Here is a 69,984-nt window from a genome sequence, read left to right on the forward strand (position 1 = left end):
CTTCCACCCGAACTGAGCGTTGCTTTTCAGGAGTGACTCCTGGTTTGTTGGCTGCTCCTCCAGGTATGTGGTGAGCAGCCTGGAGCTGCTGGTTGCTGAAGACTACATGATCATTTACCTGAACGGAGCCACGCCTCGCAGGAAGATGCCGGGAATCAGCTGGCTGAAGAGATGCTACCAGATGATTGACAGGAAGTAAGAGAAACACTATGAGGAGCACTGTGATGGATGACCGTGAAGATGATGATGATTGGAGGGAATGTATGATGATGTGTTCATGTTCCTGCAGACTGAGGAAGAATCTGAAGTGTCTGATCATCGCTCACCCGACGTGGTTCATCCGGACGGTTCTGGCCATCTCAAGACCTTTCATCAGGTAGAACACACCTGCCAAGACGTGAAACATGACAAACGACAGAAGAACTTCCTGCAGAACATAGATAACATCCTACATCCAACACAGATTTTATTTTCTTACAAACACAATGTGGACTTTGATTTTGCTTGAAGCCTGAAAAAATGAGTTATGACATCAGTTCACTTTTCTCCAAGTGTTTTTCTGTTGAGCTGCATGGATTTAAAATAGACTTTTGCAAGTTAACCAACCAGGTCAATTCTGTAGCAGTAAGAAGGGGAAAGAACTACAAGTTTCTGAAGATGAACTACATCCTGTCCTTTGCTTATTGAGAACTCAGACAGTCCTCATCATGGCAACTTGGTGAAGGAGAAGTGGACAGTGAAGGAGTTAGGAGGGACAATTGGGACGTACCCAGGGACTTTCTGTGTGGAGTTTGCATGTTCTCCCCATGTGTGGGGGTTTCCTCCGGGTTCTCCGGTTTCCCCCACAGTCCCAAAAAACAAGCAAGACCCTCAGCCCCCCCAGCTCTCCAGGACACACTTGTAAAAGAGATTATTAAACTCAATGTGGTTCTCCTGGCTAAATAAAAATTATAAATGACAATACAGATTCTATTCTATTCTATCCACACAAAGGCTCAGAATCCAGCTCGAGTCTCAGAATTAATACCAAAGAAACAAATCCATTTTAAAAATGCAAGAGATTCAACTACTGTAAAATAAAGCTTTACTGAAGATAAATATGATATCAAAGAAGATGAATAAAGGGCGGGAATCGATCACACGGCGTGACTCGAGTCACAGCTTCAGTTTCATCACGTTGTCTTCCACAGTGTGAAGTTCATGGATAAGATCCGATACGTTCAGACGCTGGAAGAGCTGAGCCAGATGATCCCCATGGAGCATGTCCAGATCCCCGAGGGCGTCCTGCAGTGAGCACTCCCACCCACATGGGGGCGCTGCTCTCTCTCTCTCTCTCTCACACACACACACACACACACAGTGATGATACAGTCATGTTCATATATATCACAATATTATAAATCAGACCTCCTTTGACCTCTGACATACAGTGGGGCAAAAAAGTATTTAGTCAGCCACCAACTGTGGAAGTTATTCCACTTAGAAAGATGAGAGGCCTGTCATTTTCATCATAGGGACACTTCAGCTATGAGAGACAGAATGGGGGGGGGGGGGGGGGGGGGGGGGAGAGAATCCAGGAAATCACATTGTAGGATTTTTAATGAATTAATTGGTAAATTCCTTGGTAAAATAAGTATTTATCACCTACAAACAAGCTGATTTCTGTCTCTCACAGACCTGGAACTTCTTCTTTCAGAGGCTCCTCTGTCCTCCAGTTGTTACCTGTATTAATGGCACTTGTTTGAACTCATTATCTGTGTAAAAGACACATGTCCACAACCTCAAACACTCACATTCCAAACGCCACTATGGCCAAGACCAAAGAGCCGTCCGAGGACACCAGAAACAGAATGGTGGTCCTGCACCAGGCTGGGATCCTGAATCTGCAATAGGTAAGCAGCTCGGTGTGAAGAAATCAACTGTCCCTGATAATCTCCCTCAATCTGGGGCTCCACTCAAGGTCTCACCCCGTGGGGTCACAATGATCACAAGAACGGGGAGCAGAAGTCCCAGAACCACACGGGGGACCTAGTGAACGACCTGCAGAGACCTGGGACCAAAGTACCAAAGGTACCATCAGTAACACACCACGTCACCAGGGACTCACATCCTGCAGGGCCAGACGAGTCCCCCTAACCCGAGCCGGGACATGTCCAGGCCCGTCTGAAGTTTGCTGGAGAACATTTGGATGATCCAGAAGAGGATTGGGAGAATGTCAGATGGTCAGATGAAACCAAAATAGAACCTTCTGTTAAAACCTCAACTGGTCGTGTTTGGAGGAGAAAGAATGCTGAGGTACATCCGAAGAACACCAGACCTACTGTGAAGCATGGGGGTGGAAACATCATGCTCTGGGGCTGCTTTTCTGCAAAGGGACGAGGACGACTGATCCGTGGAAAGGACCGAAGGAATGGGGACGTGTATCGTGAGATTCTGAGTGAAAACCTCCTTCCATCAGGAAGTACTGAAGATGAACCGTGGCTGGTTCTTCCAGCAGGACAATGATCCCAAACACCCCGCCGGGGCAACGAGGGAGGGGCTTCAGAAGAAGCATTTCAAGGTCCTGGAGTGGCCCCGCCAGTCTCCAGGTCTCAACCCCATAGAAGATTTGTGGGGGTGTTAAAAGTCTGTGTTGCCCAGCGTCAGCCCCAGAACCTCCCGGCTCTGGAGGAGGTCTGCCTGGAGGACTGGACCAAGATACCAGCAACACTGTGGACACCCTGTGAAGACCTGCAGGACACGTCTGGCCAACAAAGGGTATACAACAAAGTATTGAGACGAACCTTTGTTATTGACTAAATACTTATCTTCCACCATCATTTGCAAAATAAATTTTTTCTCATTTTGTCTCTCATAGTTGAAATGTCCCTATGATGAGACTTACAGGCCTCTCGTCCTTTTAAGTGGGACAAACTGCACAATGGGGGGCAGACTAAATACTTCTTTGCCCCACTGTATAAACCAATCAGGTCCTGAGGAGCTGAACCGTTAAACCAGTTTCGTTCCGTTTCCACTCGGTGTGATGTAACTTTCCCTCTTCGTCCTGCAGGTACGACGATGAGAAGATCAGAGCTCAGAGAGAAAGGTGAGGGAGGCAGTGAGGTGATGTAAAGACGATTGGATCCTGCTTGTTGCTGAAACGGAGATCGTTTGCTCTTCTTCCTTTCAGACTGGAGCAGCAGCAGAGCAACTCAGCAATCTCTAAAGAAAGGTGACCTGGTTTCACAGGACATACAGTCCATATGGACCCTGTGATGCTTGATTCACTCTGGACCATCTTCATCTTTCTCTCATTACAAACTGCTTCATGAACTTTACAGCCGCTCATTCAGTCGTCTGTCATTCTGACATGAAGTAAAGTAGTGAAGCCCTCCACGTGAACCAAGACAATATAACCTAAACCTTGCATCAGGAATTATATATATATATATATATATATATATATATATATATATATATATATACAAAGTCAGAATGAGAGAAACTAGTTTCTTGCCACGTATAGTTTACACAATACTTAATGGGATTGGTGCAAAACAGTAAACACAGTAAAATGGTGCAAATAGGAAAATGTAAGAATGAAAGAGTCCAAAGAACAGATTATATTTACAGTGCACTTTAATGGAGCGGATAGAATTTGCATGATTTTCCAAAAATGAGTGAAAAAGGGGAAAACGCTCAGAATGTAAATAACTTAACTTCAATATTTTGTTCTCAGGCCAAAGTCCATGATAACAGAGGTTGGACGTGACGTCTGACATTAAGGTGAGAGGTCGACTTCATTTAACGGACGTGGAATTAACTGCTGGCTGCACACACACACACACACACACACACACACACACACACACACACACACACACACACACACACACACACACACACACACACACACACACACACACACACACACACACACACACACACACACACACACACACTCGATGTTCTGCTGCTTCTTCTTTTATATCTTCAGGTAGAGATAAATATTATTGATTATCGATCAGTTCCACGCTGCGGCGTCGAGTTAGAACCAAGGCTAAACAGATAAACGTTTAAACACACGTTGAATCACGACAACCGAAGTGGTGGAGCTGCAGAGGAGACGACAAACACACAGTCAGTACGACGTGAGAAGAGTCCTGCTGGGCGACCAAAGGTTCAAAGGTCAACCTCGAGTTCTGGGTCACCAAGATCCCGGGTCCAGTACGTCAGTGAGTCCTGAGTCTGGTCAGGTTTTCAGATGAAAACAGAAAAACCAGCGACGGCTGTTTAGTCACTTCTGGTTCAAACGCCGTCAGAATGTTTCCTGCGGCGCTCGGTTCCCGTCTGGAAACTCTTTTGCGATGTCATGTTTCAGTTACTTCACACCAATTCATGACACGATAGCCGATCCAGGAACTTTGCCACCGTGTTACGTAAAGCTCAGCTGCTACGGTCCTCAAACATCCGATCGACTCTATTTCTGATGAGCCCAGTGAGGATTGATCTGCTCCTCGGGGCCTCGTGTGAAACCGGGGGGAACCACCTGGCGTGCCGAGTCTGGGCAGGTTGAGGATTATTTTGGGATCCCCGCCCCCTGAACTCGCCCCAGTCTGCTGACTGTTCCCTTCAGACCTCGGGTTTCAAACGAGCTGTCGGCGGGGGGGGGGCTGGCCGGCAGCCGGGGAATGGAAGCTGCCACGTCGCTTCACCAAATGCCAGCAGGAAAATGAAAACCCAACCTGATCTGTGTGTCTGCAGACATGTGCAGATTATGTGTGTTCGAACCTGAAGGGATTAAACGTATAAGAGAGAATTAAACTGTGTTTTTCATTGCACAGGTTCATTCAAACGGCGTTTCCCAAGACTCCGCCCCCCGAACGGAGCTGCAGGACAATCAATGTACATCCCCGAGGACATGCTTGCTTTTAAAAACTCAGAGTTCAGTGCTTTTCAAAGTGTGATGAGTGTGATGTTTATGCATGAATGAATCAGAGAAATAATAATAATGAGGACCAAACAGTGGATCCTGGATCTGTTCTGCCTCCAGGCAGGAGACTTCCTGAATCTCTGTGACGTCACACAGCTTCAGTGCATCAAACTAAGCTGAGCTGCTTCTGGAGGGAAATCATTGGCAAATACTGCAGATTAATGAGGAAACAAGTGTAAATGTTCACTGCAGCTGTTCAGACGGTTTGCTCAAAGGCACAAACCCAGTGCTTTGATTGATCATATGAAAAGTCTCCAAACAGCTGACGTTGCTCCTCAGTAGCTGATTATTTGATCCAAGTATCGGCACCGAGCCCTGATACCGATATCAGTGCAAGAATCAATCATTTGTACAGCTGCAGGTATTCTGAGTCTATTGGAGACGAATTGATCAGTCCGTTTAAGGCCCTGTACGATCCTCAACACAATGTTTCCATCGTTTTTGCGTTTTCATTTCGTACAACGTTTTGAAGATGATGTCCTTTTCCAGGACCAGGACGCTCATACACTTTGAAAACCTCCAAGTTTAACCAACCAAAGTTTCCAGCTTCAAGCAAAATGAAAACATATCTGCTTCTTGCATGCGATGCTCCGGAGCGCCACCTGGAGCTCGGACCCGGAACTCGGCAGCGTCAGACTGTGTATATTCCTGTACTATAGTTTTCAGAGAAAGGTGTTTGCACATGGACGGCATGAGTGTTACTCAGTGTCGTGGATAATTTACTGAAGAAATCCTGGGATGGTTTTGCTCTCCGACGCTCCAGTAGATGTTTCTGATGCAGACGTGTTCAGTTCAATAATCAGGTGGCATGCTCGTCTTTCTACTCCTCTTTCATGGTTTTTCCTTTTGTTTGCTTTTAAAAAGTACTTTTACAAGATGGAGAAGATTTATTGCAATGATGTAAATGAAATATATTTAAGGAGAGAATCTAAAGTGTTATTTATGAAAATGTGCCATTTACTGTTTGTAAGAAAATAATAAATGAGTGAATTGAATCTCTGCTTCGTCCTGCTTGTCCTCATATTTCTATTTGTGTCTTGATCTACAGCTTTGTTTGGCTGCTGCTCTTTAAATCATCTGACTGGCTGCTGCTCTTTAAATCATCTGACTGGCTGCTGCTCTTTAAATCATCTGACTGGCTGCTGCTCTTTAAATCATCTGACTGGCTGCTGCTCTTTAAATCATCTGACTGGCTGCTGCTCTTTAAATCATCTGACTGGCTGCTGCTCTTTAAATCATCTGACTGGCTGCTGCTCTTCACCGGGGACGGCTGGACGCTGATCCTTACTTATTTTTGTGCGCCGACCTTTTGCCAGTAGCTTTTACAGTCTCGTGGCTGTTTTGGGTAACTACAGTATCACATTTGTTCCTGCTTCTCCTAAAGTTACAGCGTTGAGTCAACAGGAACTAGAAGTCACCGCTGAGTTCTACAACATGTCCGACCTCCAGAATCTGTCCAGCTCTCGAATGCGTGAGATTCCTAAAATGTGTCTTACAAACGTTTGTGAGTTCAAGGATGTGTGAGCGGTGGACAATCTTCAAGAGTTCCAGAAGCTCCAGTGTTTCAGTGTTTTTAAGTCTGTGAGAGTTGATGAATGTCAGAATTGTAGAATGTTTCAACACTCTAGACTTTTCCAGAGGGATTAATAATCCACACACCTGACGACTCTTTAGTTCAGACATTAAAACTTTGTTCAAACGGCGACGTCTTCTAGTGAAAACGCAGAACTTCTGTTGTGTTTTGGCGTCTCTTTACACAGCAGTGCCCTGTAACCGGGGCCTCAGTGTAAAAACTAATATTTGTAATGACTCATAAACAATGCAAAGTTGTTGAATATGATGATTAACAAATTCATTTGGCCGAAATTTGCCCCAGAAAAAGACGGAAAGGACTTCCACTGGTGCCGGTTTCAGGTCAATAATGGTCTGATGAGGATTCTGTGGTGGGAAATGTTCAGACCATCAGACCGTCCAGGTAACATTAATACTGTCCAGGTAACATTAATACCGTCCAGGTAACATTAATACCGTCCAGGTAACATTAATACTGTCCAGGTAACATTAATACCGTCCAGGTAACATTAATACTGTCCAGGTAACATTAATACCATCCAGGTAACATTAATGCCGTCAGCTATGAGAGACACACCTGAGGGCCGATGAGTCCAGGATGGACGTGACTGGGAGAGAATGACTGAAGAAGTGGAGTTAAAAATAGCCGGTTATGTAAAGGTACGGCTGTGTCCAACATCCCTGTGCCCTGAAGTCAACCTCGCTTCACACCCGACACCTTCAAAACCACCACCTTTTCACCGTTTTCTGTTTACCAACATCGTGGGTCACTTTTCCCCCCGGCTGGACTGAAACACAAACCATGAGCTCAGACAGCGGCAGCCAAAGTTCAGCTCCTTCACGCCGACCGTGGTGATAAAAGCTGTAAAGAAAAGAGTGAATGAGCAGAAGACGGAGGAGCAGAGCGATCGGGGCTGATGAGGACGGAGGAATAGTACCTGGAGCTGCGGTGGAGACGCGGCGTCACGTGGCCGGCTGCCATGTACTCCACAAGGTTGCATCAGAAATATGCGTGATGCAGCAGCCGCCCGCCGGCTAAATATAGTCCTGCTGGTTTTCACTCACCACAAGTTGTCTAAGCATGGAAATGTTCCTGCTGGAGAGTCGAAACACTGACGGTTTCCTCCTGCTGTCATAGCGACGTCTCAGAACCGGTTGGGAGGGAAGCTGGAATAACTAATGTATCACCACTGTATATTGAATTAGCAGGTAATTCCTGGGTTCCAAACACTCGGGTGACAAACCAACGACTCTGAACCACGTCAGTCTTAAACATGCAGATTTATAAAAATATAAATCCCAAGCTAAGAAGAGAGAAATAATATCTGATCAGTCAAACCACAGTAGAGCCGATTCCTGATTCTGATTCTGATTCTGATTCTGATTCTGAGCCTTTAGATGTTTTACAACGGAACCACATCAAACTATTATTGTGGAAATCTTCTAGGAACGCTGGGCGGGAGGCTGGTTGGGCGTTTGCTCGCCGCTCCCCCTCCGGAGTCCCGTCGAATTGGCACTGTGGCCTGTGAACCGGCGGCTGATTGGCCGAGAGGGAAAGAGGCCGATTGGTCGGCAGGTTGTGACGCTCGCAGCCAAATCCTTTATATGTGGTGTGGAAGAACACGAATCAATGAAGTAGTAAAAGGGGGGAAGGGCTGTGGCCGAGAAGAGAAGAAGCCTGAGACAGACTGTGGCTTTGGCTGCGTTCCCTGCTTTTACTTACTGAATTCAACAGGTGACCAATCCAACAAAAGAAATAAACATGAAGATCATCATTGGCATCGGAGGGTAAGTCCAACTTCCTACATCCTCACTGGAAATGTGTGGAAGTTTCAGAACAGAGTTTTAACACCATGTTTGTTTTCTCCAGAGTGACCAACGGTGGGAAGACCACCCTGACAAATAGACTGCTAAAGACTTTACCCAACTGTTGTGTAGTGCACCAGGATGACTTCTTCAAGGTAAGACCAATCAAAGGCTCCACGATTACTGAGAGCGACAGTAAGTAGTCCCTGGTAGTCCTGTTGACATTCTGTGATAGCTAAACTTAAAGTTGTCCTTGAAGACAACGAGCGTCAGTCTGACCTGCAGATGTCCTGTCATGGCAGTAGCCTAGTAATACATCTGGCTGATTGTCTCCTGGACGGCCAATCAAAGGCCTCGGCGTCCCCACTAAAATCAGACTTTATCCAGCGTTTCCTCACACGATTGACGTCATTAAGCTAAAAGAAGATGGTTTAATTCCCAAGAACACCAACCTGTCGTGATGCATTCAGGGCCCAGTAAAGGAGGATGGCAGTACGAATTCTAGAGTCGTACAACAAAAAAACAAACAATTTTCCTGCGCTTCATTTCTGAAAAGAACTTTTTAAAACAAGCAAAAACCTGCAGACCTCGAGCTTCATTCATCTCTTCTAATCCCAGTCGGGCTTACGTAGGCTGGGTCCTGAACTGTGACGATCAATACCTCAGAGTTAAACCACCTCGAGAATCAGATGCGTTTCCTTTTGGTGGAGACGAGTCCTTGACTTCCCGTCCAGGTGTGATCAGCTGCGACTGGTTACTAGGATGCAGCAATGTTTTATTGGTGACTGTTATTTCAGAAACCCGATCAAATAGAAGTCGGGGAGGACGGCTTTAGACAGTGGGATGGTAAGAATGGATTTCGCGTAGGAAAACCATGCAGTAATGTACATTTTCTTTCCTGCACATTTCTGTAGTTTGGTAACCAATCAATCCTAAACTTTCTGATAATCAAACATTGTGTGAATGTTCCAGACATTCACTGACAGTGACTAATGTGTGACTCAGCACATTGGTGAGGCCGGTTGGAGGCTGTGTGATGAGGCCCGCTCTGGGTTTCTCTCTTTGTCGTGTGTCAGTGATCGAGGCTCTGGACATGGAGGCCATGATCAGCACGGTGAGGGGCTGGCAGGAGAACCCCGTCAAGTTCGCCCGCTCTCACGGCGTCAGCCTCTCGCCTGAAGCCACCTCGGAGGGCGAGAGCGTCCACATTCTCCTCGTGGAAGGCTTCCTCATCTACAACTACAAGTGTGTCCCTCTGCGTCCAGCACAGCTCGGAACCGCGACCTCTGACCTCCAACTAACCTGCGCTCTGCTTGTCCTCCGCAGGCCGCTCATCGACATCTACGACAAATGTTTCTACATCTCCATTCCTTACGAGGAGTGCAAGCGAAGGAGGAGGTAACGAGGTTGTGAGGGTGTCTCTGCCGTCACTGACGTGTGGTGGAAGCTGACGCCAGGTTGTTGTTTTGCAGTACGAGGACGTACACGGTCCCCGACCCGCCGGGCCTGTTCGACGGCCACGTCTGGCCCATGTACCTGAGGCACAGGAAGGAGATGGACGCCTTCTGCAGCAGGATAGGTGAGTAGAGCGTCAGCAGCTCCGAGCCCGCCGCCAGGCTCTCCTTCACTCAGGACCCCTCCCTCTCTGCAGAGTACCTGGACGGGATGACACCGAAGGAGGAGATCTACCACAAGGTCTTCCAAAGTGTTCAGAACTCCCTGCTCAACAGCTCATAGGTAGACTCAACCCAGCTCCGTCTTTCTGCTGTCACACGTGTTCAGTCGGAGTAACGTCTGTCCTTTGTCTCCCCGCAGGACCGGCCGGCGGCTGATTGTGTACAGACTGTAAATATCAATGTGTCTCTCCTGCTCTGGACTTCTAGCCTCATTTGTAAATAGTCAATCATGTAACTTATTGAGGAACAAAGGCAGAAGCTTCGTGTTTTATAAAATCCTGTGTAACTTTAGTTGTTTTCTAAAAGACGATCCACCTCGGGACTGCCCAGTGAGCAACACCAGCAACACCAACTGATCTCAATCTGATCAAGCTGATCTCAATCTGACCTCAAGATGATCAATCTGACCTCAAGCTGATCTCAATCTGATCTCAATCTGACCTCAAGATGATCAATCTGATCTCAATCTGATCAATCTGATCAGTCTGATCAATCTGATCAATCTGATCAATCTGACCTTGTTGTATGTAAACAGATGAAACGAGCCACTGGGATGAAGGATTTGTGCTTCACAACTTAAAAAAACACTGAACCCTCATGAATGTTTCCTGTTTTTCTTCTGACTGAATCACCAACATGTGAAAACTGCAGATTATAAACGAACGTCTTTATAATCCAGATTAGATTTTCTGGCTCACAGAATGGAAACTGACAAAGACAAATGGTTTTTTTCTTTAAAAAAAAGAAAAGAGAAAAAAGAACCAGTACAAACTATTAAAATGTAGAGTGAGGAATGTGAAGTAACTTGATGGTAGTATTTAACTCATGAAGTACTTTTATCATTAGTTCCTATTAACGACATTTAATGTCTGATTGTATCTTTAGAAACAATATTACCGATATGTTTAATATTCTGTATCTTCAACAGTACACAGAAGTCTTTTAAACGATGTCACTGGGTTTGAAATGTCCAAACTTCCTGAACGAGATAAAAATAAAGGAAGTTCGTCTTAATGAGGAACAAAGATAAGAAGTAGAAAGTGACGATTCTGCCTGATATTTGGTTTGAAGACTTTCTGGAGCATCTCAGCGTCGGGAAGGTTCCTGCTTCATTCCTCATCAGTTTGAACGGATTAAAGTCATTAAAGAACTTCTTATAAAAAAACTACAGATTTTAGTTTTCATGATGTTTTCTGGCTCAATCGAAGCAGCACCAACATGTGATGGTGCCGCCGCCATGCTTCACAGTGGGAGGCTCTCTGACCATAAAGACCTCTTTATTTTCCGTCTTTCACAAACTTCTCTCGGGGAGTTTTCCTTTGACATGTTGGATTTTCTTTATTTTCCTCCTGATGCTCAGATTATCAGATTATTGCCTCGCTGGAAACAACCAGTTTATTTAATTGATCAAACCTTCATTGATCGGTTCAGTTCCTGTCGTGGAAACAATCAAAGGTCACGTCTAGATTATTCAGGATTTCCAGGAAACTTTATGTTTTATTTGACTACATGGAAGCACTTTGTGGTTGAACTTTTCAAACCTTGGATTTTATTTGAAAATTAAAATGGCGTGATATCACACTCTTTATGAACTTTTCTAAATGTGACTGAGATTCAGTTTCTATATATATATATATATATATGTATATATATCCTCGATATTCAAGGATTCCAGTGAAGCTGCGGTCATTCAGCCGGAGGATTATTAGATATTACAGTTTCTACTGACAGACCCACGATGCCTGTGAGGCACAATCATCAATACTGTAAAGTATTTACTGTACTGTACAGTATTTCACAGCACCTCCAACTGCAGGAAGGTTAAGCAGTAATGCAGTAAAAGATATGCAGTGGAAATACTTTTTAACGTCACGACGACGTTGGTTGACGACGACTTTCAGCATCTTCTCCTTCAAAACATCCACTCTTCAGATTTAGTGATTTCTAACGCTTCCAAACTTTTAAAAGTCCTAACGATGCTAAGAGGCTGGATGAGAGTTTTCCTCTTCATCTGTTCGCTGACGGTTTGTCGGGCCGGACAGACGGTGAAGAGTTTGAGTTTCCAGGTTTGAATTCCTAATGTGAGCTTTTCCCTCCACAGGAGAGCTTCAGCAGGAGGAAGATCAATAACCTATCAATACTACAATAACAGCTCCTTCGTGTAAGAAGGTCCATGTGAGGAGTTGAACCTGATTCAGACTCTGGTTTAAAGAAACAAACTTTAGTTTAAGAGATTCAGTCAGATGAGAGATTTTCTTCTGAATCATAAAACCTGACGAAGACGAAGACGAAGAGGAATCCTGTCAGTGTCAAATTCTGTAAATGTAGATGGTCTCACACTGTACATCACTGGGGGGGACGTGAGTGTCTTGTGATCTGTGTGTGTGTGTGTGTGTGTGTGTGTGTGTGTGTGTGTGTGTGTGTGTGTGTGTGTGTGTGTGTGTGTGTGTGTGTGTGTGTGTGTGTGTGTGTGTGTGTGTCTCAGCTGTCGGACTGTTTGTGAAGTTTCTATTTCAAGTGTCCTTTGGGGGCGTCGGGGGACATTTTTAACTCAACCAATGACGGAGTACCACGCACTGCCACCGGAGGCACCGCGGCCTGCCCCCCCCCCCCGACCCCTTGTGCAGGTGGCATGACACCAGCGTCATAACCCCCCCGGTCTATGTAAGGGGGGCAGATAAGCGGGGGTCACAGCTCCTCAGGCCGGGGTGTGAGTGCCGGGGGACCCCGCAGGCATGCCAACACTTCTGCCCCTGAGCAGACGACAGGACTATTTATGGGACAAACACGAGAAGGACTGAGGCTCTCGACTCCAAAATAACTCTCCTCCTGCCCCGGGGCAGGAATGGGGGCATTTGTTAACATACAGTACATTTCATCTCCGATGACTCAGCTCAGGTCTCCAACGTCTCACTCTAAGTATTTCCTCTGCTCAGGTAGAAAGGTAGTATTTCTCTGCTCAGGTAGAAAGGTAGTATTTCTCTGCTCAGGTAGAAAGGTAGTATTTCTCTGCTCAGGTAGAAAGGTAGTATTTCTATGCTCAGGTAGAAAGGTAGTATTTCTATGCTCAGGTAGAAAGGTAGTATTTCTATGCTCAGGTAGAAAGGTAGTATTTCTATGCTCAGGTAGAAAGGTAGTATTTTCTCTGCTCAGGTAGAAAGGTAGTATTTCTATGCTCAGGTAGAAAGGTAGTATTTCTATGCTCAGGTAGAAAGGTAGTATTTTCTCTGCTCAGGTAGAAAGGTAGTATTTCTATGCTCAGGTAGAAAGGTAGTATTTCCTCTGCTCAGGTAGAAAGGTAGTATTTCTATGCTGGATGCGTAAGGGAACATGGTTCCGTGTGGTTCTCCCAGAGGAAAGAAGAGTTGGAGGTGATTTAGAAGGTAAAACTGCAGTATCCAGGGGAAAGGATGAGAGACTGAGAGGTTTTAAAACATTTCAGACTTTTAATTACTGAAGATTAAGACTGTTTATCACTTTCAAGTATTTCTTTGTGAATTGCTCTGGTCAGATGGTGCTCTATTAATACACTCACCCTGCCGTTAATCTGGGGGGGGGGGGGGGGGGGGGGGCTGCAGGGGGGCAACGTTTTATTTCAAACTAAACCAAAAACTTTTGAGTGAAAGAAACTAATGTCAGATAAAAGCATCAATCATTTTGTTAAAACTCTGAATTCATAGTAAAGCAGTGGAGACCAAGTAAAATAATCTAATCAGATTATAACGACACGTCTTAATCCTGCGACACTGAGAACAGCTGGTGACTTTATCGTGTTTTAACTCTCATCATTCTGTTTATTCTGCTTTTCAACAGTTTAAGTTGTCTGAATAGTTCATGTGTTTTAATTTAGATTTACATTTTATTTTATTTATTTCAGGTTTTTCAATTCAATTTTGTTCTTTTCTTGTTTCATTAGAAGTTCAAACTAAAACAAACCAAACAGACTTTATAGATAAAAACATTTCTCAGGACTGTTGCTCCTCCTTGTGATTAAAATCTGATTTTTTAATGTATTTTGAGATTATTTTTATACCTCTAAATTGAGAAATGCAGTTTCATGTTGGTCTGTTTTACTTCCCAGAAGATTTATAACAATTAAAATAAAATCTGAAACATATAAAAGTTGGTGTTTAAATTTTCACTTTGAATATTTGACTGAGTTCCTCTGAATGACTGAAATGTTTTTTAACGTGTCAGTATTATCACTGAACAGTTATTTGATTAACAGATAATCTGTACTCGAGTACTTTTACATTGTTCATATTGTATTAATACTTCTACATTTCGTTTAATGAAGCACATCTGTCAGAGTCTTATATTAAAACTTTCCATGAACAGAAGTGAATCAGAAGCAGAAAAGTTTTCTGACAAATTAAAATAACTTAGAAATTATTAATCAAGTCGAATGATTGAACTGAGAATGGAGGTAAAGCACCTCCGTTCTTCTGTCTGTTAATAATCCCAACGGAAGAAAAGCTTTAAATCAAACAGAGAGACCGAAGTAAAGTACTCGGATACTTTGAAGCTGAGGTGTAATCTGTCAGATTTTCTGCTAATCTCCACAACAGGTTTGGTCCAGAGTCCTCAGCTTATCAGTCCTTCCTCAGTTCCACTCGTCCGTCAGGTGAAGGTGAATAGAGACGTGAGGACAGACGCGTCGGGACGCTCCCAACCTGCTGATCTTCATCGGCACATCATTCCACTCCAATAAATCCACACCACTGCAAGTTGAATCATTCCCATGTAGCACACACTTCTGCTGAGCGTCTCACCTGCGGCGTGTTTCTACGTTTCTACTCCTCAGGGGCAGTGAGGCCTCAGGTAGGGAGGGCAACAGGGACTCTCCTTGAAGGGGAAGCTTTCTCGTGGTAAAACCTTTTTAAGACCATCATCTTCGTTTAATCTCACAAGAAGCAAAGCTGTGAGCAGCCCTGGGTACCTAGATTCACGGGATAAGATATATTCATAGAAGAATTAGAGATCTGCTGCTGCTGCTGCTGCTGATGATGATGATGATGATGATGAAGGTGTACCACGAAAACAACCAGAAATGGTGGATTTTATTTCCAAGCACTCCTATTTACAGTCAACATTAGTTTCCTTTGTGGCATCACTTTGTGATTGTTCACGTTCCGGTCAGACACACAAGAAAGACTCAATTCATCATCAATACTTACTGGCTACATTTTGGGGGGGGGGGAACATGTCCTGCTCAGGAAGTCTCGCGCCAAACCAGCGCCGACGAGCGCGGGGCTCTTATAAATCTGGAGCGGGGAGGGGGCGTGGCCGGGGGCGGGGCCAGGGGCAAGAATAGATCCGAGCTGCCATCCTGCCCTATTTAGGCTCTCTGTGTGTGTGTGTGTGTGTGTGTGTGTGTGTGAGTGTGTATGGGTGTACGTGTGTGTGTGTGTGTGTGTGTGTGTGTGTGTGTGTGTGTGTGTGTGTGTGTGTGTGTGTGTGTGTGTGTGTGTGTGTGTTGTGTGTGTGTGTGTGTGTGTGTGTGTGTGTGTGTTGTGCAGCAGTCACTTTCAGGGCAAACGTGAGATTGAATCAGCAGTTCGTCACCTTCTCCATGTGACCCGAGTTTAATCCATCAAATCATCTTTCACCGCCAACAAAACTGATTTAAATCTACTTTTAATCTGCAAACAAAACAAAATAAAGTACAGGAATTAATTCTGAATGAGCTGAACAGCTAAAACAGCTAAAACAGCTAAAACAGATAAAACAGCTAAAACAGGTAAAACAGGTAAAACAGGTAAAACAGGTAAACAGGGAAGAAAACACTATCTAACCCAGTTAAAGAGAGTTTAACAGAGTTTAACTGGGTTACCTAGATAAAAATACAAAATGGTTAAAACTGCTTTAAAATGTATAAAAAAGAAAATAAAAATAGTCAAGACAGGAAGAATGAGCTCTTAATTTTCGTTCTATTGTTTCAGAAACACCTTTCACCTCTTGGTGAAAAGTTAAAACTGTATTTTAAATGAGTTTTGTGGTTCCAGACACATTTATTTTGAAGGGAAGTTCAGAGTGAGGAGAGACTCAGTGGAGCTGCTGATCAGCCTGTTCAGGAGCTTCATCTGGTCACGACGCCCCCTGGTGGCCTCCCTGTACAGGTTCAGCAGGCAGGTCCAACTGGGAGGAGGACCGGGGTCGGTGCAGGACCCTGGAGGGACTAGATCTCTGGTCTGGAACAGACTCGGGGTTCAGGATCTCAGCAGAGCTGGAGGAAAGTGTGGGGGACAGAGATTCTGGACTCTGTTCTCTGGACCGCCATCCTGGAGATGGATGGAAAGTCTGGAGACGCTGCCCTGCTCAACGGTTCTAATCCTGCCTGGGCCTCTCTGTATGGAGAGAGAGTGTGTGTGTGTGTGTGTGTGTGTGTGTGTGTGTGTGTGTGTGTGTGTGTGTGTGTGTGTGTGTGTGTGTGTGTGTGTGTGTGATTGCTCTGGGAACTGCAGCTTATTTATTTGTTTGTTTGTTTGTTTGTTTAGCAAGTGTCAGGTCTCTGTGTGTCTCACCTCGTGTTTCCAATTAACCAATGTTCCACCTGGGTCCTCCCCTTCCTTGTGTATTTAAACTCCTCTCCCGCTGTAGTCCTGGTCGGATCGTCTCGTCGCCCTCGTGTCTCCTCGTGTCTCCACGTGTCTCCACGTGTCTCCTCGTGGTCCATGGACCTTTGTTGCAATAAACCTGGTTTCTACGGACCTGGCTGAGTCTGCGTTTGGGTCCACCCTGCACAACCCAGACAGGAAGCACTGTAAGTTTGAACAAACGAGTCCACAGAGATCTCCTGACTAATGATGTCAGTGGGAGCTGAGTGTGGTTCAGCCATTCGAGCTTAAACTGTGCAGATGAAGTTGCCCTGGGTGGTGGAGGACCCTGTGTGGTGGAGGAGTGTAGGACCCTGGGTGGAGGAGTGTAGGACCCTGGGTGGAGGAGTGTTGGACATCAGGGGTCCTCTCACCTCATGTCTCAGTCAAACTGTCTGTGGTTCTGATCGTTTCCACGTCGTGCAGCAGGCTGGTGCCTGATGGCGCCACACTGCCACCTGGTGGACAGATTCAACACCACCCTGTCCGGGCTGCTGCCCTGAGAGCTACACACACACACACACACACACACACACACACACACACACACACACACACACACACACACACACACACACACACTTGAATAGATCATTATTTATTTTATTAAAGTCTGGTTGTTTTAAACCCTTTTTCCCTCTCGAATGCGCATAAAATGAACATTTGAACTCTATTTTGACGTTGACATTTATTTTTATACTTATAAAAACTTTACAAGATTCATAATCGCATCAAATCATAAATTTCAAAATAAATCTGCAAATCACAAACATTTCTCTTAGTGTCCGAATGGGTTAAACTTCTCAACTGATCATTCCATACAATGCAATGTGTTATATGCCAAATTGAAAGGCTGGCTATTGTTTGTGTTAAAATACTTTTCTGTGTATATTTGATATACACAAATAAAGTGTCATTTTAACAGTTCTGATGATAAATACTTCAATAACACAGCGCTCAATACTTGGCACAAGTATTCTTCATATAAATAGTTATTCCTTTAATTGTCAGTTAATTTAATAGAAAACATTAATAAAAACACACGATAGCGAATATCCAGGGAAACCAGGAAGGTAGATTTAAAAACCCGAGCTGAGTTAATAGAAAGTGCTGTGGTTGCCATGGTGATCCCTGAAAATGTCTGAACGGTCACATGTGGATGACTTGACACCAGCGCGTAAAGTTTACTGAGCAAATGTCTGCAGTGTAAATGTGGTGCGGCTCCTCGGGCCGGCGGCGGAAGGGTTAAAGTTCGATCAGCCAGCAGAGAGAAGCTGTTTCCATCCTTCTGCTCTGCGCACCGACACCTGCGCGTCGGATTCATGTTTCTGGTTCTTCTCGTCTCTCCGTGAGGATTTCCTGACTTCTGCTTCCACTGCCATGGCTCAATGCTCACTTCTATTACTCTACTTTTTCCAAGGATTACTCCCTGTCGTCTTTGGGCAACAGCTGGCCGCGGGACCCTGGCGGCACCGGATCCAGTGGCAGAATAACGGGCAGGTTTACAGCCTGATGAGCACCGGGTCGGAGTACCAGGCCCCGGTTCGCTCCAGAGGTCAGTCCAGGGTTTTTGTGTCCAGCAGGAGGGATGGCGCGCAGACTGACTTCAGACAGCTGAGGACTGATCCCGGTCCCGGTCCCCGTGCGGCGCAGCCAGAGTATCCCGTGGTGCGCGCGCTCAGCTCTCCAGCTGTGCGCCTATCCAACCCTCGATACACGAACCCCCTCAACACGTCTTCACCTGGAACTTCATCAGAGTCGCTGAACACAAGAGGAGATGACACCGCACAGCACACCGGAGGAGTCCAACCCGGTCCAGGTGCGCAAAACCAGCGGTTACGCACACAAGCAGCTCATCCCGCCGCTGAACCGGAGGCTCCAGCTCCGCTCCCTGCGGCCGGGGAGGATTACTCCAACGAGGCCACCTTCAACGGGGAGGGCATGATCAGCGACGACCCTCGAAACCCCCTCAAAAATCACCGGAACTCCGTTTTCTACAACGTGTTTCCGTCGAGAGGGAGAACAGCGGCGCGAACGCGGCGTCCGCCCGGAACCGGGTCCGGGACCCGATACTTTCAGAACGGTGAGTAAAAGTACCATGACCGGTTACAGTGTAAAGTAATACAACTGGGTGGTCGTGAAGGGGGGGGGACGACGACCAAGTCCAAGTACCTGATGATTCCAGGCGTGAGGACGGCGGGCGGCCATCATTAGGGTGGGGTGGGGGTGGGGGGGGGGGGCTGCTTGGGTCGGGGAAAAGTTGAACATTTTTAACGTCAGGTTGTCAGTCATGACCACTAAAATAATACCCCCCCCCCCCCCCCCCCCCCCCCCCATCAGGGCTGCCAGACCTGGTTCCAGACCCGTACGCCATCCAAGCAGGTGCTTATGTCCAGCGCATGCAGATGTATGCGCTGCGCTGTGCGGCCGAGGAAAACTGTCTGGCCAGGTACACACACACACACACACACACACACACACACACACAGGAGGTTAAAGTTGTGTTATTTCTCCTTCAGTCATGAATTAAAGTTACTGTCAGAATGTGTCGACGGAGGTACAGAAGCTGTTTGGAGTTAAGATGGAGTTAAGATGGAGTTAAGATGGAGTAACGGTTGTCTGACATGATGTTCTGCCAAGACATAAATGTTCTGGGTCGGTTTTTGCCAGAAGCATGAAGCAGTGGAACAAAATGCTCCGTTACCTTGAAGAAAACTGAGCTGGGAGCCGAGCCAGCAGCACCTCCCAGGACATCATTACTGCTGCTGTTAACCCCCCCCCCCCCCCCCAAACTGTCTCTCACCTGAAGGTCTGCCTACATGCCCACCGTACGAGACATCGACTTCAGGGTTCTGCTGCGGTTCCCACAGAAAGTGAAGAATCAAGGCACCACCGACTTCCTGCCAGTGAAGCCCAGATACCAGTGGGACTGGCACAGCTGCCACCAGTCAGTTCCTCTTCACGACGTTCCGTCTACAGACGTTCTGACCTCGGAGCTTGTTTGGTTCCATCATCTTGTCCTCCATGTGTTTCCACTGCAGACACTACCACAGCATGGACGCCTTCAGTAACTACGACCTGCTGGACGTGGTGTCGGGGAGGAAAGTGGCCGAGGGACACAAGGCCAGCTTCTGTCTGGAGGACACGGGCTGCGAGCCCGGCTTCAGGCGGCGCTACGCCTGCACCTCACACACTCAGGTAACTTCCTGTTGGGGAACAGTCGGAGGAAAGAGTCAGCTTTGAGGGGAAACGATGGACTTGTCCAGAGTTTGAAAACACAAGAGATCAACTTTAAGAGAACCTCTTCTTCCTTTTCATCATTTGGTTCAACAAAGTTTAAAGTCTCAGATCTTTGCTCACTGTGGGAATCGGCTGGGCAGTGACCTTTGACCTGATGGTCCTGAGCATTGTGGTTCTTGTAGTTTTTTTCCTGGACACCATGATGGGTTGTAGTCCTGGTTGTGCCACCAAGAGGGGATGTAGAGTATCTCCCCTCTATGACACAACCGCTCCTGACAGTCTGTTTACCTTCGCCAAGGAACGTTTGGCTGTTTTGATTGATTTGTATGTTTGTATTTGACCAACCTTTCACTAGTACTACTCGCCCAATTGCATGAAATCTTCAGCGATCAAACGTTTCTGAATAAATTCCAAAACCCTGAGAACCAAAGTCCCATAGAAAGTGGATGAGAGGCTCCTGGAGGAGGGCAAAGGAGATCAGTGTCTGTTTCCATGGAGACGGGGCTTTCGTAAAAACTAGTCACCAGAATTGCATGAAATTTCTGGGGATGATTTGTTTATAGGATGGTTCCATTAAATACTGAGAGCAAAGGTGAAGGTCATAATGCGGTCAGTTTTAATCCAGTTCCTGTCAAACCAACTCCAAAATGTTCCGTTTTAATTCCCATTAAAACTTCCCATCGCGAAGGTCTGGGTTCTACCGAGAAGTTCTATTTTCATATAGTTTATATTCATAGTCTGTATTTATACAGTTGGTGTGACATGACTGACACGATTAGTATGATTGTTGCTGAAGGATTCTGTAGTGATGAACCAGCTTTAGTGACCTACTGGGTTAACTGGGTCACCCAGCAGCTTTAGTGACCTACTGGGTCACCCAGCAGCTTCAGTGACCTGCTGGGTTAACTGGGTCACCCAGCAGCTTCAGTGACCTGCTGGGTTAACTGGGTCACCCAGCAGCTTCAGTGACCTGCTGGGTTAGTGACCTACTGGGTCACCCAGCAGCTTTAGTGACCTACTAGGTTAACTGGGTCACCCAGCAGCTTTAGTGACCTACTAGGTTAACTGGGTCACCAACCATTACAGCCGCTACCAATCTACATTTTCATGCTTTTTAATGTTTCAACCAGTTGCAGTTTTCACAGCTCGGTGAGAAATCAGGACACTTTCATGAGAACCCGTCAGAACCGAACCTCCACATCCGGTCCAGGGTTGTTCAGCACGTCCTCTCAGACTCCATGACTGAACTTATCGAAGAGGTTCTGAACCTCAATCTGCTTCCTGTGCAGCGAGAGGGTCTGGGTTAAAGCTCAGGTTGTTTTCAGGGACTGAGTCCAGGATGTCACGACGTCTACGCTGCCAACATCGACTGCCAGTGGATCGACATCACCGACGTTCCTCCTGGAAACTACATCCTGAAGGTACCGCCCACCGTTTCTCCTCCTTCGTCCCTGAAACCTCCAACTCTTTGTTCTGGCTCCTCCCTCCAGGTTACAGTCAATCCCGACTTCCACGTCCTGGAGTCCGACTTCACCAACAACATAGTGCGATGTGAGATCATGTACACGGGAATTTATGTTCAGACCCGCAACTGTGGAGTAACAAGGTACTGAGAGTCTTTCTGGAACATGAACACGACGGCTGCTTCACATTTTAAACTTCAGAAATCTGATCATTTAGTGAAAATGTGACTGAGGTCATGGAGGTTTTCTGCTTTAAATCAAATAACAGAATTCTTCTTAATTAAAACATGGAATAAGTTGGTTTTTAGCAGGAAACATATTGGGCCTCAAAAGGTTTGAAAACTGGAAGGAAAAAAGTGACAGTATGAAAGTAAAATATTATGACGTTATACATTTGAAGTTTTATGAACCGCTTCAAGTGAAAACACATCATTTGTGTTTCCACTGCAGTGTTCTGAAAACGGTGTAGTTTCCATGTTAGACCACTAGTTGGTGCTGTTAGTTTTAGTTTGAAAGCGCGCACACACACACACACACACAGCAGAGAACATGGACATTCTATTGGACAGACCACCAAGTTGGATTGTTATTATGGTGACTGTCAAAATAAAAGTCTACCAAGTCCAGGAGAGCATGGACCGGGAGTCATGACACTCTGGAGGAAACTTTGTTCTGATTGGCTCTACTGAGCATGTGCAGAACTACTAGTTACTACCAACGTGGTAACCATGACCAGCTGCAGCGATATAGAAAAGTTGCATTTGCCTCGTTTCCGTGGCGACAGTATTTTCGTAAAGTTGCATTCTCCCTAGAAACCTAGTCGTGGAAACCGACCCTGAAACGCTACGAAGGTTCTGAGTTTTCGTTTCTTTTCAAACCGTCGTGGAAACGTGGCCTCCTGTGAAACTAGAATACATGTGAGAAATACTCTGAACAGCTTCAGCTTGTAGTATGACTTTATTTCAACGAGGCCGTAGTGACATGCCGCTGATAAACAGTTTGTATTTAAATGTTAAAAGATTCTCCACCGGACAGAAATGTAAAGCCTGCCGGGGTCAGCCCACAGTCTGGTTCGTACTGAGGTAGAAACCAAATGCTGATATTGAGTCACAGTCATTTTCTACATTTTAAAGATGAAATTCTTCCCGTCTGATCCGTCCAATAGGAGTCCAGGTTGAAGTTCAGTGTGTCTAAACAGCAGGTTGTTGGTTCAGACGCCCAGAAGAGAGAAATAAACCCTCTTGATTCCTGTTCTTTCTTTCTGTTTTCAGGGGCTGAAGTTCATTTTCTTCTCTGTCCCGTGGGACGACACAGATGTTAAAGTTCCTATCGCAGGTTTATTTCATATCGTGAGCTACGATCCTGTCATGAACCAGTTCACACCTTCCAAGTGAAGGAAAGTCCAGAAATCGATCAAAGGACTCGATGTCTTTGTGCCACGATCTGATCCTATTGTTTCTTTACGTCCTGTTCTTATAGTTCTTATACTTTATATACTTGAAATGTTCCTTTCATTGAGCTTTTATTAGCTGTTACACATTTTCTTTGATTTCTATCAACAAATCTCCAAAAAACATTGAACCTCCAAAGTACTTGGGTCAGATAATCTGGAAGATGATTTCTATAAACGTTTGTGTGTAACTGCAGGTAACTTTAATGTTTCAAACACTTTGTTCTAAATCTCATTATCTTCTGTTCTGGAGGCTTCTTGTAATAAAGACCGATGATGTGGATCAGGTTTCTGTTGAGTTGGGGGGGTTTGTCTCGGTGTGTGTGTGGCTGGGGGGCTTGTTTACTGACGGACCTCTGTGAAGACCCAACCTGCAGGATCGTATACGTCCCTGCAGCGTCTCCTGAGCCATGAACGGGGGACCTTCTCTCACTCTGGTCCTCACCGCTGCAGCCAAACGATAAGAAAGGAGGGACCAGAGTCCATCTGGGGGTCTGGCTGGTTCCACCGAGGGATGGGGTGAATATCGGCCTTTCACCGAGAAGACGAGACGAAGCCTGAGGACCGCCTGAGGAAACACCAGACTTCAACCTTTACAGAAGCGTCCTTCAGGTGGTCGTTTCCAGTGCGGCGCTGGAAAACGGCCCCAGACGACGTATGCACTGTTAAATGCCCAGATGTTCAGTATTTACTTGGTCTCGGCTCCACAACGCAGCCCACCGCCCAGATTAAGCCCAATCCAGACGGTTTACGTTTACAGCTGCCAAAATGTTTCCCTGCCAGGATAGATTGTCTGTTATTCAAAGTGTCTGGAAAATCCCCCCCCCCCCCCCCCTTCCCCATTTGGTCCAGTCCGTTCCTGCTCGTCCTGGAATCCCGGAGACAATATTTACAGACGGCGACTGACTGAGGATTTCTCTGCTGGAGGGTCAAAGTGAACAAAGACTCTCTGATGCTGAAGAACGACGGCCGTGGTTTTTACTCTTCCTCCAGTGACCAGAGGGTTCGCTGTCACAATGGAATGTAAAATACTCCAGAAACATGAAACTGATGGAAAAGTCACAGATTTTAGAAAAGAAATGGCTGATTGTTCTGTAATGGGTTGAATTCTGTTGATTCAGCGGATTCTGCTCTGGTCCATCAAAATCGGTTGATTCAACTCATCTCCGCCTCTGTCCACATGTCCAAGTGTCCTTGAGCAAGCCACTGAACCCCACACTGCCCCCAGTGGAGGGACTGAGCTCTGCATGACAGCCAGCTGAATCGGTGTGTGAATGTGATTAACATTGTAAAGCACTTTGGGGAGTGCTCCAGCCGTGGAAAAGTGCTATAAAGGCTAAATCTATTGACCATTTTAATCACCTTATCTTATTCTATTTGATTTGACTCTATTTGATGTCTTTTTTTTGAACGTCTATAATTAATAAAACAAACAAAACAATGTTAATAATAAAAAATGTGGAAAACATAATAGTAATAACCTCACTTTATTCTATTCTGTTCCATTAATCTGGTTCTCCTGTTTTAATTCTGATCTATTAAGCTGATGACTTCACTCTTCTATTCCGTCTCTTTTCTGTTGTACTGATCGTTCTCAGTTTGACGCTCCTCGTAGCTCCGCCCCCACCCCCGGCCCCTGGCCCCCGCCCACCGCCCCCCGCCCCCTGGCCCCCGGCCCCCGGCCCCCGGCCCCCCGGCCCCCCGGCCCCCGGCCACCGGCCCCCGGTGTTTAGACCAGCAGTCATTTCAAACAGCTCGTTGTTCCGAGGAACGGCTGGGTGTTTGCTCAGCTGTGGCGCTTCACCAACATCTGGACACATCTCTGGTTACTCATCTGTGTGTGTGTGTGTGTGTGTGTGTGTGTATGTGCGTGTGCGTGTGTGTTTGAGACACACACACACACACATCTCTGGTTACAGAGTGTGTGTGTCTCACACAAGCACAGAAAGACAAAGAACGACCTGTGACCTTTGACCCCTGTGGGTCTGCTCCAGCATGCGGAGAGGTCAGGTGAGGGACGGACAGTGAGCAGATCCCCGAGGCGCCGGTGGGTCAGTGAACGCACCGCGCCGAGGAGGAACGTTTTGCGGATGCCTCTGTACGCAGGCGGCCATGTTTGGAGGGTCACTCAGGGCAGGGTCTGGTATTTGGAGGTCATGTTTCAAGAACGAAGGGCCACGTGAGCGCCGGCGGGGACGAGACGGGCCAACACGCTCCAGGCAGGTTGGTTTAGGCACCGAACAGAGAAATTCCTCCGAGCTGAGGTCAGCCCGGTGTTACGGCAGGTTCTGCCTCTCTCCGGCTCTGAGGTCAGCCCGGTGTTACGGCAGGTTCTGCCTCTCTCCGGCTCTGAGGTCAGCCCGGTGTTACGGCAGGTTCTGCCTCTCTCCGGCTCTGAGGTCAGCCCGGTGTTACGGCAGGTTCTGCCTCTCTCCGGCTCTGAGGTCAGCCCGGTGTTACGGCAGGTTCTGCCTCTCTGCAGAGAATTCCCTCCCCCTGAAGGAAGGACTGGTTGAAAGAGCAGGAATCTGATGGCGACTGATTATTGACTCAGCTGGACTTCAATCAACACAGAAGACAGAAGAACTCAACCCGGACTCAACCCAGGGAACCTGCAGTGCTGACCCACTACACCACTGTGCGGCTCCGACACACTGCGCCAAAACAGTCCCATCAACTAAAACACAAGAAAGTAGAAAGAAATGAGTCGGCAGACAGAAACCAGAGGAAATGATTGGGGGACTTGTGGTTTTCATGGAACTTCCTCACTTTTTCCTCGAGACTTTAATCAAATTGATTCTCAACATGTGAGAGTGTTGAAAGAGCTCAGGGCCGAGGGAACAGGCTCTGAGAGCACGGTGATGATTTGAACAAACAGAGACGCAGCCGCCGGCCTCACTGAGACACAGCGCCACCTCCAGGTCGCCTCTGGAAGTTTCTCGTCACGAGAACCTAAATCATTGAGAGGCTGCTGAGACGCTGCATCGTTTGGTTATTCCACAGCATCGCTCAGCTCCACGCTCTGACCCCTGACCTCTGACCCCTGACCCCCTGAGAGGTCAGAGGTCAGAAGTCAGCGTCGCACTTCAAGCTGGGTCTCCAGGAGGTCAAAGGTCAACACGGTTCTCCTGTGATTCCTTCAAGTCATCGAGATTTCAAACTGCTGAAATTCAATCAACACAGATTGAAAAGGTAAAAGTTGACGGGCTGATCTTCCACATCTGGACACTTTAATGAATTAACCTAATGAAGACCGACACAACCGCTTCGACACAAGACCTGTCTCACTTAGTCCTTTTAGGAGTTTAGAAATAAACGTCATTTTGAACACTGTCCGTGTGACTTTAGTGGATAAAATGTGATTCTAGAAACCTGTACGGGGTTCCGGTGTAGCCATTCACTAAACTATTGAAGTTACACTTCATGAATTATGTCAAGAAATAAAAACTTTTACACTTTTCATTTGAATGACATTCCGTTGTGTTTTAAACTCTAGAAAGTCACAACCATGAATCTTGAATCTTTTAACAAAACTGAACTTTTCAAATTTCAAATAAGTTTTTATAAATTCTAAATTCAATTTAATTAACAACTAAATGTAACTCAAAACCAAAGAATTGGTTCAAAGAATTCGGAAATACTTGAAAGATGGACTGATGCGTTGTCTGGAAATATACCTGATATATATTTGTTTACCCTAAACTCAGAGTAACTGTCATTTCCAGTAAACCAGCAACAAAACTTTAATTTTCTAAAACTGACTAATGAAGCTTCTGCTTGTATTTTTTACTAGAATGTTAATAAAAGTCTTAATGAGTGTCTCTATTCACTAGCTGTTTATATGAACTATAATGTTTCACCACTAGGGGGCTCTCTATTCACTAGCTGTTTATATGAACTATAATGTTTCACCACTAGGGGGCTCTCTATTCACTAGCTGTTTAAATAAACTATAATGTTTCACCACTAGGGGGCTCTCTATTCACTAGCTGTTTAAATGAACTATAACGTTTCACCACTAGGGGGCTCTCTATTCACTAGCTGTTTAAATGAACTATAACGTTTCACCACTAGGGGGCTCTCTATTCACTAGCTGTTTAAATTAACTATAATGTTTCACCACTACGGGGCTCTCTATTCACTAGCTGTTTAAATGAACTATAACGTTTCACCACTAGGGGGCTCTCTATTCACTAGCTGTTTAAATGAACTATAACGTTTCACCACTAGGGGGCTCTCTATTCACTAACTGTTTATATGAACTATAATGTTTCACCACTAGGGGGCTCTCTATTCACTAGCTGTTTATATGAACTATAATGTTTCACAACTAGGGGGCTCTCTATTCACTAGCTGTTTATATGAACTATAATGTTTCACCACTAGGGGGCTCTCTATTCACTAGCTGTTTAAATAAACTATAATGTTTCACCACTAGGGGGCTCTCTATTCACTAGCTGTTTAAATGAACTATAACGTTTCACCACTAGGGGGCTCTCTATTCACTAGCTGTTTAAATGAACTATAATGTTTCACCACTAGGGGGCTCTCTATTCACTAGCTGTTTAAATGAACTATAATGTTTCACCACTAGGGGGCTCTCTATTCACTAGCTGTTTAAATAAACTATAATGTTTCACCACTAGGGGGCTCTCTCACTCTAAAGAAGCCCAGATTGTTGTCATGTGGTCTATACCAGCAGTGGATTTTAATGAAGTGAACGTTTGGCTGAGATTGAATAATAATGAAGAACCAACCTCAGAACTTTGCCACCAGCTGCTGCTGCAGATCTGTTCTAAAGTCCATGGTTGTATAACATCTGCAGTATGTTCCTGGTGGTCTGGCGGGGTGGAACCTCCTCGGGCCAGATGTTTGACGCCCAGATGGTGGTGGACTCCTCCTGACAGCAGCTCCTTCAAATCACAATTCAAAGTTGTTGCAGGAGCCAGTTTCTGTTTCAGATGGTTTATTGTTTGTCTCTGTGTGTGTCCTCCTGCTGACTGGCCTTTTGTTTACATTTTATATTTGTCCACTAGGTGGAGCTCGGCCAAGGTGGAGGTTCTAAAGGTACTCGATGCCAGGTGTGCAGGACAGGTAGCAGGAGGAGGACAGACTAAATGTGGATTAGAGGAAGTCGGTGTTGGACTGATGACTGTGGAAACCTCATTTTAATAAATGGACGGACTGCACATTGTTGTCTCTGAACGTCTGTCCTCACCCCCTGTCCTCACCCCCTGTCCTCACCCCCTGTCCTCACCAGAGCAGCACCTTAAAGAGGCAAAGTTATTATATAACTATATATATATATGTATATATTAGGGATGTCCCGATCCGATCGGTAGATATTGGATCGGGACCGATATGAGTTATTTGTTAGTGATCGGAATCAGCAAATCCAGCCGATCTAAAAAAACAAACAAAAAAAACCTGCGGTCCGCTACGTCACCTTATAACCACTACGTCACCTAATAACCACTAGGTAACCACTACGTCACCTAATAACCACTACGTCACCTAATAACCACAACAATCAGGGACTAGAAGCTCGGGTGGAGCTGCAGAAGCTAGAAGCAGGCGGAGCGGGGCCATAGACCTATAAAACTAGAGTTATATATAGTGGTTTATGTGTTTCTGTGCAGAAGTCTACTTCTAAAGTTCTATGTGGTCTGTCTTCTTCTGTGTTTTTATTGTGTTTGGTGAGTCACAGCGCCCCTAAAGGCCTGGCAGGTGTACTACATGTCCTGAAGCCTGGTGTTGAGCCGTGTTCATAGTGAGGTGAGGAGGTGAGGACGGTTTGTTGGGAGAAGGACAGGGAGGACAAAGATGGTTTCTTCGTCGTGTGGATGTTCCTCAGTTTATAACAACTAAAGAGAAAGAGAAGAATTCTGATTCAATAAATGAGTTTTACAATAATTTATAGGTAAACAAAGTTTCTACCAATAGTACTTTTAGCTTCAGACGTCTTTTTTCCTCCAAAAATACACTGTTGAGTATATTTACAATAGTAATGTGAGTATCGGACCGGGAAAGTATCGGTATCGGCCGATACTCAATTCTGAAAAATCGGATCAGTATCGAGGGCAAAAAAGTCTGATCGGGACGTCCCTAATATATATGCTCCGTCCCTCCCGTCCCTCTCGTCCCTCTCGTCCCTCTCGCCCCTCCCATCCCTCTCGTCCCTCTCGTCCCTCCCGCCCCTCTCGTCCCTCCCGTCCGTCTCGTCCCTATCGTCCCTCCCGTCCCTCTGGTCTGGTCCTGCAGACGGACTCTGAAGACACTCAAAGTAACAGTCTGAAGTCTTTCAATGTGAAATGGATTTTATTGCTGCTCGGTTCTGGTTGTCTGTCTCTCCAGAGGTTGGACTGGACGTCTCAGTGTGACGCTCGGTGGGACCTGGAGCTTCAGCTGGAGACGCTGCAGAGGAGAGACGGAAGCAGTTCAGTCCTAAACCAGCTGCTGGAACCTGGTCCTGGTCCACCTGAGTCCAGACATCATGACACTGCAGAACCACCCCCTGCTGGACCGGACGGCATTTACATTCATTCATTGACACATATTTACCCTGGGAGCCCTCCATCCCTCCATCCCTCCATCCCTCCATCCCTCCATCCCCCCATCCCTCCATCCCTCCATCCATCCCTCCATCCCTCCCTCCCTCCATCCCTCCATCCCCCCATCCCTCCATCCATCCCTCCCTCCCTCCCTCCATCCATCCCTCCATCCATCCCTCCATCCCCCCATCCCTCCATCTCTCCATCCCCCCCTCCATCCCACCCTCCCTCCCTCCCTCCCTCCCTCCCCCCATCCCTCCATCCCTCCCTCCCTCCCCCCATCCCTCCATCCCTCCCTCCATCCCCCCATCCCTCCATCCCTCCATCCCTCCCTCCATCCCACCATCCCTCCATCTCTCCATCCCCCCTCCATCCCTCCCTCCCTCCCTCCCTCCCTCCCTCCCTCCCTCCCTCCATCCCTCCTTCCCTCCATTCCTCCATCCATCCCCCCTTCCTTCCCTCCATCCATCCCTCCCTCCCTCCCTCCCTCCCTCCATCCCTCCCTCCTTCCCTCCTTCCCTCTCTCCATCCCTCCCTCCCTCCATCCATCCCTCCTTCCCTCCCTCCATCCATCCCTCCCTCCATCCCTCCTTCCTTCCCTCCATCCATCCCACCCTCCATCCCTCCCTCCTTCCATCCCTCCATCCCCCCTCCCTCCCTCCCTCCTTCCCTCCCTCCCTCCCTCCCTCCCTCCCTCCCTCCCTCCCTCCTTCCCTCCCTCCATCCCCCCTCCCTCCCTCCCTCCTTCCCTCCCTCCCTCCCTCCCTCCCTCCCTCCCTCCCTCCCAGGTTGTGGGACCATGCAGCCAATCACAGGTGAGGCCCGCCCTCCACTTCACCTCTGCAGTCATTTCATTATGTTGCATTTAACAATAATTTCAGTTCCAAAAAGATTTTGAGTTTCTTCATCATCTTTATGATTCCATATTTTAATCAATGCAATTGTATGACGATCTCAGCTCTCTGCTGCCCCCTATTGGCTGTGAAGGTTTGTGACAACCAAAAGAAATCTCATTGAAGGGAAGGTTCTCCTTGTTGCAGTGGAACAGAGGAGAACACGCTCTACAGGTTCACATGGTTTCCTTTTCTCTGCAGACGGAGGTCAGATGAATGCGGCTCTAGAATCTCAGCAGGTTTCGACTCTGGAACGCTGCTCGAGTTCATTTTAAAGGAAGAAACCGCAGATTGTTGGATTTGCTTCTCCTGCAGCTTCCCCCGGCAGGATCCTGCGTTTTCCTGTTCTAAGGACGTCACAGACACTCCAGGAGTTTGTCTCACTCCTTTCTGGCCTGTGGCCACTGGGTTCTATGATTCAAACCAGATTGTGCTTACCCAGCTCTGGGACGGCAGAAAAATAGATTGCAGTGACGCATAGTCTCCACACGAGGGGGGTGAAGGGACATTAGTTTGCAGCATCAGTGAAGGCGGCTGGACTCGCTGCGGACCAGAGCGGCTGCTTCCTCTCAGGTCTGCTGCTGCTTCAGGCAGGAATGAGACTCGGAGCAGAGAAGAACCTCCATATTGGTAAATGATGTCATTTCTGAGTCAGAGCTGTGATCATCCTGTAAGTCTGACCGCAGCTTTGTTTGTGTCACATGACTGCAGTGGAGCGGCGGTGGAGGCTCTTCCTGTGCCAGAAACCACTGAACTCCTGCCAAGTCACGGCAAAGTTATGACTAAGTTACGCTGCAAAAAAAACCTCTGCAGATTTGATCTGCCTGTGTCTCCAGATCCGACAGAACAACCTGATTAAACAGCAGCTGGTTGAAGAAACAGGCCTGATGGGAGACCTGTGTTCTTAAATGTGGAAAAATCCATCAGGTTTGGTTGTTAAAGATGAGAAACGCCACAAACCGACTGAAGAAGCAGAATTCTACAGGAGAGAAGGACTTTTCTCTGCTGATTGGAAACATGTGTCAGGCTGAAGCTCAGGTTCCTGCTTCAGCCCAAACACACTTCTTACAGTGTGGAGACGACTGGAAGTCACGTGACAGCAACAAAAACACACACACAAACACACACACACACACACACACACACACACACACACACACACACACACACACACACACACACACACACAGCGGGAACAGGAAGTGGACCTACCCTGGGTTGTTCTCCGCCTGGTTCCTCTGACCTCCACTCGCTGCAGCAGAGTCTCGTGTTTCAGGCCCCCGTGGCGCCGGGGAAGACTGCCCCCTCCCCCCTTCACACAGCGCTGCTGCTCTGCCGGCCCCTCCCAGCGCCGCCGGCGGTCCGGCGTTCAGACTTTTGTGGCGGGAAGGAGCCCCTCCCACACCGACTGTTCTGGGGGTACGGCGGAGGCTTGAGAGTTCTGGGGTTGGAGGTGCTATTCCCTATGATGACCTTGGGGTCTAGTGTGTGTGGGCGGGGCTCTGGTTGGGTCAGGCCTACGTGGGCGGAGTCTCTGAGGGCGTACAGGTGAGGCGGGTGGCCGTTGGCGCCCGGCCTCTCGTAGCTGACGTCTCTGATGAGACTCGGCGGCGTGAATCCTCTGGTCTTGACGACCGACGCCACGTGGACGGGCGAAGGGGAGTTGGTTCGGAGGATGATGCGGTCTTCGTCCACATGCCGCGGCACCTGAAACGGCGCCGGTCTGTGATTGGGCAGTGGCGCCAAACGCGAGTCTCCTGCAGGAGCCGAGCGGTGGATGTTGTTGGACGAGTCCCGAGTGACGCAGGACGCCTCCTCGCCGAGGTCGATACTGGCGGTCAGACGATCGATCTGCTCCACCACCTGAATGAGAATGAAGACAGTCTCTCTTCACCGCGGGACACAAACACTCTTTTCTTCTTACCTGAGACACGTCATTGAATTCTAACATTTCAGCCAAACATGGCTCCTTCCTGTGGATTTGACTTTTCATGTTTGTTGTTAAAGAACCAGACGGAGGAGGAACGAGGACATGAACACTAAGTTCGTTTTACCTGGAGTCGTTTCACACCTTACGTCTTGGTTGCTGTGTGATCACACACGACTCAAAGCAGTTTTACTTCTGATGGCTGCAGTACATCGAGGCGTCAGTAGAATAACTTTGCTTCTCTTTTCTGTAAAACTACGACCACTAAAATCAAGAAGGTTTTACCTTCAACTCTTCAGTCTCTTGTGTTTGGTGGTTTTTCTCTGTAAAAGTGACTGTGTTGTTTGGTGCTGTATGAATAAAGTTGAATTGAATAGAAGTGTCTATATGGTGGGTCTACGTGGGACTTTTTGAAAAGTTTCGTTCAGTATGAATCCAATATGAACTGTGGCTGCCTGGAGCTAACCATGCTAACCATGCTAACAATGTAAAACTGCAGTACATGGAGAACACAGTACTGAAAGAGTAATGTCCATATTCTCCTGGACTTGGTACTTTTATTTTGACAGTCACTGTAATAACAATCCAACTTGGTAGTTTTGTTTCAACAACAGCACCAACTAGTGGCCCAACATGAAAACAACATGGTTGTCAATGTTTCTGCTGTTGCCGTGGAAACGGACATGTTTGGTTTCTCTCAAACTTTTAAAAGTGACAATCATTTCAAGCTTTTTGGAGTCCGACTGGGAATAAACACAAACAACATCCAGGTCCTATGAAACGTGTCTCTGGAACCATTTTGACTTATGATCATTCCAACGCTTGTGTTTGTATTACTGATGTGACATTTTCATTTCATGGGCTTTGTTATGATGTTTAAAACATCCGACATCAGTTGTTCTAATTTAACCTGCAGAGGTTTATGAAGGCGCCTGGCGAGCTCAGCTGGTAGAGCGTCAGACTCTCTGTCTCAATGTAGAGGGTTCATGTCCCCCGCCGGGCGCCACCTTCCTGTGGGCTCTCCTCCTGCAGGAAGGTTCTTAATGGTGCTATGTGATCTGGGTGACGGTGCTCAGACTGACACCCCCACCACCCGGGAACGGATAAGAGGGAGAAGATGAATGGATGGATGGATGGATGAATGGATGGATGGATGGATGGATGGATGGATGGATGGATGGATGGATGGATGGATGGTTTATGAAGTTTGGCTTCCATCAATAGCATTATTGATTAGCATCCATCACGAGCACGTGAACATCTATTTGAATAAATCCAGTGTATTATGTATTATGTTAATCTGAGTTTTAAGGTTTGAATACATGATTTGTTTCTGCTTCACCAGCGTCGCAGAAGTTTGTCATCTCAGACTTGTTTCTTCTTCTTCTTCTCTTAATTCAGAATCAGTTTTACAGCTGAAATCAAAACGTTCCTCCGAAGCTGCAGGATTCTTAATGATTCGTCTGGATCGCTGCCAACTCGGGCAGCGTTCTGCAGACGGTCGGAGGAAATCATCTCCACCGAGCTGCACGCAAACACAAACAGTGGTCGCGAGTCGCTCCGGCGATTCACACGTTCATCCTGCAGCCGAGCGCCATGTGGGTCAAACCAGGATGAGAATCAGCCTCCTACCTCTTTCATGTCGGTGTGAACCTGCTTCAGCCCCCCCAGCACGTCCTCCAGGTCCGTCACCACTTGTCTGATCTGGTCCCGGACCTGGTCCCGCCCGGTCCTTGGCTCCAGTGCCTCCAGACCCTGGACCTGCAGCTCCTGGCCGCCACCGCCGGGGGGGGGGCCTCCGGGGGGGAGTCCGTAGGCCGCCGGCCGCCTGCTCTGTTTCAGGTGGTTCTGTGGGACCTCGGTGGGGAAGAAGCCGTTACAAGAAGCAGCACATCCATTAGAAGCCTCCTCTGACCCGCCCCCCGGGTTTCCCTGGTCCTGGTGGTCCTGGTGGTTCCGGAGGTCACCTGCCTCCGGCCCCCCCGCCCAGAACGCCGGCCCCGGTCCACAGTGGCCGTTTAGTAGGAGGCCCAGCAGGGGGCCGTGTGGGTCTGAATGGTGGTTCTCCATGGTGAATCTTCGCTGCTCCTCCACACACACGTACCTGACTGTCCTCCTGAAGCCCTGACCTTTGACCTGCAGGTGAGGAAGAGGGTGTGGCATCCCAGCGTTAAAGGGGCGTGTCCCGGTGACGCAGCCACACTGCCCCCGGACAGACGGACAGTGTGTGGGCCCCGCCTCCAGCGGGTAGTTCCACTGGGCAGGGTTCAACTCCCAGGGGTAGACCGGGCTCAGGCGGTCCGGGCGGCGGTATGGCGGCACTGCGAACACCGGCCTCCTCTGTGGGCTGCGACGGCCATTCCTGCCCCCCCCGTCCACCGGCGAGGCTCCTGGAGCCTGGAAGTCTCCCCTGCAGCCCGGCGGTGGGCCGGATGCCGGTTGGATTCCCGGCCCAGCGCGGCGGCCGTACGGCGGCTCCTGGCGGCCACACTGCTGGCAGGGGCAGTGGACGGCGGCCGCGGCGTCGTTGTGAAGAAAGCGGTGGAGTCCCGTGGTTTGTGCGCCGTCGGCGTTCATGTCCGACCAATCCAGAGACCTGAGAGGAGATCAACTCAGAAAACAAGCAGTTTCCTCTCCTGGCAGCCCAGACATTCACTCCCTCTGTGTTCCTCATCTGAAGCTTCCCACAGAAAACTTTTCTCCAGCTCTTTCTATACCCACCCTCTCTCTCTCTCTCTCTCTCTCTCTCTCTCTCTCCCTCCTCCCCTTCCTTCCTGGCTGTTGTTTCTCCTCTTCCTCTCGACTCCAGCTCGCGATCCTTCAGTCCATACTTTACTCAGACCCTCTTTCTCTGTCTTTTCCTAACTTTTTCTTTCTTCTTCTTCTTCTTCTTCCTCACCCTGTAGCCCTCTCTCCTTCACGGGGCCTCCCTCCACCTCCTTACACCTCCCTTCCTCCGTCTCTCCTTCTCCCGCCTCGTTGTTCTGTCTCATTTGCTGCTGCAGGCTTCCAGCGTCTCTCTCTCTCTCTCTCTCTCTCTCTCTCTCTCTCTCTCTCTCTCTCTCTCTCTCTCTCTCTGGCTATGTATTTCCCGTCTCCTCCCCTCCCTCCACCTCTCTCTCTCTGTCCTCTACCTCTCTCTATACTCTCACACAGTCAGCTCTACCTGAACTGGAGATTTCACCTCCTGAACTCCGTCGCTCTGCGAGGTTCCGCCGGTAAAAAGGCTCCATTAGTGTTTCAGTCCAGCGCTGAGCTCATGAGTTCAACTGACGCTTCGCTCTCTGCAATTAAACACTGGCTGGGATTCCTTGGCCAGAGAGTGACGGAAGGAGGAGGGGGAGGAGGAGGAAGAGGAGGACGGGGTGGTTCTATGCTCTGAGAGCTCGGAGTCAGGAGACTCAGGCCCCGTTTACACGACATCGTCTCAAGTGACAACATCTCATCCGTTAAAACAAAGTGTTGTTCCCACTGCAGCAGCAGACACACTGACACCATGTAGTGAGTCTGCCGGGCCACTGGAGGGCGCTGTTGCTGGATTTAGTGATGAAACCACACAGACGTGTGCAGAGAACCTGACATCCGCATGGACTGATGACTCATCAGATGATCTCAGGGAGAGACTCAACTATTAAACTACTGATCTGGACCATAAAACTAGAATAAGACCGCCAGTCAAACCACTACGGGTCAAACCACTACGGGTCAAACCACCATGTTGGTTTACTGGTGTAAGACCAGAAGGAACTAATTTCAACGGGAAGGGAGGGGGAGAGCTGCGCATGTGCAGTAACAGGCTCCGCCTCCATCAGTCTCTGCAGGAGGGAATCACAACGTGACAGAATCTTCCTGCCTCAGGAGCAGAGAGATAAAAACTTTACTCAAACAGTTTATCAGAACACCGGTGTCGTGTCAACGGACTCCGGAGAGAGAAGAACGTTTTGGGGATACACACCTGCAGAACCTGACTAAGAGGAGGAGGAACCTGCAGAACCAGAACCTGGGGAGGAACCTGCAGAACCAGAGTCAGAGGAGGAGGAACCTGCAGAACCAGAACCTGGGGAGGAACCTGCAGAACCAGAGTCAGAGGAGGAGGAACCTGCAGAACCAGAACCTGGGGAGGAACCTGCAGAACCAGAGTCAGAGGAGGTTGGGGGACAGAAGGAAACAACAAGAGAGGACAGACGGAGACCAACAGACGACTGTTCAAAATCACATGCTGAGTCAGCTTTGTTAGTCCACAGAAAAACTGTCTGGTGTTTAGAAGAACCCGCCTGTGGAGAAGAGGAGCTGCTGAGAAGAACGTCCAGCAGGAGGAAGAGCAGCTCACCACCGCTGCTGAATCGAACAGCTGCACTGACTTTAGCTCTGTTCCTGAACAGCACATCTGTATGCACATGTGTATTCAGGACCGGACTGACCGTGTGGAGTCATGGAGGGAATGCAAATGGAGACCTTCCCGCATTAAAAGATTCCCTGCTCAAGGACACTTGGACCCTTGGACAAGGTGAGACGAGACATCAAATGTCCAACGAGCCAAACGTCCGACCAGCCGAGACGCAGACAGACAAACGTCTGGATGAAGGTAAAACTCGTCACTAAGCCACGGTGAGAGTTTTAACCCCGAGAGAGACTCGCTCAGTGTTTGGCTCCAGACTCAGGCTGCGTTCACAATGTAGTTCTCCTGTTGGGCCACTAGTTGGTGCTGTTGTTAGTTTTAGAGTTTTGTGTGTGTGTGTGTGTGTGTGTGTGTGTGTGTGTGTGTGTGTGTGTCTGTGTGTGTGTGTGTGTGTGTGTGTGCGTGTGTGTGTGTGTGTGTGTGTGTGTGTGTGTCTGTGTGTGTGTGTGTGTGTGTGTGTGTGTGTGTGTGTGTGTGTGTGTGTGTGTGTGTGTGTGTGTGTGTGTGTGCCTCACAGCTTGTACAGCCTCCAGCTCCACTTCACGCCCGCAGGGCGACGACGGAGCGAAGAACTGAGCCGTAGTTCTTAGTTCTTAGTTCTCAGTTCTCAGTTCTTAGTTCTCAGTTCTTAGTTCTCAGTTCTTAGTTCTCAGTTCTCAGTTCCCAATTCTTAGTTCTCAAAGCTCCTGTTCTCGCCCCGACACGACGACCTAATTAGCACATATGGATATTTCTAAATGAGCTATAACTAGAGCTCGGGGTGCCGTCAGGAACGTGTCAGATGGCGTGCAGACCCCCCACCCCCACCACCACCACCCCCACCACCACCCACCACCCCCCACCCCCATCCCCACCCCCACCCCCCTCTGTTCACCTCAAACTGACTCAAACTCGTCCAGGCAAACTTTGGAAACTCGCATTTTCTCCTGGTGTGTGCTGGAATGTGTTTCAGCCCCTGGATGAAGAGGGGATGGATGAAGAGGGGATGGATGAAGAGGGGATGGATGAAGAGGGGATGGATGAAGAGGGGATGGATGAACGAGTGAATCACTCACTGGACAAAAACATAACTCCACAAGGTGCAACATGTTCTACTGTGATTCACTGAATCGGAGGTGACGCCCATCGACATGTGGTGATATGAAAGTACGACATCATCACTATGTCACCACCTCACCACGTCACCACCTCACAACGTCACCACCTCACCACCTCACCACCTCACCACCTCACAACGTCACCATGTCACCATGTCACCACCTCACCATGTCACCACCTCACAACGTCACCATGTCACCACCTCACCACCTCACAACGTCACCATGTCACCACCTCACCATGTCACCACCTCACAACGTCACCATGTCACCACCTCACCATGTCACCACCTCACAACGTCACCATGTCACCACCTCACCACCTCACAACGTCACCACGTCACCACCTCACCACCTCACCACCTCACCACCTCACAACGTCACCATGTCACCACCTCACCACCTCACCACCTCACAACGTCACCACGTCACCACCTCACCATGTCACCACCTCACCACCTCACCACCTCACCACCTCACCACCTCACCACCTCACAACGTCACCACGTCACCACCTCACCACGTCACCACGTCACCACCTCACCACGTCACCACCTCACCACGTCACCACCTCACAACGTCACCACCTCACAACGTCACCACCTCACCACCTCACCACCTCACCACCTCACAACGTCACCATGTCACCACCTCACCACCTCACCACCTCACAACGTCACCACGTCACCACCTCACCATGTCACTACCTCACCACCTCACCACCTCACCACCTCACCACCTCACAACGTCACCACGTCACCACCTCACCACGTCACCACGTCACCACCTCACCACGTCACCACCTCACCACCTCACCACGTCACCACCTCACAACGTCACCACCTCACAACGTCACCACGTCACCACCTCACCATGTCACCACCTCACCACCTCACCACCTCACCACCTCACAACGTCACCACCTCACCACGTCACCACGTCACCACGTCACCACGTCACCACCTCACCACCTCACCACGTCACCACCTCACAACGTCACCACCTCACAACGTCACCACGTCACCACCTCACAACGTTACCACCTCACCACCTCACCACGTCACCACGTCACCACCTCACCACCTCACAACGTCACCACCTCACCACCTCACCACCTCACCACCTCACAACGTCACCACGTCACCACCTCACCACGTCACCACCTCACCACCTCACCACGTCACCACGTCACCACCTCACAACGTTACCACCTCACCACCTCACCACGTCACCACCTCACCACCTCACCACCTCACCACCTCACCACGTCACCACCTCACCACCTCACAACCCTCCCCACTGACCCATGAAGCCAACATTCCTGTGTTATGAAGCCTGTTCAGGCTGAATGTGACGTTATTGAGCTGCAGATATAATAAAGTAGGTGAATAGAAGTGATGTGTCGTGGCCAGAAGCTGCTCACACACTGAGACTCACAGTCCAGAAGCTGCTCACACACTGAGACTCACAGTCCAGAAGCTGCTCACACACTGAGAGTCACAGTCCAGGAGCTGCTCACACACTGAGACTCACAGTCCAGAAGCTGCTCACACACTGAGACTCACAGTCCAGAAGCTGCTCACACACTGAGACTCACAGTCCAGAAGCTGCTCACACACTGAGAGTCACAGTCCAGAAGCTGCTCACACACTGAGACTCACAGTCCGGAAGCTGCTCACCCTGCAGCCAAATGTTCCGTTCCACTGCCAGCGAGGCCATGTGATGCTTTTCTCCTCCAACTTCAGCAAACTTAGAATGTCATCAACAACATTTTACTGCAATATGAAACATTGGGATCTTTAATACATTATATAACATGAGCAGCGGCTTCGGGACGTCGTCATGAACGTAATAAACAGCTTCTCATTATAAACTGAAACAACTTTAGTTCAGATTCAATATTTAATAGATGGAAGGCAGAAAATAACCCTGGCCTGGGCCGGTGTTATTATTCAGGAACAAACAGGGAGGTGGAGGAGAGTCTGTTCTAATGTCTTCTACCAGCTGAGCTCCTGTTGGGACGGGATTATTGGACTTTCTACTAAACTGCTGCACAACAAGCCGACGCTTCACGCAGCCTCCAAACACAGTCAATTCTTCACGGCAGGAAACCTCTGAGCCGCGAACGACAACGCCGAGAACGCCGAGAACGACGATGGCGATAACGATAACGACGATAACGACGATAACGATAACGACGATGACGATAACGATAACGTCAAAAACGACGATAACGACAATAACAATAATGCCGATAACGGCGATAACGAGTCCTTCATATCGACAGTTACAGCAACATGGTGCAGAGCCTCACGTACTGCCGGTCCCCAGCCAGGGTTCATTGTTCGATCTCAGTCCGGACCGTAGAGACACTGAACTGGAATGTCTCCCTCCTCTCATGGAGTGTGTGAACGAGTGAATCCTGGACGGGGACCTGCAGTCTCCTTTGTCGGTCGTCACAACGAGGATTATCAATTGACCGTATTCTTCCTTCTGACCACTGTAACGGTTCAGCGACGCCCTGAATCACATCCGCTCTGTTGCTCAACCAGTTGTCTTGCATGTGTGTGTCTGGTTTTGCTTTAGCTTAATAAAAAGTATGGTGAACTGCAGTTCTGACTCCGTGACTCTGGGTGAACCCGGCGGTGGCGAACTCTCCTGCCACACTGGGTCCCCGTCAGCAGCGCCCCGGGGAGCGGCGCTGCTCTGTCCTCTGTGGGTCTGACGGGGAGCCTCCGCCCTCTGGCTGCTCCCCCGGGCGCTGCTCCCCGGGATGCTGCTCCCCGGGATGCTGCTCCACCGGGATGCTGCTCCACCGGGATGCTCCTACCCGGGATGCTGCTCCCCGGGGTGCTGCTCCCCGGGATGCTGCTCCCCGGGCGCTGCTCCCCGGGCGCTGCTCCCCGGGATGCTGCCACCCGGGATGCTGCTCCCCGGGCGCTGCTCCCCGGGTGCTGCGACCCGGGCGCTGCTCCCCGGGCGCTGCTCCCCGGGCGCTGCTCCTCCCCCGGGCGCTGCTCCCCTGGGATGCGGTCCCACCGCACACCGGCAGCGGTGACGGCGGGCCGCAGTATCCTAATGAAGGAGTTCTGCTGGTCGGCGGTTATACAACAGGGAAACTGTGCAGCCTGCCGAGATAATTCCTCTTTATGTCCCCAGCTGGGAGAGTCGGGCGCTAAGAAAAGGCCTGGAATCAGAAACACAACGGCTCAAAGCACTAATGGACAGATAATGATGGAGGGATGGAGCCTCCAGATAAAGACTCACAAAAAGCCGTGGACATGGAGAACAAAGAGAAAATAGGAGGCGGTCATTCATTTGGCTCGTTTGCTGGAGAAAGAAGAAGTAGAGAGAAGTAGAAAAAAATGTTTACCTTGTTGAGAGAGAGAGAGAGAGAGAGAGAGAGAGAGACAGAGAGAGAGAGAGAGAGAGAGACAGAGAGACAGAGAGAGAGACAGAGAGAGAGAGAGAGAGAGAGAGAGAGAGAGAGAGACAGACAGAGAGAGACAGAGAGAGAGACAGAGAGAGAGAGAGAGAGAGAGAGAGAGAGAGAGAGAGAGACAGAGAGAGAGAGAGAGAGATTTTCATCTGAATCAATTTGAATCTCATCAGTTTTTGACGTTTTCACGACTGCATGAAATGCAGCTTTATGAAAGCTGCTCCCATGCAGGTGATGCTAACATCACCTGTTCTCCGCCTGTTCTCCACCTGAACATCACCTGTTCTCCACCTGTTCTCCACCTGTTCTCCGCCTGAACATCACCTGTTCTCCACCTGTTCTCCGCCTGAACATCACCTGTTCTCCACCTGTTTTCCTCCTGAACATCACCTATTCTCCACCTGAACATCACCTGTTCTCCACCTGTTCTCCACCTGTTCTCCTCCTGAACATCACCTGTTCTCCGCCTGAACATCACCTGTTCTCCACCTGTTCTCCACCTGTTCTCCACCTGTTTTCCTCCTGAACATCACCTATTCTCCACCTGAACATCACCTGTTCTCCACCTGTTCTCCTCCTGAACATCACCTGTTCTCCGCCTGAACATCACCTGTTCTCCACCTGTTCTCCACCTGTTCTCCACCTGTTCTCCACCTGTTCTCCACCTGTTTTCCTCCTGAACATCACCTGTTCTCCACCTGCTCTCCACCTGTTCTCCACCTGTTTTCCTCCTGAACATCACCTGTTCTCCACCTGTTCTCCACCTGTTCTCCACCTGTTTTCCTCCTGAACATCACCTGTTCTCCACCTGCTCTCCACCTGTTCTCCACCTGTTCTCCACCTGTTTTCCTCCTGAACATCACCTTTTCTCCACCTGTTCTCCACCTGTTCTCCACCTGTTTTCCTCCTGAACATCACCTGTTCTCCACCTGCTCTCCACCTGTTCTCCACCTGAACTTCGGCTCTTCTCCACCTGAACTTCGGCTCTTCTCCACCTGAACTTCAGCTGTTCTCGCTCACAGATTAACAAGCTGCACAGAGATTCAAAACCTTGGAGGTTAAATGATTAAACTCAGTCATTCATCAATAATCCCATAGATTAGAAGAAAAGGTTTTTCTTTTTTCACTCTCGGTCAGAAACTGTAGATGTTGGTGTGAAATGAAGAAATTATGAGTAGATGAGGTGAGAAGAGAAGAAACTATGAGTAGATGAGGTGAGAAGAGAAGAAACTATGAGTAGATGAGGTGAGAAGAGAAGAAACTATGAGTAGATGAGGTGAGAAGAGAAGAAACTATGAGTAGATGAGGTGAGAAGAGAAGAAACTATGAGTAGATGAGGTGAGAAGAGAAGCTGCAGCTGATTAATGAAAAAGCATGTTGGTCCTGTTGAACAATATTTTACTAACAAAGAACAAATTGGGGGAAATTAATGGATTTTATCTTAATTCTGCTGCAACGAGGCCAACATCTGGAATGTGTGTGTGTGTGTGTGTGTGTGTGTGTGTGTGTGTGTGTGTGTGTGTGTGTGTGTGTGTGTGTGTGTGTGTGTGTGTGTGTGTGTGTGTGTGTGTGTGTGTAACATCCAAAATGTCCTCAGGTCAAGGTTCTGCCTGACAGATGTCGGTTCCACACGTCCACGTTCTCCAGTCGAGGCTCAAACTGCCTCCAGAAGATTGGATGTTTGATTCCTGGAACTCAAATCAAACACTGGGATTGTTTTCTACTCAGTTACATTGAGGAGGAGCAGGTGGAGGAGGGTCCTCCACCTGGGAGCTTCACCCTATTATAGAAATATATTATTAGATATTTTATCATCGTCAGGAATCACAACACTGATTCTATATTTTATTCTCTTTCTCAGATAAACTGGAGTTGATGGCAAATCAATCAATTTAGTTTAGTTTAGTTTAGTTTAGTCTAGTTTAGTCTAGTTTAATTTAATTTAATTTAATTTAATTTAATTTAATTTAATTTAATTTAATTTAATTTAATTTAATTTAATTTAATTTAATCTAGTTTAGCTTGATGGAGATTTTCTCTGTTAAGAATATTTGAGGAATTAAAATGTTGAAGCTCAGACGTGGTTAAAGACGTCCATGTAGCTGCTGCAGGACTTCAAATAAAGTAAAACTAGTTTGTCTTCCTCTGAATTATTGAGTTCTGCCGTACGAAGGGTTTAGACAAGTTCAGTTAAAGGTACTGATGGTCTCTCAATACTCACACCGACGTTCATCCATTCATCACCGGCGAGGCCTGAAGCCTCTCTGAACACTTTCTCATCCTGATCAGCAGGGGGCGCTCTCCAGCAGTAGCAGTTCTCTGCAGTCATCAGTTTCCAGGAAAAGAGTTCTGCTTTATTAGTTCAGAATAAGTTTGAAATAATTAAATAATTCCACGACTCGGCAGTTTCACTTCAGCTGAGTGAAGCTTCTTCCCTGAAACACCGACCGTCTCTGTCCTTTATTCTAATTCTCATTCCTGGCAGCCCCCCCCCCCCCCCCCCCCTGCACCCCCCGCACCCCCCGCACCCCCCCCAGTCCGTCCAGAAAGCTGCAGAGCGTCTCATCTCATCACATTATTCACTCTGTCTGTTGACTTTTTGGCTTCGCAAACGAATCAATCCACTTCTCTGTGCATAAACAGAGAAGTGGACAACCCCAACCACCCCCCCCCCCCCCCCCCCCCCCCCCCCCCCACACCACAACCTCCTCCCCCCCACCAGCAAAACCTCCTCCGACCACCCCCCCCCCCCCACCACCCACCAACCCACCTGCACAACCTCCTCCCCCCACCCCCCCACCACCACAACCCCCCCACCACCACAACCATTATATTATATTATATTATATTATATTATATTATATTACATGTACCACAGATATCCAGCAGAGGGCGTGTTTGCCCGTGATTTAAAGGAAGACACGTTGCCTCTTCAGTGATCAAACACGCGCTTCCTATCAGCTTCTACTTTAAGACAATTAGAGACACGAACAGGAGGTTTATTATCCATTCAGCTTTAGGGGCAGTTGTAGGTTCATTTAAAAACCACGGAGGTATTTTCACCCTTGTCAGTTTTATCAGTCGAGTCATTCAGGCCTTGTGGATCTGGAGCTTCTCACAGGAACGTTCCAAACTGGAGCTTCTCAGAGGAACGTTCCAAACCGGAGCTTCTCAGAGGAACGTTCCAATCTGGAGCTTCTCAGAGGAACGTTCCAAACTGGAGCTTCTCACAGGAACGTTCCAAACTACAGCTTCTCAGAGGAACGTTCCAAACCGGAGTTTCTCAGAGGAACGTTCCAATCTGGAGCTTCTCAGAGGAATGTTCCAAACTGGAGCTTCTCAGAGGAACGTTCCAATCTGGAGCTTCTCAGAGGAACGTTCCAAACCAGAACTTCTCAGAGGAACGTTCCTCTCTTTCCCACTGTGTCTTTAATCTCTGACCGTGGGTGTTTCAGTGTTTGTTTGTTTGGAAGCGTTTGGTTTTGATGAACGAGGACAATCTGCTGCAGCGGTTCCTGCGTCCTCCCGTCTCACCATGGTCTCTGAAGGACAGACCGGATCCCAAACAGGATGAGAACGAGCAGAACCGTTCTGAGGTGAGAACGTTCAGCACATGGCGGGGCATCCTCATCCTCATCCTCATCTTCATCCTCACCTTCATCTCCATCATCATCATAATCCTCATCCTAATCATAATCATCATCACCATCCTCATCCTCATCCCCACCCTCATCCTCATCCTCATCCCCATCCCCACCCCCACCCTCATCCACATCCTCATCCCCACCCTCATCCTCATCCCCACCCTCATCCTCATCCTCACCCTCATCCCCACCCTCATTCTCATCCCCACCCTCACCCTCATCATCATCCCCATCCCCACCCTCATCCACATCCTCATCCCCACCCTCATCCTCATCCACATCCTCATCCCCACCCTCAACCTCATCCCCACCCTCATTCTCATCCTCACCCTCACCCTCATTCTCATCCCCACCCTCACCCTCATTCTCATCCACACACTCACCCTCATTCTCATCCTCACCCTCATCCTCATCCTCATCCTCACCCTCATTCTCATCCTCATCCTCATCCGGCAGCTCAATTCAAGTCAAGTATGAAGCTGCTTTGGATTATTTCTTGTTTCCAGTGTTCTTCAGTGTTCACTGCTCTAGTTCTAGTTCCTCCTTCTATCTGGGACAAGTAGAACCTAATAAGTACAAGAACTCCATTTTGCTTTTGTCCTCTGATGTTAGTTTGGATCAGGAGGGTCTAATTACTAAGAACTACATCTCAGCGTTCTGCAACAGGAAGACCCAGAGATCCACTAGGTTTGGTGTTTCTGGGTCTGTCAGGGTTCTGCTGGCTGACAGTTGACAGAACCGGAACCGGAACCAGAACCAGAACCAGAACCAGAACCAGAACCTGCTGGAGAATCCAACCTGTCCAAACAGAGTCGCTTCTTGTTTTTTTTTTGGGGGGGGGGGGGGTTTCCTCCCTCCCTCCAACCCTCCATCCCTCCATCTCCTCCCCCTTCTCCGCCCCCGGGTGGTGGTGGTGTCAGTCTGAGCACCGTCACCCAGATCACATTGACCCATTAAGAACCGTCCTGCAGGTGTTTTGGGGGGGTTGCATCTCAGTAAAGTATTTTTGTGGATCCAAAGCTCCGTCAGTACCTTCAGACTGGAGTATTGTTCTGACATTAATCTGTAGATTGTGTTGGTGAGGCAGTGAAAAGCTCTTGAGCAACACTTGATGAGATCGCTCGCTGATCACCGGGTGCTTGAAACACGGCGGAGAACCTCTTCACCGGCCGCCATGGCGTCAGGCAGCACCAGAACAAAGCAGCTTAATGAAAAGATCCGACATTACAATTCATTCAGCGTCGCTTCATGTGGCACAGAGACTGTCCTCGTGTCTGTCCTAGTCTGTCAGGGGGACGTCAGGGACCATCTCAGTCACCTGGTTTGTAGAATACAAGAAGAACAAGGTCAAATACTGAAGAGGACAAACTGCTGGTTTTATTTCACCACCTGAAGCTGAATATATAAATAAATATTATAAAACTCAAGTCTGACCGTCTTCTCTGCTGCTCCCTCTCATCTCTCAGCCTCCAACAGTCAAACATTGATTGATAATGTCCAGACTATTGATCCTGTATCGACTGTGTCTCTTCCCGTCTTATTGTGAAGACAAAATAAATTCCACAGGAAAGAAGTTCATCTCAGAAACTTCCTTCATTCTGAGCTCAGATCAAGATATTATAGTGGAAACCTTTAAACTCTTCTTCTCCTCCTCCTGTCCTCCTGTTCACCTCCTCCTCCTCCTCTTCTCCTCCTCCTCCTCCTGTTCTTCTGTCCTCCTGTCCTCCTGTTCACCTCCTCCTCCTCCTGTTCTTCTGTCCTCCTGTCCTCCTGTCCTCCTGTTCACCTCCTCCTCCTCCTGTCCTCCTCATCCTCCTGTTCACCTCCTCCTGTTCTCCTCCTCCTGTCCTCCTGTTCACCTCCTCCTGTTCACCTCCTCCTCCTGTTCTTCTCCTCCTCCTCCTCCTCCTCCTCCTGGTCACCTCCTCCTCCTGTTCTTCTCCTCCTCCCCTCCTCCTGTTCACCTCCTCCTCCTGTTCTCCTCCTCCTGTCCTCCTGTCCTCCTGTTCACCTCCTTCTCCTGTTCTTCTCCTCCTACTCCTCCTGTTCTTCTCCTCCTCCTCCTCCTCCTGTTCTCCTCCTCCTCCTCCTCCTCCTCCTGTTCTTCTCCTCCTCCTCCTCCTCCTGTTCTCCTCCTCCTCCTCCTCCTCCTCCTGGTCACCTCCTCCTCCTGTTCACCTCCTCCTCCTCCCCCTCCTCCTCCTCCTGTTCACCTCCTCCTCCTGTTCTCCTCCTCCTCCTCCTGTTCTCCTCCTCCTCCTGTTCCTCCTCCTCCTCCTCCTCCTCCTCCTCCTGGTCTGGTCGGTCCAGAAACCTTCAGTATTCTAAGTTTCTAGCTCCTCCTTGATTTTCCTCATTTGAATATTGGATCATAGGAGCGACATTCAGAATCTGCTGTGTCTGTGTGAGCTGGACTGGCTCCGCCCACACATGCCCATCTTGGGAAGAGGGGGAAGTCCTTCCTCTCGTGGTGCCATGTGCCAGAGCAGAGCTGCCTAATTGTGGGAGGAGTCAAAGGGAGGGCCTACCTTGATTGGGATTGGCTGAACCCCCGATGACACTATATAGGGTTTGATTCCTGATTGGCTGCTTGGAGCAACACACTTTTTAAAACCTGAAACCAGCCAGGGACAGAGAGGACAGACTGTCTTCACTTCTGGGACGTCAGTCCAGGTATGGGGACGAGTAGTACTGCTGGAGAACCTTCAGGAATATGAGCCTTTTATTGTGGTTGAACTCACTGCACCTCGTCTCGTTATTCAGGCTTCAGTCTGAGGAGGAAGTCATGTGACCACGAAACAACACCAATCAGCTGAAGTGTGACCAGTCGTCTGCTCACATCCAGATGAAGCTACAGTCCCGTTCATATCTCAAGACACTTGAACTGAGAGCGAATCATCTGCAGGCGCTGCGAATGAGAACGACTCAGCGTCTTTCTGGCAGGAAGCAGCGTGACGCCGTGATGGACGAGCTGAGGTCCCGCCGCCGCTCTGAGGCCGATCGACGTTTTCCTAAAATGATGATTGATTCATGGGAATTCTGATTGTCGTGAAATGAAAACATGCAGGCAGACTGAGTGTGTCAGAGGGAACTGAACCCTGCTGGTCTCATTGGAATCGGGAGATAATTAAATGGACCCGAACCGTTTCTAATAAAATGTCTTCTCTCCAGAGACGGTGGAGACATTTGATTGGTAATTGCTCGTCACCAGGCAGCGTGAGCGCCATAAACTCAGCTGTTCTTCAGACGCCCGCAAGTATTCAGCAGAACGTCAACAGCTTGTCGTTTCCAACGGGCGAAGTTCCTGCTGACCTTCTTGTTTCCTGATAAGATGAGAACATTCAGGGTCCTTCTGCCTCCATTTCACCTGAGACACCAAACGTTGGTCACATTCTGGGGGTTTCTGTTCGTCAGGACGAGTCATGGAGGCAATGAAAACACAAGGGCTCCGTCGCCATGGACACGAGCAGATGGACATTATTAACATTATTAACATTATTAACATTATCAACATTATCAACATTATCAACATTATTAACATTATTAACATTATCAACATTATTAACATTATTAACATTATTAACATTATTAACATTATTAACATTATTAACATTATCAACATTATTAACATTATCAACATTATTAACATTATTAACATTATCAACATTATCAACATTATCAACATTATTAACATTATTAACATTATTAACATTATCAACATTATTAACATTATTAACATTATCAACATTATCAACATTATCAACATTATTAACATTATCAACATTATTAACATTATCAACATTATTAACATTATTAACATTATCAACATTATTAACATTATTAACATTATTAACATTATCAACATTATTAACATTATCAACATTATTAACATTATTAACATTATCAACATTATCAACATTATCAACATTATTAACATTATTAACATTATTAACATTATCAACATTATTAACATTATTAACATTATTAACATTATCAACATTATCAACATTATCAACATTATTAACATTATCAACATTATTAACATTATCAACATTATTAACATTATCAACATTATTAACATTATTAACATTATTAATCGTTTACGACTACATTTTCAATGTTTCTGCCTTTTCCTTCTAAACGTTAAAACCAAAATCCAACGACGGATTTTCACTGGAAACGTCGAGGCACCGGGGCTCGGACTGTAATCCTGAACTCTCTCTGGACTCGGTGGGTCAGTGGTTCGGTGGGTCGGTGGGTCGGTGGGCCGGTGGGTCTGGACTCGGTGGGTCGGTGGGTCGGTGGATCGGTGGGTCTGGACTCGGTGGGTCGGTGGGTCGGTGGGTCGGTGGGCCGGTGGGTCTGGACTCGGTGGGTCGGTGGGTCGGTGGATCGGTGGGTCTGGACTCGGTGGGTCGGTGGGTCGGTGGGTCGGTGGGCCGGTGGGTCTGGACTCGGTGGGTCGGTGGGTCGGTGGTTCGGTGGTTCGGTGGTTCGATGGTTCAGTGGGTCGGTGGATCGGTGGATCGGTGGGTCTGGACTCGGTGGGTCGGTGGATCGGTGGGTCTGGACTCGGTGGGTCGGTGGTTCGGTGGTTCGGTGGTTCGATGGTTCAGTGGGTCGGTGGATCGGTGGGTCTGGACTCGGTGGGTCGGTGGGTCGGTGGGTCGGTGGGGCCGGTGGGTCTGGACTCGGTGGGTCGGTGGTTCGGTGGTTCGGTGGTTCGATGGTTCAGTGGGTCGGGTGGATCGGTGGGTCTGGACTCGGTGGGCCGGTGGATCGAAACGTCACAATCAAATGTGATAAATGCTTCATGTTATTAGTGAGAAAACATGTTTGATGTAGATGGACACTCTCTCTCTCTCTCTCTCTCTCTCTCTCTCTCTCTCTCTCTCTCTCTCTCTCTCTCTCTCTCTCTCTCTCTCTCTGTCTCTCTCTCTCTCTCTCTCTCTCTCTCTCTCTCCCTCTCTCTGTCTCTCTCTCTCTCTCTCTCTCTCTCTCCCTCTCTCTGTCCCTCTCCCTCTCACTCTATCTCTCTCTTTCTCTCTCCTCTCTCTCTCTCTCTCTCTCTCTAGAATGGATGGATGATGGATGATGGATGATGGATGATGGATGATGGATGATGGCTGGATGAATAGATGAATAGATGGATGATGGATGATGGATGATGGATGATGGATGATGGATGAATAGATGAATAGATGGATGATGGATGATGGATGATGGATGGATGAATAGATGAATAGATGAATAGATGGATGATGGATGGATGAATAGATGAATAGATGGATGATGGATGATGGATGATGGATGATGGATGATGGATGATGGATGATGGATGATGGATGATGGATGAAAGTGGCTTCATCACTTCAGTTTCCTTCATCTGGTTTCAACATTTTCTAATGAACTTAAATGAAGTGTGACATCATCTTCATGTTCAGACTTCCAGTGAGAAGAAATCGTTTTAATGAAAACTCGTATAACAGCTGGCGGGTTGATTTAATCCAAGCAGAATAAATGAGCGTGTGAAGGTCTGGGAGTCATTTTAATATAAATAAATATGAATGTAATAGAAAGTATGCTTTGTGTTCGACTCATGGAGAACCAGCCTCAGGCCTAATGCTGCCCCACGCCACCACACTGGACTCTTTATCATCTGCATCTATACTGCTGCAGTATTTAACCTCCAGTCCTACATGTCTTTAACTGAATTGAACTGAATTGAATTTATTTTATATTTTATTTCATTTCATTTCATTTCATTTCGTGTTGCTTTGCCTTTGTTTTATTTGATTTTGTTTTATTATTAAATTAAATTAAATTAAATTAAATTAAATTAAATTAAATTAAATTAAATTAAATTAATTCATTTTTAAATTGTTTATTTAATTTAATTTAATTTAATTTAATTTAATTTAATTTAATTTAATTTAATTTAACTTAACTTAACTTAACTTAACTTAACTTAACTTGTTCTCTAAACTCTGCCTCCATACGCTGCTGGTCCTTTTGTTTACATGTGAAAACATGGAAATGACAATAATGACCTTGAACCTTCCGTTCTAATATTCTCCTTTGTTGATCGTATTCAGAACCATGTAGATTATATACATGGACATGGTAATGAGATGGGAGCCTATTGAACCCAGACAAACAGTTCCACCCTCCAATAACAACCAAACAACTTTGGTTCACCTCAAACTGCCTCCGACAACAACAAAATGATCCTTCATCACACGTGAACGTTCGTCACAAAACTTTTCTCAAAGAGAAACAGAGGAAATTTAATTTAGGGAAAGAGAGACGATGGGCTTCCATCCTTTATTTTATACTGACAAAAAAAACTTGTTCTCAAACGTGAGTGACTGGAGGTGGTGACTAGAGGTGGTGACTGGAGGTGGTGACTGGAGGGAGTGACTGGAGGTAGTGACTGGAGGTGGTGACTGGAGGTGGTGACTGGAGGGAGTGACTGGAGGTAGTGACTGGAGGTGGTGACTGGAGGGAGTGACTGGAGGTAGTGACTGGAGGTGGTGACTGGAGGGAGTGACTGGAGGTGGTGACTGGAGGGAGTGACTGGAGGTGGTGACTGGAGGTGGTGACTAGAGGTAGTGACTGGAGGTGGTGACTGGAGGTGGTGACTGGAGGGAGTGACTGGAGGTGGTGACTGGAGGTGGTGACTGGAGGTAGTGACTGGAGGGAGTGACTGGAGGTGGTGACTGGAGGTGGTGACTGGAGATAGTGACTGGAGGTGGTGACTGGAGGTGGTGACTAGAGGTAGTGACTGGAGGGAGTGACTGGAGGTGGTGACTGGAGGTAGTGACTAGAGGTGGTGACTGGAGGTGGTGACTGGAGGTCGTGACTGGAGGTAGTGACTGGAGGTAGTGACTAGAGGTGGTGACTGGAGGTGGTGACTGGAGGTGGTGACTAGAGGTGGTGACTGGAGGGAGTGACTGGAGGTGGTGACTGGAGGTAGTGACTAGAGGTGGTGACTGGAGGTGGTGACTGGAGGTGGTGACTGGAGGTCGTGACTGGAGGTAGTGACTGGAGGTGGTGACTAGAGGTGGTGACTGGAGGTCGTGACTAGAGGTGGTGACTAGAGGTGGTGACTGGAGGTGGTGACTGGAGGTCGTGACTGGAGGTAGTGACTGGAGGTGGTGACTAGAGGTGGTGACTGGAGGTCGTGACTAGAGGTGGTGACTAGAGGTGGTGACAAGAGGTGGTGACTGGAGGTGGTGACTGGAGGTAGTGACTAGAGGTGGTGACTGGAGGTGGTGACTGGAGGTGGTGACTGGAGGTGGTGACTAGAGGTGGTGACAAGAGGTGGTGACTGGAGGTGGTGACTGGAGGTAGTGACTAGAGGTGGTGACTGGAGGTGGTGACTGGAGGTGGTGACTGGAGGTGGTGACTGGAGGTAGTGACTGGAGGTAGTGACTAGAGGTAATGACTAGAGGTGGTGACTGGAGGTAGTGACTAGAGGTGGTGACCTGAGTCTATAAAACCTAACCAAAGCTGAGAGCTGCTGAATAGACACTTTTATACTATTATTCACCATCTACAGACTAAAAAACAAAGTAAACCACCTAAACCAGTCAGGATCTTGATTGTTGATCGGAATGTTTCTGGATTTGAACAGAACTGGAGTCAAACGCAGCTTCTGGATGAATCCTGACGACAAGATGAAGGTTTAGAACTCTGATCTAGAAAACACACGAGTGTTTTTCCAGTTTGAAACGCATCATTTCAACAGTCACTGCCTTTCCTCTCAGCCGCTGTTGGTTTTAATCTGGTGTCTGGTGATTTATTCCACTAAACATTCCTCAGAACGTCCGCAGTGCTTGCAGGGAGTCGGAGGAGTCCAGTGTCGGATTGACATTTTGTCTGTTTGAGGCACAGAAGCTGATTAGTGGACCACTTGGGACAGACGAAGTCCATAATCTCTTAATACATTTAAACTGCAAGGTACTTCTTTGCATACAGAAACCAGTGAATGTTTGAAGGGCATCGGAACCGTTCCTGGCCGGAATACAAAACCTGTTTCAGGTTAGTGATTCACACTGTAAGTCACATTCACCCATTCACATACACATTCACACACCAGTGGAGCAAGGAGCTTTGTCCATCCATTGGAGGAAACAGGACAGGATGGTCCAGTACAGTCCGGTACACTACAGTACGGTACGGTACACTACAGTACGGTACGGTGTGGTACAGTACAGTACAGTACAGTACGGTATGGTACAGTACGGTACAGTATGGTACAGTACAGTACGGTACGGTATGGTACAGTACAGTACAGTACGGTATGGCACAGTACAGCACGGTATGGTACAGTACGGTACGGTATGGTACAGTACAGTACGGTACAGTACGGTACAGTACGGTATGGTACAGTACGGTATGGTACAGAATGGTACGGTACGGTATGGTACAGTACGGTACAGTACCGTATGTTACAGAACGGTATGGTACAGTATGGTAGGGTACAGTACAGTATGGTAGGGTACAGTATGGTACAGTATGGTACGGTACAGTATGGTAGGGTACAGTACAGTATGGTAGGGTACAGTATGGTACAGTATGGTACGGTACAGTATGGTAGGGTACAGTACGGTATGGTATGGTACAGTATGGTACAGTACGGTATGGTACAGGAAAATTGTGCAATTAATTAGTAAATGTTTTTACTCGCTTGACAGCTCGAGTTTTCACTTGAAATCATCCCAGAGAATAAAATGTGTGTCTCAGTGTGACTGTTTCTCTCTCCTTCTCTATCTCTCTCTCTCTCTCTCTCTCTCTGTCTCCCTCTCTCTCTATCTCTCTCTCTCTCCCTCTGTCTCTCTCTCTCTCTCTCTTCCCTCCTAATCCTGTGACGTCAGTATTTGAGACTCAGAGAGCGTGAGCGTGAGCGTGAGCGTGAGCGTGAGCGTGAGCGTGAGCGTGAGCGTGCACTGGAACACGGAGGCTGTCCGACCAGCGGAGAGCCGCTGACCTTTAGTTCACTATTTCCTCCCAGAGATCCTCACTTCATTCACACTTTGTCTTTAAACACTCGATGAAACATCAGTCAGCCTCGTACAGCAACTTTACAGGTTTGTAGAATATGAATGGAGTCAGATTACAGATTAAGGTCTCTGAATTTGAACTGAGAATTAAAAACAGTCGGGGTTAATGGAGGATTTATTATGGTGGGACGAAGAACATGGAGCAGGTTTTTGTCTCTTACATAATAAATAATTCTCAGTTCAGCAGGAAGTCAGAATCGTCTCCTCCGACCTTCTGAAGTCTCACTTCATGGACTCATCTGGTCTCTGCAGGACTTTATTCATATTTACTCTCTCAATGCCGCTCACTTCTCTTTCATCTTTAATATTTGATATTTTGCGTTTCATATTTATCCTCAGATTAAGTTTTAGGTTTGGACTGGGATTGAGGTTTGGGTTTGGACTGGGATTAGGGTTTGGACTGGGATTGGGGTTTGGGTTTGGACTGGGATTGGGGTTTGGGTTTGGACTGGGATTGAGGTTTGGGTTTGGACTGGGATTAGGGTTTGGACTGGGATTGGGGTTTGGGTTTGGACTGGGATTAGGGTTTGGGTTTGGACTGGGATTGGGGTTTGGGTTTGGACTGGGATTGGGGTTTGGGTTTGGACTGGGATTGAGGTTTGGGTTTGGACTGGGATTGGGGTTTGGGTTTGGACTGGGATTGGGGTTTGGGTTTGGACTGGGATTGGGGGAGGTGTTCCTGTTGGGGTCTGTGTGTCTCACCTCGTGTTTCCAATGAACCGATGTTCCACTTGTGTCCTCTGCTTCCTTCTGTATTTAAACTCTTCTCCCTCTGTTGTCCTTGTTGGATCGTCTCGTCAACATGTCTTGTCTTCTCGTCATCAAGCCTCTTGTCGCTCCTCTCGTCTTCCCCGTGTTCCCTGTGTTTTCCCCGTGTTCCCCGTGTTTTCCTCGTGTTCCCTGTGTTTTCCTCGTGTTCCCTGTGTTTTCCTCGTGTTCCCCGTGTTTTCCTCGTGTTCCCCGTGTTTTCCTCGTGTTCCCCGTGTTTTCCTCGTGTTCCCCGTGTTTTTCCCGTGTTCCCTGTGTTTTCCCCGTGTTCCCTGTGTTTTCCTCGTGTTCCCCGTGTTTTCCTCGTGTTCCCTGTGTTTTCCTCGTGTTCCCCGTGTTTTCCTCGTGTTCCCTGTGTTTTCCTCGTGTTCCCCGTGTTTTCCTCGTGTTCCCCGTGTTTTCCTCGTGTTCCCCGTGTTTTCCTCGTGTTCCCTGTGTTTTTCCCGTGTTCCCTGTGTTTTCCCCGTGTTCCCTGTGTTTTCCTCGTGTTCCCTGTGTTTTCCCCATGTTCCCTGTGTTTTCCTCGTGTTCCCCGTGTTTTCCTCGTGTTCCCCGTGTTTTTCCCGTGTTCCCTGTGTTTTCCCCATGTTCCCTGTGTTTTCCTCGTGTTCCCCGTGTTTTCCTCGTGTTCCCTGTGTTTTCCCCGTGTTCCCCGTGTTTTCCCCGTGTTCCCCGTGTTTTCCTCGTGTTCCCCGTGTTTTCCTCGTGGTCCCCGTGTTCCCTGTGTTTTCCCCGTGTTCCCTGTGTTTTCCTCGTGTTCCCCGTGTTCCCTGTGTTTTCCCCGTGTTCCCTGTGTTTTCCTCGTGTTCCCCGTGTTTTCCTCGTGTTCCCTGTGTTTTCCCCATGTTCCCCGTGTTTTCCTCGTGTTCCCTGTGTTTTCCCCGTGTTCCCTGTGTTTTCCTCGTGTTCCCTGTGTTTTCCTCGTGTTCCCTGTGTTTTCCCCGTGTTCCCTGTGTTTTCCTCGTGTTCCCTGGACTTTGTTTTCATGGGACTGGCTGAGTCTGCGTTTGGCTCCACCCTGCACAACCCTGACAAGGTGGTTGAAGGAATATCAGAAGGTCTAATAATACAAATATTTATGTAAAGTCTAAAATGTAAGAATAAGCTGCAGTTATTAAACACCAGATTGTAATTTCAACATTTTCAGGTAATAATTTGAAGAAACAATCGCATCATCAACAGAAAGTCTTTTGTTAATCTTCTGTTTGTTGAACTGAAGAAATCCCAATCCAGCAGGATTTATGACTCCAGTTCACAGTTTGAGCTCCACCCTGGAGGCTCCAGCAGCATCATGTCTCACACACTCAGCTGAAGGTCAGCTGAAGGTCAGCTGAAGGTCAGCTGAAGGTCAGCTGAAGGTCAGCTGAAGGTCGACTTCCTGTCCGTGGCGTCACTGGTTCTTCAGTTCTTCTGAAGAGCGTCGGCCATGATGAAGGCCATGAGAGCGTCGGCCATGAGAGTGTCGGCCATGAGAGTGTCGGCCATGATGAAGGCCATGATGAAGGCCATGAGAGCGTCGGCCATGATGAAGGCCATGATGAAGGCCATGAGAGCGTCGGCCATGAGAGTGTCGGCCATGAGAGCGTCGGCCATGATGAAGGCCATGATGAAGGCCATGAGAGCGTCGGCCATGATGAAGGCCATGATGAAGGCCATGAGAGCGTCGGCCATGAGAGCGTCGGCCATGATGAAGGCCATGAGAGCGTCGGCCATGATGAAGGCCATGAGAGCGTCGGCCATGATGAAGGCCATGAGAGTGTCGGCCATGATGAAGGCCATGATGAAGGCCATGATGAAGGCCATGATGAAGGCCATGATGAAGGCCATGATGAAGGCCATGATGAAGGCCATGATGAAGGCCATGATGAAGGCCATGAGAGCGTCGGCCATGAGAGCGTCGGCCATGATGAAGGCCATGAGAGCGTCGGCCATGAGAGCGTCGGCCATGATGAAGGCCATGAGAGCGTCGGCCATGATGAAGGCCATGAGAGTGTCGGCCATGATGAAGGCCATGAGAGCGTCGGCCATGATGAAGGCCATGAGAGCGTCGGCCATGATGAAGGCCATGAGAGCGTCGGCCATGATGAAGGCCTCTCCCACCCGGCACATGAACCGTCTCCCTCCTGCTTTAACAGTTTCTCTTCCTCTCCTCTGGCAGAGGGCGGTGACCTCTGACCTCTGACCTCTGACCTCCAGGCTGACCCTCAGTTTGCTTCCTCCAGCTCTGAGACTGACCGCCTCTGACATAAAGAGCAGATTTCTGCTTCAGTCCGTCTGCTTTCTCTTGTTTTATGCACTTTAACATTTCTGGTTCTGAAGGGGTTTTCCTCCTCGTCCATCGGTTTAATATCTTATTTTGGCGATCGAGCAGAACGACATGCTGCTTCTGGGAGACCCAGTCTGACTCCTCTTCTGTTTTAAACTCAGTGAAATGACAATAAACTGCATCTGAATTGGAACTTTAATATTATTACAACAATTTTGATGCAACAAACTATTGATTTACATGTGAAAACATACGTCCTTCCATCAACCAGATATACAGGAGATGTGATTTATTAAATGAAGATAATTAAACTATGAATCTTTAAGTATGAATAGAGTAGAATAGGATAGAATAGTTCTTTATTGTCACTCTGAATCGAGGGATTGAGAAAGAAGTTCATGGTTTCCATCCATCTAATGAAAGACGTGGTTTGGTCTATCTGCCCAGAAAGGTTCAGTGACGTCTGAAGATCTGGGTCTCACCTGGGAGACTGTCAAAATAAAACTACCAAGTTGGATCGTTATTACGGTGACTGTCAAAATAAGACTACCAAGTTGGATTGTTATTATGGTGACTGTCAAAATAAAACTACCAAGTTGGATTGTTATTATGGTGACTGTCAAAATAAAACCACCGAGTTGGATTGTTATTACGGTGACTGTCAAAATAAAACCACCAAGTTGGATTGTTATTACGGTGACTGTCAAAATAAAACCACCAAGTTGGATTGTTATTATGGTGACTGTCAAAATAAAACCACCAAGTTGGATTGTTATTACGGTGACTGTCAAAATAAAACCACCAAGTTGGATTGTTATTACGGTGACTGTCAAAATAAAAGTACCACGTCCAGGAGAACATGGACTTGGAGTCATGACCCCACGGAGGAAACGTTCTGATTGGCTCTACTGAGCATGTGCAGAACTACTAGTTCCTAGTATGTTCTGCTGTCTACAGAGTTGGAGCTCCACCGTTTCTAGGTTTTCTTTTCGCCCATTTACACCACAACGGAGTCGACGCGTTTCAAAAAGTTGTGTTTTCAGTGACATAAAGACCCAAATGGTTGAATCTTGAATCGTTGTGTGTGAAACTCTTTAATGAAATAAAAACCCCTCTGCCAGCTTCACATGTGTAGGATGGAGGAGCTCCCGGCACCACGTGGACCTTCAGATGATTTCTCTCTTCGTTCCTTCGTTCAGGAGAAACGTTACTTTTATTCTGGTAAACGACTAGTTTGTTGGAAGAATTAAAGTAACAAATAAACTGAATTTTCTCCAAACGTCTGACTGAGGCTCAATAAAAGCCACAGGAAGCTTCAGTTTCCATCGGAGCTGATTGGTTATCTGCAGCCAGATGAAACTGGCTCTTTATCTGTATTAGTAAAGAAGAACCTGATTCATCAAACAGCCGCAGGCGGCGAGCGGCGAGCGGCCGCGGCGATCCGCAGGAAATCAACAACCTCGGTGGAATCGGCACACGATCCCGGCTCCGGCTCTGTGTGATGGGATTAAGCCTAAATGCCTTTGGGTCTAAAGATACTCCCACATCTGAGCTCCACTGCAGAGCGGCGGGGAAATGTCCTTATTCTGCTTCCAGACAAACCAAGCATGAAGAGCTCAGACTCAAAGTCCTGCCACCGACGGTTTACTCTGAAAAGCTACTGCGTCCAACAGATACTTACTTTTTATTCACAATTTAAACCGAACAACAGAAACGTGACGTCCAACTATGGATTAATTTATCGTGATGAGACTTTCATGAGCTGCAGATCGTCAAATCTAAACTGGACACATTCACACTGCAGAGTTCAACTTCCTGTAGAGTGTCAAAGTAAGGTGGAATTGGCTATTAAACTCAAGTTACAATTCAAATCCATCCATCCCTCCATCCATCCATCCCTCCCTCCCTCCATCCATCCATCCCTCCCTCCCTCCATCTATCCATCCATTCCTCCATCCATCCATCTCCTCCCTCTCCTCCCTCCCCGGGTGGTGGTGGTGTCAGTCTGAGCACCGTCACCCAGATCACATTGACCCATTAAGAACCTTCCTGCAGGTGGAGAGCTCACAGGAAGGTGGAGAGCCCACAGGAAGGTGGAGAGCCCACAGGAAGGTGGAGAGCTCACAGGAAGGTGGAGAGCCCACAGGAAGGTGGAGAGCCCACAGGAAGGAGGAGAGCCCACAGGAAGGTGGAGAGCCCACAGGAAGGTGGAGAGCCCACAGGAAGGTGGCGCCCGGGGGGGGACATGAACCCTCTACCTTGAGACAGAGAGTCTGATGCTCTACCAGCTGAGATGGACGGGAGCTGATTTAAATTCGACCCTGGATTTAACAGGACTACAGAGAAGAGAAGCTGAAACCTGGAGATTCCTCCGTCAACACGGAGACAATAGTTCACACACACACACACACACACACACACACACACACACACACACACACACACACACACACACACACACACACACACACACACACACACACACACACACACACACATGGATTTGATCCCATGGCTTTTTGATGTGAGTGGAGAGAGCAAACCGCTGCTCCACCTGCAGCCACAGAACCTGTTCATGGTTCAGAAAGCGGCAGTGCAGGAATTCAAAATGTATTTGAGAATGTACAAAGAGAATGAAAGTGTAATGTTATATTATAATATATATTAATGTTATTTGTTTTCCGTCAGAAAAAGAAAATCATCGCGTGTTTTTTTTACTTTATGTTGAGAAATCAGACTTTAATCTGAGCGATGAAAATAAAAGTATTATAGGGAGAATTTCCCAGGAGATGTTTGTTTGGACTTGTGAGATTATTTGTGTTTGACTCTAATCTCCTTCAGCAGTGTGTGTGTGTGTGTGTGTGTGTGTGTGTGTGTGTGTGTGTCCCTGATCTCTCCGGTCGGTGTGGCGGCTGGCTTTCCGACGGTTGCGCGCCGACAGCGACGCGCTTGTGATTGGCCGAGGACGCGCTCACAGCGGGGGCGCTCGGACTCGTTACCGTCGCTCCGGTTCACGTGGACGGGACTCGGTGCGCACCATGGATGCTGCGGTCTACGAAGTCATCTTCGGGGAGCTGGCGGACCTGAACTGCAGCCTGCTGGACGCCTTCCAACACACTTTTCTGGAAAACGCGTCAACGTCGCTGCTCGGCGCGGACGGTAAGCGGATGTGCGTCGTCCCTGGCGCGTCCTCCGTGATCCGGTGAGACCTCCGGGGGTCCGGGGAGACCCCCGATGCTTGGAGCAGCTGTAAGCCTGCGCGTCTTCTCCTCCTGCAGGTTTTTATTGCAACGCCACGACGGATGAGATCGGGACTTGTTGGCCGCGGAGCAACACCGGGAGGCTCGTGGAGAGACCGTGTCCCGAGTTCATCAACGGAGTCAAGTACAACACCAGCAGTGAGTTCTCCTCACTGTGTGTGTGTGTGTGTGTGTGTGTGTGTGTGTGTGTGTGTGTGTGTGTGTGTGTGTGTGTGTGTGTGTGTGTTAAATGTTTGAAGTTGTGTGACCGCAGCAGTAATAATAACTTTGTTTCTAAATGAAGAGATTTTGTTCTTTTCTTTTTCTAACAAAGAAGCTCCAACACACACACACACACACACACACACACACACACACACACACACACACACACACACACACACACACACACACACACACACACACACACACACACACACACACACACACACACACAGTTGAATAGATGAAAAGCAAAGTTTGTTGTTATTTACTGTCCCTGTTACTGCTTCTTGTGTTGGTATTGCTGATGGTTGGCTTGTTGTTGTTTGGCTTGTTGTTGTTTGGCTTGTTGTTGTTTGGCTGCTTTGTAAGGAGCGTGTGAAAGCAGAGCAGCAGACTCTGGACTGAGCGTCCAGGGGAGTGCTGCAGGACGGCGCTGATGACGGTCAGCTGGAGGAAGCGACTGGCTGTGAACGTCCAGAGTGCAGCTGGTCAGGACTGGTGGCTCCACAGTTAATCCCTTTGGATCCAGATTAATCAGACTCTAGAACCCAGACCTTCACCAACACCACATATGTCACCATGGAAACCAATAGATCACAAGGTTATTGACCCACCACTGCTTCCATCTTCTGTCCTGGTCGCTTGGACTGATTCATGTTCCCAGTTTGATGTACACTCTTTTTACCATTTCTGTGTGACCCCTCCTCTGACCTTTGACCCCTAACCACTGGAAGGGTGATGATGTCACTGGAGCTTGTGGCCTATCAGAGGGTAGGGAATTGACAACCGAACATTTCTGTTGGTTTGACATCAATCAGGTTGGAACTGACAAAAATATGTTTTTGTCCTCTTCGGGACCTTGAGCTTGACCTTTGACCCAGTCGTTCTCAATATTTAACGGAACCATCCTTGGAAAAAGACAAATCATCTCTGAAAATTTCATGCAGTTCTGGTGAATGGTTTTTACAAAAGCCACGTCTCCATGGCAACAGACGCTGATCTCCTTTGATCTCCTCCATGAGGAGCCTCTCATCCACTTTGCAGGGACAGTTTGTTTTTCAGTCTTTGGGGATTTCTTCAGAAACGGTTTGTCGTTAACGTCCCAGAATCTAATGGATTGATCCTTGATGATGACAAATCATCTCTGAATAATTTCATGTGATTCAGGTTAATAGTTAATAATAAATACATTCAAAAGTCAGAAGCTTGAAGATGTTTTTTAAGACATTTGGTGCAGCGCCGCCGCTCTGAAGCAGACTCTTCTACTGCTTGGATTCAGGATTAGATTTATTGAACACGGCATCGGCCCGGCCTCTGGGTGGAACATCAATATCATCTGTTTGGCTGAAACGTATCCAGGAACCCAGAGGAGGAGGAACCTGCAGAACCAGACTCAGAGGAGGAGAAACCTGTAGAACCAGATTCAGAGAAGGGGGAACCTGCAGAACCAGACTCAGAGGAGGAGGAACTTGCAGAACCAGATTCAGAGAAGGAGGAACCTGCAGAACCAGACAGAGGGGAGGAACCTGCAGAACCAGATTCAGATGAGGAGAAGGAACCTGCAGAACCACATTTGGAGGAGGAGGAACCTGCAGAACCAGATTCAGAAGAGGAGGAACCTGCAGAACCAGACTCAGAGGAGGAGGAACCTGCAGAACCAGATTCAGAGAAGGAGGAACCTCTGCAGAACCAGACGGAGGGGAGGGACCTGCAGAACCAGATTCAGAGAAGGAGGGACCTGCAGAACCAGATTCAGATGAGGAGAAGGAACCTGCAGAACCACATTCGGAGGAGGAGGAGGAACCTGCAGAACCAGACTCAGAGAAGGAGACTTCCAGCTGTTCCAGGACAGTGGACATTAAAGGACAGAGCGGTTTATTCATCTTCAGTGTGTAATAATGAACTAAATGCAGTCAGTCAATCTTTATTATGTTCTAGTCATTATATGTTACTTGTGGGTCCATCTAGAACCAGGAGAGAAGCTGGATGTGTAGCAGCACTGGAAGCTGACCCGCGGTGGTTTCTCCTCCCGGCCGGCTCACAGAGACACTCAGCCTCTGGTGTCTGGAGAACCCGACATGAACCTCCAGTCTGACCTGCTCCTCCTGGAGGTTATGATCCTCCGATCAGCCTGGTCGGTCCACTCGTCAGGGACGTGGACAGAAAGCACATCCGGGTCAATCACACAAGTCTGTTTGGTATCTAGTCATGAGGAGTGTTTCCATGAAACATATTGCCAAGAACAAGCAGAACTCAGGCGGAGACTCCACCCGATCAGGTGGTGGAACGTAGACCGGCCCAGGCCCCGCCCAGGCCCCGCCCAGGCCCCGCCCAGGCCCCACCCAGGCCCCGCCCAGGCCCCGCCCACACCCGCCAAAAACCTCCGTTTTCTCCCGGGCATTGATGAAAACATTTCCCCCGCCTCATATGGGAAACATCTGTGTCCAGGCGACACATGAAAACTACACTAAACAATGGAGTTCACATGCCAGGCCTGTAGGTGGCGCTGGAACGCTGCCACAGAAACACACCACAAACACCACAAATGGAGAAGAAGACCTGCTCCTCATGAAAAAAATGCTCGAATTGGAGAAATCAACATGTGGCCTCATTAAATCGACGGACATCAGCAGCTCCTGCAGCGCCACCTGGAGCAGGTCGTCCGCCATGCTGGTGTTTAGTGACGTCACGGAGAGAGAGGCGGGGTTTAGGTCCAAAGGCGGGGCCATGACATCATCGTTTTCAGCTAATGTGCGTCTCGTTCGTCCACACGTTTTAGCTGAGGTGGAGTTTTCTAATTCCTCCACTCTGGAACCCGTTTTTAAAAAAGAAGCTGCTTTCAGGCGGCTGAAACGTCGTCAGGATGTTCGGACTGACCCCATGGTTACGTGAAACAGCGTTGTCGTGGGGGCGGGGCCTAAGGCTCTGGTCACACAATGTTTTAAGTGCAGACGTATTGTTTATGCATGATGTTTCTGAAAAGTTTTACGTTTCCATGGCAACGTTCTGAAAACGATACAGTTCTAATGTTGGTTCTGTTAGTTCTGTTTGTTTCTGTAATAAATTACATGCAGCGGAGAACAATCCACTCTGAACATTAACAATGGGAGTTGCCATGGAGACGGCGCATTGTCAAAAAGTTGTGTTTCAGTGGCTCGACTCCGCGACCAAGATTTGGTCTTTTAACTGGAAATTGTCGTCGTGTAAACGGAGCCGAAGTGCTTAAATACACTCCGGATGTTCTCTCTCGCTCCTCTTGTTTCCTGCATGTCGTGGAAACCTCCGACTAACACTCAAGGCCAGAGTGACGACAGAAAGGTTAAAAAAAGAAGAGGCAGCGTAAACCAAACATTGTCTCTTTCAGTATTAAAATTCTCAGAATTTGTCCGTCAGCAGTGGAACAAGATGAAACGTTCTCACTGAGTTCCACTAAAGCTCTGACTCGGCTGTCAGCAGCAAGCAGCGATAAATCGAAACCTTCCTTCTGAAACTCAGTCGGCATTCAGTAGGTTGTAACGTGTTCAGCTGAACTGGAGCAGCACTAACAATAGATCCTCTCTTCAGACGCTTCATGGATTAGAAATGTTCAGCGACTCCTGATAAACACAGCTTCTTGTCAAAAAGTCAACAAACTGATTTCTGCAGATTTACACTTCGATTAGTGACCACAAATTCTCTTCCATCTTTTCAAGCATTTATAAATATTAATGTTGGAAGAGTGGCTTAAGAGCTTTATGCATTTTTAAACTCTGCTGTTCCTGTTTTTTTTTTGTGGTGCATTTGTTGGGTGGTGCGCCGCTGCAGCCATGTTCAGTCCATGTAAACCAGAATCCTTCATTACTGCTGCTCGGCGGCCATGTCGCCCGGCAGTGGAGCCGCCCGGCAGCAGGAGACCTTCAGCCACAGGAATAAAAGCAGAGCGCAGCGTTTCAGGCCTCGGATCACTGACCTGCTTCCTGCTTCCTGCTTCCTGCACCGCGCAAATCTAATTGTTCTTCTGATAAATTTATCTCACAGTCACACAGGAGATGGAGCGTCCCAAATCCTTTATCCTTGTTATGATCGGTGTTAATAGAGGGGAGAGGAGAGAGAGAGAGGAGTAGGAGGAGGGGAGAGAGAGAGAGAGAGAGAGAGAGAGAGGAGAGAGAGAGAGAGAGACTAGGAGGAGGAGGGGAGAGAGGGAGAGAGAGAGAGAGAGAGGAGAGAGAGAGAGGAGGAGAGAGGAGAGGAGAGAGAAGGAGAGACAGGAGAGGAGAGAGGAGGAGGAGAGAGGAGAGAGAGGAGGAGAGAGAAGGAGAGGAGAGGAGGAGAGGAGAGAGGAGGAGGAGGAGAGAGAGACTAGGAGGAGGAGGGGAGAGAGGGAGAGAGAGAGAGGAGAGGAGAGAGGAGGAGGAGAGAGAGAGGAGAGAGGAGAGGAGAGAGAGAGGAGGAGGAGAGGAGAGAGGAGGAGGAGAGGAGAGAGGAGAGGAGAGAGAGAGGAGAGAGGAGGAGGAGAGAGAGAGGAGAGAGGAGAGGAGAGAGAGAGGAGGAGGAGAGGAGAGAGGAGGAGAGAGAGAGAAGGAGAGAGAGGAGGAGGAGAGAGGAGGAGAGCGAAGGATAGAGGAGGAGAGAGAAGGAAAGAGGAGAGAGGAGGAGGAGGAGAGAGGAAGAGAGGAGGAGGAGGAGGAGAGAGGAGGAGGGAGAAGGACAGCAGCTTTGTTTCACAACAGATATCAACATAACAGTGTGGTTGTTGGGGTTGCTGTGGTTGTTGGGGTTGCTGTGGTTGTTGGGGTTGCTGTGGTTGTTGGGGGTGTTGGGGTTGCTGTGGTTGTTGGGGTTGCTGTGGTTGTTGCGGGTGTTGGGGTTGCTGTGGTTGTTGCGGTTTCTGTGGTTGTTGGGGTTGCTGTGGTTGTTGGGGTTGCTGTGGTTGTTGCGGGTGTTGGGGTTGCTGTGGTTGTTGGGGTTGCTGTGGTTGTTGCGGGTGTTGGGGTTGCTGTGGTTGTTGGGGTTGCTGTGGTTGTTGGGGTTGCTGTGGTTGTTGCGGTTTCTACGGTTTCTGTGGTTGTTGCGGGTGTTGGGGTTGCTGTGGTTGTTGCGGTTTCTACGGTTTCTGTGGTTGTTGCGGTTTCTACGGTTTCTGTGGTTGTTGGGGTGTTGGGGTTGCTGTGGTTGTTGGGGTTGCTGTGGTTGTTGCGGGTGTTGGGGTTGCTGTGGTTGTTGCGGTTTCTGTGGTTGTTGGGGTTGCTGTGGTTGTCGGGGTTGCTGTGGTTGTGGTTGCTGTGGTTGTGGTTTCTATGGCTGTTGTGGTTGTGGTTGCTGTGGTTGTTGTGGTTGCTGTGGTTGTGGTTGCTGTGGTTGTGGTTTCTATGGTTGTTGTGGTTGTGGTTGCTGTGGTTGTTGGGGTTGCTGTGGTTGTTGCGGTTTCTGCGGTTGCTGTGGTTGTGGTTGCTGTGGTTGCGGTTTCTATGGTTGTTGTGGTTGTGGTTGCTGTGGTTGTTGTGGTTGCTGTGGATGTTGTGGTTGCTGCAGTTGCTGCGGTTGCTGCTACTCCTGCTACTCGTACTGGTACTGCTAAAAGCTCTGATAAAACCCGGTCAGTATCACAAGACGTCAGCGTCAGCAGAGAGAGAGAGGATGAGCAACGTCCAGTCTGGAGGTTCTTTAATATTAATGAGAACCACTAAAGTAAGAACGACTATAAATGATGTTCTGATGAAATATCCAGAGGAGGAGGAAGATAGTTTGTACGACACCGGCAACTTCCTCACCGGCAACCAGCAACCAACAACCAGCAGAGTTAGCCTAACGTTGCTCAGTTGTTTAGCTGCTGAGCACGTGACACCGAGCCATGCTACATGCTACATGCTACATGCTACAGAGTTTCAGGCTCACACCCCAGTGATGCTACATGCTACATGCTACAGAGTTTCAGGCTCACACCCCAGTGATGCTACATGCTACCTGCTACATGCTACAGAGTTTCAGGCTCACACCCCAGTGATGCTACATGCTACATGCTACAGAGTTTCAGGCTCACACCCCAGTGATGCTACATGCTACATGCTACAGAGTTTCAGGCTCACACCCCAGTGATGCTACATGCTACATGCTACAGAGTTTCAGGCTCACACCCCAGTGATGCTACATGCTACCTGCTAAACGTCTCCAGGCTCCAGTAGCTCAGTGCAGAGCGGAGAGAGGCACAACACATAGAATTCTATATCACTTGTATGTGGAGTATGAATGAGACTTTATGACGGTATGAAAGTACTCGTATCGATACTCAGTATTGGCAAGCAGCTAAAGGTTAGTACTTGTACTACCCTTTAAAAGAAGTGGTTTTGGTGCGTCTCTAGATTATGGAATAGGCTGAAGAATTGTATTTTTTTTAGATATCTATTGGTATTAATACGCCAGTATTCAGGCTGAATATTCAGCCTCTCTGATCTCAGCTTGGTTTTCAGCTTGATAAGGTACTGAACCCTCCTCCAGAGGAACTCAGTCCCATTTTCAGGCTTTAAAGAACAAACTTAAGTTTAAACAAACAGAAAAGCTTTCTGTCAGGAAGTGAAGTGAACCGGGAGGACGCCTGTTTCACAGGGGTTGACTCCTCCTCCTCCTCCTCCTCCTCCTCCTCCTCCTCCTCCTCCTCTGGTTTCCCCTGAAGCCTCAGAGTGACACATGGTGTCTGTCCACCTGACCAGCAGAGCCGCCAGCAGGCGACTGACCAACAGCCTGGAAAATGGAAGCAGGAACTTCACACAGACTGAGTGAAACCTCAGCCAGCATCTCCTCCTGCAGCTCCTCCTGCATCTCCTCCTGCAGCTCCTCCTGCATCTCCTCCTGCATCTCCTCCTGCATCTCCTCCTGCATCTCCTCCTGCACCTCCTCCTGCATCTCCTCCTGCAGCTCCTCCTGCACCTCCTCCTGCACCTCCTCCTGCAGCTCCTCCTGCAGCTCCTCCTGCACCTCCTCCTGCACCTCCTCCTGCACCTCCTCCAGCATCTCCTCCTGCACCTCCTCCTGCAGCTCCTCCAGCATCTCCTCCAGCATCTCCTCCTGCATCTCCTCCTGCACCTCCTCCTGCAGCTCCTCCAGCATCTCCTCCTGCATCTCCTCCTGCATCTCCTCCTGCACCTCCTCCTGCAGCTCCTCCAGCATCTCCTCCTGCATCTCCTCCTGCATCTCCTCCTGCACCTCCTCCTGCACCTCCACCAGCATCTCCTCCTGCACCTCCTCCTGCAGCTCCTCCAGCATCTCCTCCTGCATCTCCTCCTGCATCTCCTCCTGCACCTCCTCCTGCACCTCCTCCTGCACCTCCTCCTGCAGCGCCGGCGGCTTGTTGGCTTCACTCGTCTTCTTAAACATACGAGGAGGTTTACAGACTGATTAGTCATGTGACTCCATCTTTAGCTCTACCAGTCACATTTACCCCGATTTTCTTTTCTACACTTTATATTCCTGTGTTACGTGTTGATTAGGACTCATTTGTTATATAAGGTTAGGGTTAAAATACATATTATAATATATTCATTCTGACAATCCAGGAGATTACTCTGTTAAAGAACATTTAAATGTTCTGCTTTCCCAGCATGCAACAGATTCAACTTATAGCGTGGGACAGTTTAGGACCTGTTTCCATGACAACACTTTGATGGAAGGTGTTTGCATTTTCATTTACATGAAAATGTTTTGAAAAATCCTGTCCATGTCCACGGAGACATCAGAAACACCGAAAACGATGTAGTTTTCATGTTGAGCCACTAGTGGGAGCTGTTGTTAGTTTTAGCACTGAAAGCACACACACACACACACACACACACACACACACACACACACACACACACACACACACACACACACACACACACACACACACACACACACACACACACACACACACACACACACACACACTCAGAGACACTGGACATTCAGAACATGGACAATCTAGTGGACAAACCACCAAGCTGGATTGTTATAATGGTGACTGTCAAAATAAAACTACCAAGCTGGATTGTTATTTAAATGACTGTCAAAATAAAACACCCACGTTGGATCATTATTATGTCAAATTAAAAGTACATGGAGAACATGGACTGGGAGTCATGACACCACGGTCTCTAATGAGCATGTGCAGAACTCCCAGTTACTATGGTGACCAGGACCACCTGAGCATTTTCAGAAAGTGTCGTTTTCGTCCGTTTACATGGCGACGAAGTCAGAGCATATTCAAAAAGTTCTTCTTTGGGAGCCGTTTCCAAAGAGTTGTGTTTGCTCCGAACACCAACAATGGAAACGCAACGGAGGTTTTGTATTCACTTGAAATGGTTGCTGTGACAACGGGGCCTTCAACTTGGTTCCTTCCAAAGGTTTAACATGTCTGAGGTGGAGCTGCAGGAAGTGGCTGATTCTGATCTTTACCAAACGTCTCCTCCATCTCAGCTGGAGGCAGAAAACGTCACACTGATGGAAACACATGTTCAGCCTGATGTTCAGTCGCTCTGCCTCCAGCTCCCCTCTCTCACCTGGTAGGTGACTCCAGCTCCCCTCTCTCACCTGGTAGGTGACTCCAGATCCCCTCTCTCACCTGGTAGGTGACTCCAGCCCCCCTCTCACCTGGTAGGTGACTCCAGCTCCCCTCTCTCACCTGGTAGGTGACTCCAGATCCTCTCTCACCTGGTAGGTGACTCCAGCTCCCCTCTCTCACCTGGTAGGTGACTCCAGATCCCCTCTCTCACCTGGTAGGTGACTCCAGATCCCCTCTCTCACCTGGTAGGTGACTCCAGATCCTCTCTCTCACCTGGTAGGTGACTCCAGATCCTCTCTCACCTGGTAGGTGACTCCAGATCCTCTCTCACCTGGTAGGTGACTCCAGCCCCCCTCTCACCTGGTAGGTGACTCCAGATCCTCTCTCACCTGGTAGGTGACTCCAGATCCCCTCTCTCACCTGGTAGGTGACTCCAGATCCTCTCTCACCTGGTAGGTGACTCCAGCTCCCCTCTCTCACCTGGTAGGTGACTCCAGATCCTCTCTCACCTGGTAGGTGACTCCAGCTCCCCTCTCTCACCTGGTAGGTGACTCCAGATCCCCTCTCTCACCTGGTAGGTGACTCCAGATCCCCTCTCTCACCTGGTAGGTGACTCCAGATCCTCTCTCTCACCTGGTAGGTGACTCCAGATCCTCTCTCTCACCTGGTAGGTGACTCCAGATCCTCTCTCACCTGGTAGGTGACTCCAGATCCTCTCTCACCTGGTAGGTGACTCCAGCCCCCCTCTCACCTGGTAGGTGACTCCAGATCCTCTCTCACCTGGTAGGTGACTCCAGATCCCCTCTCTCACCTGGTAGGTGACTCCAGATCCTCTCTCACCTGGTAGGTGACTCCAGATCCCCTCTCTCACCTGGTAGGTGACTCCAGATCCTCTCTCACCTGGTAGGTGACTCCAGATCCTCTCTCACCTGGTAGGTGACTCCAGATCCCCTCTCTCACCTGGTAGGTGACTCCAGATCCCCTCTCTCACCTGGTAGGTGACTCCAGATCCTCTCTCACCTGGTAGGTGACTCCAGATCCTCTCTCACCTGGTAGGTGACTCCAGCTCTGCAGGTATAAACATCATGGATGTTCTAACAGAGTTCCAGTCGTCTCTGGAGGAATGACACACTGGTCTAAGCTTGAAAACTCTCTCTCTCTCTCTCTCTCTCTCTCTCTCTCTC

General features: G+C 48.4%; 5 protein-coding genes and 1 long non-coding RNA gene across 14 annotated transcripts in view; 4 read left to right on the forward strand and 2 right to left on the reverse strand.

Annotated features, from left to right (window-relative positions):
* Positions 1-5,972, forward strand: part of LOC308124779 (caytaxin-like) — a 14,766-nt gene extending 8,794 nt beyond the window's left edge. For 3 of the 4 annotated variants that reach the window (XM_080488063.1, XM_080488064.1, XM_080488061.1), the window contains 7 exons: positions 64-195; positions 290-376; positions 1,191-1,289; positions 3,050-3,085; positions 3,170-3,211; positions 3,719-3,765; positions 4,824-5,971. In XM_080488063.1, the coding sequence (XP_080344189.1) occupies positions 64-195; positions 290-376; positions 1,191-1,289; positions 3,050-3,085; positions 3,170-3,211; positions 3,719-3,758 (436 nt within the window). In that variant the 3' untranslated portion in view covers positions 3,759-3,765; positions 4,824-5,971. Of the gene's footprint in view, positions 1-63; positions 196-289; positions 377-1,190; positions 1,290-3,049; positions 3,086-3,169; positions 3,212-3,718; positions 3,766-4,823 lie in introns of all 4 variants that reach the window. The other variant, XM_080488062.1, reaches the window with a different exon arrangement.
* Positions 5,973-8,173: 2,201 nt separating this feature from the next.
* LOC308124794 (nicotinamide riboside kinase 2-like) lies at positions 8,174-11,184 on the forward strand. The gene is made up of 8 exons (XM_080488104.1): positions 8,174-8,332; positions 8,415-8,505; positions 9,148-9,196; positions 9,427-9,595; positions 9,677-9,748; positions 9,823-9,929; positions 10,002-10,087; positions 10,166-11,184. The coding sequence occupies exons 1-7, from the start codon at positions 8,307-8,309 to the stop codon at positions 10,085-10,087; spliced, it is 600 nt and encodes a 199-aa protein (XP_080344230.1). The 5' UTR covers positions 8,174-8,306; the 3' UTR covers positions 10,166-11,184.
* Positions 8,236-15,260, reverse strand: LOC308124798. Its single transcript, XR_013936331.1, has 3 exons — positions 15,204-15,260; positions 14,799-14,965; positions 8,236-10,006 (listed from the first exon to the last, which is right to left on the reverse strand). It is a non-coding gene; the product is annotated as an uncharacterized lncRNA (long non-coding RNA).
* An 879-nt stretch (positions 15,261-16,139) lies between these two features.
* LOC308106921 (protein-lysine 6-oxidase-like) lies at positions 16,140-23,063 on the forward strand. Of its 2 annotated transcripts, XM_080458964.1 has the most exons (8): positions 16,140-16,789; positions 18,043-18,705; positions 18,963-19,071; positions 19,432-19,569; positions 19,664-19,820; positions 21,188-21,283; positions 21,353-21,468; positions 22,597-23,063. In XM_080458964.1, the coding sequence occupies exons 2-8, from the start codon at positions 18,135-18,137 to the stop codon at positions 22,601-22,603; spliced, it is 1,194 nt and encodes a 397-aa protein (XP_080315090.1). In that variant the 5' UTR covers positions 16,140-16,789; positions 18,043-18,134; the 3' UTR covers positions 22,604-23,063. The 2 variants fall into 2 exon arrangements, with proteins under 2 accessions (XP_080315090.1, XP_080315089.1); XM_080458963.1 differs by lacking the exon at positions 16,140-16,789 and having other exon boundaries at positions 17,894-18,705.
* A 6,014-nt stretch (positions 23,064-29,077) lies between these two features.
* LOC308107551 (uncharacterized protein) lies at positions 29,078-35,445 on the reverse strand. Of its 5 annotated transcripts, none has more exons than XM_080459945.1 (4): positions 35,313-35,445; positions 33,779-34,742; positions 31,432-32,082; positions 29,078-29,189 (listed from the first exon to the last, which is right to left on the reverse strand). In XM_080459945.1, exons 2-3 carry the CDS (start codon positions 34,721-34,723, stop codon positions 31,534-31,536), a joined length of 1,494 nt encoding a protein of 497 aa, XP_080316071.1. In that variant the 5' UTR covers positions 34,724-34,742; positions 35,313-35,445; the 3' UTR covers positions 29,078-29,189; positions 31,432-31,533. The 5 variants fall into 5 exon arrangements, with proteins under 5 accessions (XP_080316071.1, XP_080316072.1, XP_080316069.1 ...); XM_080459946.1 differs by having other exon boundaries at positions 29,078-29,292; XM_080459943.1 differs by lacking the exon at positions 35,313-35,445 and having other exon boundaries at positions 29,078-29,289; positions 33,779-35,141.
* Positions 35,446-59,803: 24,358 nt separating this feature from the next.
* Positions 59,804-69,984, forward strand: part of LOC308124063 (corticotropin-releasing factor receptor 2) — a 26,581-nt gene continuing 16,400 nt past the window's right edge. The window contains exons 1-2 of the mRNA XM_080486863.1: positions 59,804-59,983; positions 60,103-60,222. Coding sequence (XP_080342989.1) covers positions 59,863-59,983; positions 60,103-60,222 — 241 coding nt within the window. The 5' untranslated portion in view covers positions 59,804-59,862. The remainder of the gene's footprint in view (positions 59,984-60,102; positions 60,223-69,984) is intronic.

This window comes from Lipophrys pholis (assembly GCF_963383615.2).
Source record: "Lipophrys pholis genome assembly, chromosome: 1".
NCBI classification, from domain to species: domain Eukaryota; kingdom Metazoa; phylum Chordata; class Actinopteri; order Blenniiformes; family Blenniidae; genus Lipophrys; species Lipophrys pholis.

Coding starts and splice junctions, on each gene's coding strand:
- LOC308124794 (XM_080488104.1), top strand. CDS start 8,307: ATGAAGATCATCATTGGCATCGGAGG. Junction 9,197..9,426: donor CGGCTTTAGACAGTGGGATG/GTAAGAATGGAT, acceptor GTCGTGTGTCAG/TGATCGAGGCTCTGGACATG. Junction 9,749..9,822: donor GAGTGCAAGCGAAGGAGGAG/GTAACGAGGTTG, acceptor GTTGTTTTGCAG/TACGAGGACGTACACGGTCC.
- LOC308106921 (XM_080458963.1), top strand. CDS start 18,003: ATGGCTCAATGCTCACTTCTATTACTCTACTTTTTCCAAGGATTACTC. Junction 18,706..18,962: donor GACCCGATACTTTCAGAACG/GTGAGTAAAAGT, acceptor CCCCCCCATCAG/GGCTGCCAGACCTGGTTCCA. Junction 21,284..21,352: donor CTGGAAACTACATCCTGAAG/GTACCGCCCACC, acceptor TCCTCCCTCCAG/GTTACAGTCAATCCCGACTT.
- LOC308107551 (XM_080459945.1), bottom strand. CDS start 34,723: ATGAACGCCGACGGCGCACAAACCACGGGACTCCACCGCTTTCTTCAC. Junction 32,083..33,778: donor TTCACACCGACATGAAAGAG/GTAGGAGGCTGA, acceptor ATTCTCATTCAG/GTGGTGGAGCAGATCGATCG.